This window comes from Eublepharis macularius, chromosome 12 (assembly GCF_028583425.1).
Source record: "Eublepharis macularius isolate TG4126 chromosome 12, MPM_Emac_v1.0, whole genome shotgun sequence".
Classification (NCBI taxonomy): domain Eukaryota; kingdom Metazoa; phylum Chordata; class Lepidosauria; order Squamata; family Eublepharidae; genus Eublepharis; species Eublepharis macularius.
In genome coordinates this window covers 58393993-58448680 of record NC_072801.1, presented here as the reverse complement: position 1 = coordinate 58448680, position 54688 = coordinate 58393993, and the positions used below count along the sequence as shown (strand labels likewise).

Sequence of the window (54688 nt, the reverse complement as noted above, 5' to 3'; positions counted from 1 at the left end):
AATTTTTTCAAAAGTCAGCTGCAAAATCTACCATATTTAGCCCAGTTAGACAGCCCTCAAGTTAGAACCCCACTTTTAAAAAGGTTATAAGCAGTTACAGGAAAGAACATTAGTCTTCCTTTCAGGAAGACATGGTAGGTGCTTACATCTCTTCTGCCATATGGGAAAAAGCAATTCTCTTGTGGGGGTGGACATTCTGCTATGAAGCAGCCTTGTTCTTCCCCTCTACTGGGGGAATAGATAAACTGCATTCTTTCTGGAGATTTGAAACACAACCACATCCACTTTAAAGTTACACTGGGAAAATAAGTAAAGTTCTGGTGGCGGTTCTACCAGCAAAACAGCAGACTTACTACAGAACAAAAAAAGGGATCCATGCATGCTACCACTAAACTCTCCTTAGCAACGATATTACTCCGGGGGGGGGGGGTCTAGTGTCATTAGCATATAAGCTGATATCAACATATGTACACATGAGTAAGATAATAAAGGCTATTTTGAGCAACCAGGATTTCTTAAAAGGACTCACTCCAGTTTTGTTTGCTACTATACTGTGATATAGAATACACTCCAGTAGCTTCATCTCCACCTAGTCATATAGTATAGTCATATCCAAGCTCTGAAATTCATGATGCAAAAACAAAGTTGTACTTCCACAAAATCATCTATTTAGTGGCAGTCAAGATCAATTCTACTACCTCCTTGTACTTGAGTTTTAACCACTGCTACACCAACTCTTCAGGAAGACTGTGCTAACCTGTATAATTTAGGTACATAGGGGATTACTAGAAATAGGTGGGTTGGATATTGGTCAATGTAGTAACATATCAGACCAGTAGTCCCATCTAGTCCAGCATACTATTTCACACAATGGCCAACCAGTTATCTTGCCTTGGAAATCCCATAGTCCTGGTCAGTTGTGACTTGATAGCGCACAAGTGAAGCACTTAAATGCTACCTAAGCGCTATACTCCTTTCCCAGTAATCCATATATAATTACACACACAGCTTCAGACTTATAAATGCAGCTCAAACTTAGTCCTTGCAAATGGTCCCTGAAGCCTGAAGACAAAAGTGATCTTGGAGCATCCTAATCAGCCCCCTCCTCACGACTTAAATCCACACATCATAAAGAACTTACAGGTTAGAAATTATCCCTCCACTCCACACAGTCACCTCAAGTCCAAAATTAGTTAGTTTAAAATTTTATTGGTTTTTTTTTTAAATTTTTAAATATTTTTACTTAATAAAAAGTCAAGGTTTGTCCATCTGGTCATGTCCTTGTCAAGTTAATGTGGGAAAGTGGCATTTGCTCTAAGAGCCTGAATGGAGTCATAAATAACAGAAAAGAAACCCTGCCCTTCTCAGGGGAAGGGGCCCTGCTCCATCCCGCTGGCTGACAGCGCCCCATGTGGGCTTCACTAAACCAACGGAAAGGAAGGTGCTTGGCGAGGGGGGGTCCAGACCGGGCCAGACTGCACCCCTCCAGGGGTCTCTGCCATAGGCATTAGGGCTGGCTCAGGCGTGGGGCCAGCAACTGAGCCAAGGCTGGCTGGGGTCTCAGGTCACAGGGAGAGGTGTGGACATCAGTTCCCAGGGGGGTGGAATGGAAGCTGCTGGGAAGGATGAGACTGAACTGGAAAGAGAAGAAAGAGTCAATGAGGAGAATGAAGCTGCAAACAGCCCAGTCACCCATCCCACCCACAGCCAAGACCCACGGCCTCCCCTACCCTCCAAAAGCAGTGGAGCGCTTCACCCAATTAAGCCCCCTTCATGCTTCTGACTCACCTTGGTGGTGCCCTATATAAGTGTATGGGGAGGGTGTGGAGGCTGAGAGAGTGGGCACACCGCTCTGGGGCACACCTCCCTGGGGAGGTCCACCATGGGTCTGTGAGGGATGCAGCAGCATGACCTGGGGAGCTCCAGGATGAGGGGGTGGGGCAGCTGCAATTCCAGTCTGAACATGGGCCTGTGGGAGAGAAAGTATTTCAGTCCATCTGCAGATCAATGTTCTCCCTGAAGGGGCATTTCAACAACAGAGTAGAGGCCAAAAGAGAAGCAGCAGCAGTCCAAATCCTCAAATACAGGGAGATATTTATTTGGCAACTGGTTCACTTGATGGAGCTGCAGTGTCAAGCTAGAATTCATTAAGACCTAAAATATATTTTTTCAAGAATGCTTGACAGTCCAGTGCTGCTTTGTAGTCCTCAATGATTGGATGGTACATATTTATCAGACCTGCTAAAATATGAGATGGTGTTAAATTGGAGCGTTTTAATGAGGGCAAAATTAAACTTAATAATTAATTACATATAGGAAGAAAGTAACTGCTACACCTGTCTAAGCAGCAGCATCAACACCATGCAGCCTTCTGAGTTGTCACTGCAGCTCCAGCACACAACCCAATCACAAAGTATGATTTTCAAGGCTCCAGCAAGGACTATTCAAATTCAGTTAAGGAACACAAAAAAGAACAAACCACATTCAAAGGAGAGCAGGAGCTCCAGTGCAGAGCCTCAGTGATTTCCTAGAATTAGTCTTGTGGGCCTTCAGATTAACTAGCTTCAAATGACCCAGGTCTCTACAAATACACATACAAACATACACCCCTGTTGAGGTGTATCTGCAAGGCACCAGACAAATGCAGGGGAGTCCCAGAAGATGGAACTGGTAACACACTCCCCCAAAAGAACAAACTGTCAGTCCTCTCAAGAGCAGGATCCAAAGTACCTGTGCACCTGCTGTTTGTCTCACAAACTCAGGAGTCCTTCCTTGCCTCTCCCATGACATTAAAGGGAAGGGGGCATTCAAATGATAGACAAAAAGAGGAATACAAACTGGCATAGTCAAATGCTGGATTTTAATACATAACTCTTAATGTTTTATTTTGTAACCCCTTCAGGCAGGTTCTCTAAAGAGGTGGCATAACTATTTCCCAAATAGACAGATAATTCGTTCCAGCTGCAGAAGGCATTTGGACTGCCTAGCTCCAAGCCACCTAAGACACAGGGCAGGAATCCTGCTTTATGACTGAGTTCTAAAAAGCCTTTAGGTTTTTTTTTTTCCATTTTCAACAACAGAAAATTTCTTTAGCGTAACGTAAGAGGAAGCAGATGAAGACAACGCTATAAAAATCATACACTTACAATAAATTGTTCTCTCTCACATCAGAACTAAGTAAGAGCTTCACACATGGTACACCATCTACAGAATACATCTGCAGATGTCTACTCAGGAGTTGCTGGCATAGCTATAGCTAGAATCTTCCCTCATCCAAAGGAGCATACACTCACCTGGGTTACATGGGCCATGTTGGTATAGCCATGCTGAAGCTGCTGGTGAGCATGGATGGCGTACACAGCCTGCTGGGGAAAGCTGCTCTGCGGAGACTGAGCACTTGGCCCTGGCGTTATGGAGGGGGGCGTAGCAGTCAGTGTGGCCGTGTGATAAAGGTTCTGTTGCTGCTGGGCGCTGGCCAAGTGGGGTGGCTGTCCAGCCTGGTGCTGTGGTGGAAGGCACAAGGGTCACAGTTTATTCCCTGGATCTACCCTCAAGCCATTTTATCCTCTCTTCTACAACAACCATACTACAAAGAATATTGATATCATGGTGATATGGAGTGTATCTTCATAAAACCAGAGACTGTCAAGTACATTTAATCTTGCTATTTATTCTTCATGCTTTCTAAGCAGTGATTGTAGAGGGAGGAAAGGTTGTTTACTTGTAAATCTTTCCATCACTGATAACATTGCTGTAAAAGTAGGTCAGGAAGCCTAGATTCCCAACTATCAGCACAAGATTCCTTGAAGGATAATCAATTTTAGTTAAAAGCTCTCACTAGGACGAAAAAAAAGAAAAACAGCAATGGCTGGCTGGCAAAACTACAAGACAGTTATGGAGGCTCCCCTTCTGCCTGCACATAACTGTCCATAAGTAACTAGGAACTTCCCTTTAAATGTCATGCGGGCATCTAGCCCTGCTGCTTGCAGAAGCAGTGACAACGTACCTTTCTTGTTCTGCTGCTTGGAGAAGAAACCTGGACTGAGAACTGTGTGCTTGACTCAAACAGAAAATGCATCGTGTGTTCAGGTCAATAAATATAAATGGCCTGTGACCATCCATCCATGGGAGTTTTCCCATGTTCCCCTCTGTTCCTGCAGGCCCTTCTGACTGCCAGGAAGATCAGCTGTGGGACCCCATAGGGAGGAACAGCTGCACAGGTTGGGGAGCCAGAATGAAGAGGAACTGGGGGGGGGTGAGCCTGCTCCTTTTTCTGCAAGTACAGCTCTGCTGAAGCAAGATGACTATTTTATCCCTTTGTCCCTCTTCATTCAGCTGCACGGCTACTCCTGAATGGGTCCCACAACCCGAGGAATGATCTTTCAGGTGGTCAAAAGAGGCTACAGAAACAAAGTGGAACATGAGATATAAGCCTCCATCAATGTCAGCATCCCCAATGAGAACATGAAGATGCCTCTTACTGAAAGACTGGTTGTCCATCAAGGTCATTACTGTCTACTCAGACTGGCAGTGGCTCTCCAGAATCTCAGGCAGAGGTCTTTCACATCACTGCCACCTGATCCTTTTAGCTACACATTCCAGGTATTGAACCAGAGACCTTCTGCATGCCAAGTAAATGCTTTACCACTGAACCGCAGTCTCTCAAAGAGAGAACTCAAAAGACTGCACATTTATATGCCACTGGGTTGGTTCCAATACATGAATTATATGGATTTATTGTCGAAGGCTTTCACGGCCGGAGAACGATGGTTGTTGGGGGTTTTCCGGGCTGTATTGCCGTGGTCTTGGCATTGTAGTTCCTGACGTTTCGCCAGCAGCTGTGGCTGGCATCTTCAGAGGTGTAGCACCAAAAGACAGAGATCTCTCACTGAGAGATCTCTGTCTTTTGGTGCTACACCTCTGAAGATGCCAGCCACAGCTGCTGGCGAAACGTCAGGAACTACAATGCCAAGACCACGGCAATACAGCCCGGAAAACCCCCAACAACCAATTATATGGATTGTTTTCTTGGCTTTTTGGACTTCATTTCACAGACATAACTCCAAGAGCTAATATAGACTGAAAGCCTCAGTCTTAATATACTAGACTACCCACCATCCTAAAATAGTTTTAGACTTTCAGGCCAGAGCTCCAAGGGACATTCCCAAAAACAAAAACAAAATGTGCAGGTTGCAAGAGCCAGACAAGCATTAAGTGCCTCCCACAACTAGTAACCTATTCCCTGTGCCCCCCACCCAGTTTCTTCCAATACCTGCACAGGGCTGGGGGCAGCATGTTGCGCTTGCTGTTGGTTGCCCGTGGGCGTGGTAGCTGGTTGAGGCTGATGTGGATGCAGCTGTGTGGCATGGTGGGGATACGACTGATGCACTGTGGCTGGGGAGAGAAGCAGCAAGCAGCAGTCAACATTGTGAAGGGAGGAAGGGGAGAATAAGCTCAGAGTGGGTGCATCTCCAGGCTCAGTGCAAACTCACCATAGAGCGTCTGGGGTGTAGGTTGCTCTGCTGGGGGGTACTGGGGAGTGGATGACGAGACAATGGCCTGGGGGTGGCTGCCGGATGTCATCATACGTGGGTTGCTCTGCAGCATGGGAGCAAAGACGGGCTGCGGAAGGGGGAATTGTGTGTGTTAGAACTAGAAGCATAACAGGATATTACCTGCACCCCAAGGTCTGTTTCTTTTTCTCACTGCTCCATTGTAACACGCACCTGCGAAGGGTAGTGTGCCATGGGCTGCATCATGGTGGGCTGCCCTGTGAACTGCTGGGGATTGTAAGAGATATATGAGGAATACGGCGTGGCAGCCACCAAGGGCGGCCCTGCAGCTGCTGCAGCCTGCATAATGGGAGGTGCTGAAGTCGGCTGGTGCTGGTCCGAACGCTGTGGAGGTAGGGAGCCTGTGCAGAAACAGGGAAACCAGGTTACACCTGTAAGTCCTTCCCAAACCATAGTGGAATGAAAGACCCTAGCTCAAGGGTCTTGTCAGCCCTTTCAGAAATCCACTTACCTTTGGCTCGGTATTTCCCTTGCTGTCCAGGCACTGAATTGGAAACAGGATACGGGTACATCTGGGGTGCCTGTAGCAGATGGGGCAAACCTATTAACCCTACAGCTGCCCCATTCCCCCACCCCACGTTGTAATTTGAAAGGAACTAAAGGTTATGTAGCTGAACGCTTTGCTCAAAGACAGAATCAGCCCCACAGGGGAACACTGCCACAGAACTATCCCCTCCTCACCTGCACAGCTGGGCTCATGTGGATCTGTGGGATGTAAGAGATGTATTGCGGACTGTACATGCCACTTTGCCCCGGGGTGATCACTGGGATGGAGGGTGTAGAGTGGGTGCGTGGTCCTGGTGAAGTAGGTGTACTTGTCGACTTGTTCTAAGTGGTTAAGAAAAATAAACATACAAACCCAGAACATTAACTATTATTAACAGTTAAAGAAACAAAATCATCAGTTTTTTACTAATAATATATTGCTACAGTTCAACTTAGTAATTATATGCTTGCCTTTCTTTTGATCATTTCAAGACCCAAGTCGATGAAGATTGAAGAACAGATCTCATTCCTGTCTTCCCACCCATGCAAGCATAGTCACTCCAGGGTTTGTGTCCCACTTACTCACCACAGTCAGAAGCGTCTTTGAGGGATTGAATTCTTTTGCATTTGGGTTCAGTGTTGACTTTTTCACCTGCCTGAAGAAAAAGTATAGCAGAAATGAGATGAGAAAACCACAAGGATATGCAGCACCAACACGTGCTGTATTTCCCTTCAATTACTCACTCTGAGACAGGGCCATCTTCCTTGTCATCTGTGTCACTTTTGCCCGGAGGGCTCGCTGTCTGGGTCTGACGCTCCATGCCTTCACAGGGCCCCTTCTCCTCCTTGCCACTACCCTCAGACAGCTCTAGATTGGGTTTGGGGGATTCATCAGGAACTTCACCAGTGCCCCCTGCTCCCACCAATGCTTCTGGGGGTTTGTCCTTCACTTTCCCTTCAAGGGTCTCCTTGGGCCGGAAAGGGTCCAGTGAGGCTTCTGAGGAGGAGCTGGGCTGAAGCTGGAGAGGAAGATGGTGTAACAATTATGGCCAGGTACACACATTCTATCCTCCTCACAAAGGGCATGTGAACAGCCACCCTCACCTTGAACTGGGCTCCAAACTTGCGCAATTCCTCCAACTGATTCCTTTTCTGCTCATTTTGGAGCCCTAGAACATGGCAAGCGCATCAAGAGAATCGAATAAACAAACGAACAAGAGCTTAGAGGCCCCATACCCTATTATCATAAACATACAGCAGAATTATCCATGCTGCTCAGAAACTGCTGTGTTAATCCCCCCAATATTAATCCCCCCAATATTCCTCTCAGAAACTGAGTTTTCAAAAGAGGACTAAGAGAACAAGCAAAACACCCTGTCACTAACCTTTGCTGGCCTGTTTAACCAGGTCTGAGGACCCCATAACTTCCAAGGTCCTGCTGGGTTCTTTGGTGGCAGAGCTAGGCACCTCTTTAACTGGGGATGGGGGACGGAAAAAGCAATTAGCATCATACTCCCAAGAGGCATCACAAAGACAGAAGCTATTTCCAGAGGTCAGACCTGAGAATAGACTATGTGCCTGTGGCTCATCCACTTTCTTAAACTGAAAGAGAACAGCTTTGTTTACCCCTTTAAGTTCAAACAACTGATTAAAGCTAGTGCATCTGAGAAGGCAGCCTGTTTCATTAGGGAATGTCTGGGAACCAATCAGGCTTCATGCTCTGAGAAAGGACAAACCACCAAGAGGAAGGTGTGCCTGATTTAATTTCTTGCAACCGTCCATCTGTGCAAAGTCTGCCTGATTGCCATTGGACTAGACCTGCTTCACCTTCAGTAAGAATGCTTACCCTCAACAGCAGCTATAGGAGCAGATGTCAAGACCTTGGGCGAAGGCGGGGTTGGGGAAGCACTAGGCTCCAAGGCAGTTCTTGATTCAGAGGGAGATGTAGGAGCAGCAGGAACTGCTGATCCCACTGGAGGATCCTGGGAGGAGACTGGCACAGCCGAGACAGACTTGGGAGAACGAGGAGGATAGAGACGGCCCACTGTGTGGAAAGATATCAAGTGATGTGAGCACCATCCCATGAGCACATACTTCTCTTTCCCAGGTCTAGGAAAATAATCTGTTGGTTCCACTATCAATACCTGTTGGAGATGCAGCTGAGACTTCCATTGGGCGGCTTGAAGGGGAAGACAGAGTCTTGGCCCCCCGAAGGGGCCGCTGGGACTTTGGAGACATTCTAGATGGACCTAGAATGCAACAAACAAGCAATGAGAGAAGTACACCAAATAGACATGTGCTATCTGCAATTCTCCTTTGCTGGAGAAAGGTGGAAAGTTCATCATTTACCACAACCAAGAACAATGAAAAAGCCACGTTAAAAGGAAAATAATAATAAAAAATTTATATACTGCCCTTCAGGACAACTTAATGCCTACTCAGAGCGGTTCACAAAGTATGCCATTATTATCCCCACAACAGAACACACTGTGAGGTGGGTGGGGCTGAGAGAGCTCCAGAGAGCTGTGACTGCCCCAAGGTCACCCAGCTGGCTTCAAGGGGAGGAGTGGGGAAATCAAACCCAGCTCTCCAGATTAGAGTCCCGCACTCTTAACCATTACACCAAACTGGCTCTCAGTAAATTAAATGAAAGTAAATGAATCAAAACTGACCACAGTCACCATCATGAATGCAAAGGCGTATGTGTTGCAAAAGTAAATGAAAGCCTCCATGGGGAGAGATTCCAAAGCCACCTGAGATAGCTTTTCCCTCTGTTTAAGAGTTACACTCAGTAGTTACTGAGTCCCTTTTGTTCCACAGAGACAGCTGCAACAAACTATTCAGATTTCCCATTTCCAAGCCTAAGAGTTCAACCTCACCTCCATTGATTCCACGCTGCTCAGGAATGGAGCCCGGGCTGCTGTCTGAATGATGTCCACTTCCACGGGGTGGTAAAGAGCCCATGCCTGGCCTCCCACCACGAGAACTGCTGCAGCGCACACCTCCTCGTGTACCTTCTCTGACACGCTGAGGAAGTGGTATGTATTTGCCCTCTCTGGAAAAACATAACACACTGTGATGTGGCACAAGGGACCACAGCCACCATCATGAATGCAAAGGCTTATGTGTCACAAAACTTCCAGGCACTGGCTTTAAAGAGCGGACCTTGGTATGCTTTTCTTTTATCCCAAAGGATGCAATCTGAACCAGCAGCAAACGAAAACCATGAATGCCAGATACTAGTATTCTGCTGCTGGATTAAACCCAGCTCGTCATTTTCACCCTTCTCACTTAGCTGTCACTATCTCACCTGGATGCCAAACTAGGGCTGTCCCTCCCTGACACTTGTCTTTGCACGGAGCTGTGCTTCTCTTCTTCTGTGCGTCCATCATCATTCTCAATGGCGATGCGTTGCCGGTATTGTGGATTTGATTCAATCTCCCGAGCCAGCTGGGCAGCCCTAGCCTCCCGCTGCCGGAACTCTTCTGAATTATCTTTTTCAAGAGGCACCCTACCATGCAGAGACAAACGAAGTGGGGTTAGGCAAATATATGGTGCCTACTCCTCTTCTACAGACATGTGTCTGTTGTTCCATCTGGAACAGAAACACTCTGCCAAATTCAGCTTTAGAAGGCGGCACTGAAGCTCCCAGCAGTTTAAGATCTTTGTCTGGCCTATAACAAATCTGCCAGCCTCAGATGATGGTCTATATCCAATCAAGATTCGGCTGACACCTTCCACTTCCCATACAAGTGTGCACTCTAAAATTAAGTTTCAACTTGCAAAGAAACACACAATTTTCCTCAACAATGAACACAGTCAATCTGAACAAATACTAGAAATGAAAAAGTAGTTATAGCTTTGCTACACAGCCGTCGAATCATTAACAGTGTAATCATAATGGGAGGGTGGAAAGTGCACAGAAGAGGACTAAGGCTTACACGGGCGCAACCCTTCCTTCCACCGGCGGGGAGGTGTGCTACCACAGGCGGGCTGCCGCCCGTGGCCACTTTGAGCGGCCAAACCAATAAGTAAGCAGGGTGCAAGTCCCTGCATCAGCGCTGGAGGGGGTGGGCCGCAAGTTAGTCGGATTCTTAAGCTGCCCCAGGCCCGGGAATGTCCCTTGCAGTGGCAGTAAGTTACACCACAAAAAAAGGAGGCATAGCCCATAGGCGCCCATTGAACAGGAAAACTCGAGCCCCTCTCCCGGCACTCAGTCCTGCCCATGCTGCCTGAATGGGGCATAGGATGGCGACTACCATGTGGACCAATCCACATGTGCTTCCGGGGTGGGTGAGCCCCCCTCCCCACACCCAATCACCTGCCCAGGCATCCTACAAAACCTTCAGCTGTGCCACCCATGCTCGAGTAAGTGGGCAGGCAGCCGGAGGCTCTGCCCGTCAGCCCTGTGCAGTGGGGACTTTGTGTGCGAGGCAGGAGAGTGAATGTTCATGGTGGTGGGCCATGAGTGAACTGGGGGACTTAGAAGACAACTGGGAGCACTTTGCACTCACTCATGAGAAGAGAAGCAAAGTCCAAAATGTCTGACTGACTAACAGTAACCACTCAAGTCCCCTTGCAGGTTATCTGACTCTGGAGTCCCAGCTCAGCAAGGAGCAAGGGAGCACTGAAAGGTGAGGAGGAGCTGGGGTGGTGGCTAACCCGGCTCGCTGATTTGTGCCAGCTGCCCTCCTCATCTGAACTCTCCTGACCGTCAGCCTCTGCAGGTGAGGCTCGGGGGGCGGGGGGGCACAGCGGTAGTGCCTGCCTGCCACGGAGGCAGTTGCCCAGAAAACTAGTCTTGACACAGCCATTGGGGGGGAGGGCGCTACCAGATACCCATTCAGGGGCTCTGTTCAGACTCCCTCAGCCAGGGCTCCTCCCGGCAAAGGAAGAAGTGCAGCTGTGGGTCGAGCTGACTGGGGGTCCAAAACTCCCTGTTGCTGGAGGTTGCTCAGCCCCTTAACTTTCTCCCACACAGGAGAAGAACATCCCGATGCAGAGCGCTGTCTCGCCAAAGGGTCATGCATCATGTGGTTGCGAGCTGCACCTGTGGAGCTGCTGCTGCAGCTCTCAATCATGGACACCCACCCAGAATGCTGCAGATTGGGCTCAGCCTCGGCTATGGACCAGCCTGGGTCACTTGCAATACATGTCTCTGTTTCCCTTGCAGGCAGGTCACAACTCGTCCGAAAGACCACAGAGTATGGCTGTCCCAGCCCCCCATAAGTCTCTGTGAATGTCATTCAGGTCCAGCCCAGGGAGCATTTCCCAAGGCAGCCTGCATCTTACCCACACCCCCACGAGGGCAGGATGAGTGATGGATTTTGCGGCTCTGAATGCTGCGCAAACTGCCTTTGCTCCCTTTCCAGCCAAGGGACATTGGCAGAAAACACGTCCAGAGGACGTCTGCGCCTTTCCCAGTTTAATAAAATTTGTTGAAAAACAAACTGCTGTCTCTTTGCTCACTTCCCTGACATTAACAGTAGCTGCCCCATCAGGATGTCTTTTTACACATCCCCGAAAATGTTTCCTGATTCACGGCTGGGATGGATGGGGTGGGCTCTGCTGCCGGGAGGAACAGGTGTCAAGTGGCACCCCATCCAGCTTCCCTGCCCCCTTCCTCCCCTCAATTTAACTTCAGGCAGTGGGGTGAGAATTGAAATGTGGCCCATGAATGTCTGACAGGGTGAGGGGGGGGGGGATCCACTGAGGACTTTCACTCTCTGACGGACTGAGATGCTGGCATCTGATAAGCCAGGCAGATAATCGCTGCATGAGGAGGAAGGGGGAAAATTGCCACTGGGAGGTGGAGGATGTGGAGCAACATCTTGGGATCACCGAGGCTCCTCTTCTGGGAGAATGGACCACTCCTCCTCTCTGTTTGTGGAAGTAGGGATGGACTTGGGAAATCTGACGTGGGGAGGGGATCGACAGTGGCCCCCGGAGCAGTTTCTCTGCTCCTGAGGGCTGTCAGTCCACTCTGTGGGGCATGGCTCTCGAGGTCCAACCTGCGTTCTCGCATTGTGGTGATGCAGTGATGTGTTTAAATGGTGCCGCCGCAAATCTGTGGGTGCTTTTCACTCCCTTCTGGCCTCTTGTGTGGTTTCCAATGGGCATTCCTGTCACTCATTGAAGAACCAACCCCCTTGCCACCTGCCTCTCCAGAACCTGGGGGGTGATCCCAAGTGCTGCAGGCTGGGAGTGTAAACCCTTCTAAGAACTCCCTGGGCAACGGGATAGGAAGTGGTCATGAAGGTTAAAGGCTAACACTTCCTTACAGGGCCCAGAGTCTCTCTGATACTATCTGACATGCTTTTGTGACTATATTCCTGACTGCAGCACAGATAAATAGGTCAACATTTAGCTATCCATGTAAATCCCTTACAGCTGATGGTCCCTCAAACCTCATCCTCAATGACAAATACAACCAGACCAGTAACAGGGAGCAGAAGTTTTAGCTCACTTCACACAAACACTACTAGCAACAGAAGCTGGGTAACAGTTTCAATGTGAAAGAGTTAAGAACCTCTCCTACCAACAAAACTCTGGCCATCAAAAACACCAAGATCCTTGATCACTTCTGACTGATGATAAACATCTTGATGAACAGACATGGATGCACGGATTTTCATAAGAGCACTGAAGCTGTTGACTGCATCCAAAGGTCAAGACCAGCATCCTGAATAAACTTTGTCAATCAGTCCATTATCCTTCCCTTGCCTTATCGCTTTTTACTCATGGGTCAGTGCCTTGCAGGGACTGACTATAGTAACCATTGGGGACTAAATGACAAGGGGGGGGGAGTATTGACTAGTTTGGAGTTCCGCTTTTGTCCCTAGCATGTTTGCTAGACAGGATTCAACCAGCATCATGTCCTATCTCACCCCTGTCTCCTGGACTCCCAAACCCATACATGACTGAAACTGACTCACGTGTAAGAGGAGAGGCTACTATCATAGGTGGTCTTCACACCATAATTTTCCTCGTTGAACTTGAACATCTCATTTGGGTCCCAGCCATTAGACTGAAATGAAAGACAGCAACCCTTTTAAGCATTTTGGTCAAAATAACAGCCAGCAAGGAACCAGCCTCAAGAAAGACAGAGTAGGACATTTACCATGTCAGATTCCAAGTCATAATCATCGCTGTTGCTGTCTCCCCCTTCCCAGCGTTGCAGAACCTTCTCCTTGTGCTCCCCATTCACTTTTGAATTCATGGCGATGGCAGAATCTGTGAACTTATCTAGGGCACAGAACAGAGGAGATGGTCTAGAAGCGAAGGTTCCAACCTTTCAGGCCCAGGCTATGTACCATACCTCAGGAGAGTGGCAGGATGCATTACCTTTGGTGGCATAGTTAAAATCAATGTTGTGGAAGTGCACAAGCATAACGTCGGCAGGCTTGAAGACCATCGTGTCCACAATATCCTCCCGTTTGGGCCCTACTGGCTGATCAGGCACCTTCTTGTGCACGGCATCCACAGCCAGCTCAAACTGCAGAAATAATCCATACATCACATGCATCACATCCTGTCCAAACGGGAGTTAATGGAGGAAGGAAAGACCTAGCCCGATATTCAGAATAGATAACGCAGTTGCCCTTGCTTCCTCGTACATGTTGTCATCCGCCCTGAGCCTGCTCACAGGGAGGGCAGAATACAAATATGATATAAAATAAATAAATAAATAAAACATTGCCCACCATGGAACCACTGGAACTGTGAGCATTGCTGTATCACACCAGTTCACGGGCCCACAGAGTTCTAGGTATTACCAACTTAATTCTTAGCTTCTCAAAGCTACAAGCAAGCCAAGCACTCACCTTGGAGCTCACAGTTTTAAAAATTCCCTCAAACGTGCTTCCATTTTTCACCTTTACATCACATGTAGAGCCCTAGGAAGGGAACAGCAGAAAGACAGTAACATTAAGGCAAGGTAGAAAGGTTTTTCTAGTTGTAGTTCACCACACTCTTCTTATTCACCTGGCTCTTCACCTACTGCATGCAGAAAGAGGAAAACCAGCACAGAAGATTAATACTACTAGAGTAAGTGATTCAGATTTTACCACACCCTTGAATATACCATTTGGGCAACTAATCAACAACACTCCTGTTAGGGTTGCAGGTAACATCCACACAGACATTGACAAAACCCTCTATCTGGAAGCACCCTTAAAGCTAATCCAAACGAAAGGAAAAGAAATACTCAGGTTAGCTTTATGTGACTTGCAAGGCTTTCCACACCAAGAGAAAACTCCTTAGACTAGAAAAAACTCCTTTGAATACTATCTTTTTATTGCATGTTTACCCACCCATTTTACCTATCCTTCAAATTCTGTACCCTTCTCTCTTATTTCACTCACCACAACAGCTGTCAGGAAATGCAGCATTCGGGAATTGTTATAGACACCCTCAAAGACCTAAACATAAATGTAGGAAAAACAAGGCTCAGTAGAAAACTTACAAAGTTTTATTGCCCTTTATAACTGTTCTAGCACTTCCAATTGTTGACCATTCAGCAGCAGGACCTAGAACAGTCAACATCACAATGGAAAACACTTTTTAACCAACTATATCTCACTATGAAAGCTGCAAATGAAGAGTTTCTCCTCCCCCCCTTTGGTTGATGCAAGCAGTTTTCTCTGGTAGTCAGAAGTTCAGGCCACTGGGGAATGGTACTGCAGCAAGTCCTTTGACAAAGAACCAGAACTAGAGACAAAATCCCAATATTTTCTAACTAGGCAGGCCGTAACCAAATGCTGCTTCGGAAATCCAATCAATCTTGTTCACATGGTTAATGGTTTCAATTCTAGTTTCTATGCTTAAACACAACCAAACAAGAGGCAGCAGGGTCATTATTAAGAAGTGGCCTCTTTTGCATCTAAAAGATGACCAAATAATATTATTCCAAAATTCTGAAGGAAACCTAAGTTAAAAAACTCTCATCTTAAATTGTATCTAAAATTACATTGGTTTCATGCCAGACAGCATGTAGACTACTACTAGCAAGAGAAGGTGGACATGCACAAATCTCAAGAACTGACTATAGTTTGGTTCAAGGGCGCAGGTGTCATTTTGTAGTTGTAGAAGCCTTTACATGCAAAAATGGCGTGGCTTGGGAAGGCTCAGGCTCTGGTCAATGATTTGATACTTACAGGAGACTGTGGAGGTCCTTTGCCTGTGCTCTGGCCTCTGAAAAAGAAAGAATAAGAGATAAGTGGGACTCCCCAGAAGGGGATATACCCGCCACACAGGCATATTAATAGACTATCTTCCATACACTGTATCATCATTCACGATAAAACTTAATTTGTCCCCCAGGGTTCTAAACAGGCATGATACGTTTTACAGTGGAGAAAGTGAGAGATGGAGCTCCTAAATCAGCTACTATCTAGGAATAGAAATCCCCTCTCTTCATAGCATAAGATGAAACAGAGCATACATAGGGTACACTGTAAGCAGCATCACCCTCAGTAAAGAGGTAGGAGACCACTGCAACCAGAGTGTGGAATTTATCTTCCAGGGTACCTGCCCCAAGATGCAAAGAAAAGTATTTAGTCAAGAGTCTTGACACCTTAATTACTCTTTTTATGGAAAGGATGCTAGACAGGGTTCCTTATGGGTCTTATCCATACAGCTAACTTTTCAGTAGTTCATATGTCAATTAGGTTTACAACAATTATCAGGTAACTTGTGGGAATTCAGCTAAACTGGGCAGAAAGTTATGCCACAGGAAGAGGGAAGTCATTCAACTGGAAATAATATGGCAACCAAAGTCAACTGAAAAAGAAAAGAGGAGTTTACACTAAATCATATCCTGACACATACACTTTGCTTTCTTCTATAAAAGCGTATGTAAGTACAAAGCTTTTCCTTGTTTTTAACATTCGGCAGGAAAAATACACCCACACCATGTTTTTCAACTTCTAAAAACTGATACTACCATGTGACTTTGAAGGGGTTTTCCAGTCACAGATTGCCCTGTTCCTCCTTATATTGACCAGGCTGAATGAACTACTCGCTTCATTGCAACTGGAAATGTAGCTACTTCCTTTAATGCTATACAACTTGAAGAAGGGAGCTCTAACTTTCAAAAGCTTATATTCTAAAAAACATATTGGTCTTGAAGATGCCACTGACTCATATCCTGCTGTTCTAATGCACGGATCTGTGCATTTGTGACTGTTCATCAAATTGTACCTAAAAGTACAACTTGAAGGTGGGTAACAGGTGTAAACAGTAGATTACCTTTACAAGACCCTTTTATCTAAATCCTCTAGTATGCCAGTAATGTCTTTGGGATGGTGAGTAGATTCCAGTGCTCTCCTCTATGTGCAGCTAACGTAAAAATGCACAGTAACTAGGCAAAGATGTTAACCATTCTATCTGTAACACCCATCATTAAGTCTCAGACTTAAAGGCTCTCATATCCCTTTCCTTCATTTTATCTTCACAACAACCCTGTGAGGCAGCTTAGGCTGCAAATGTTTAACTGGTCACTCTGCAATCTTCCACAAGGTGGAGATATGAACCTGGGTCTTCCACATCTTAGTCCAGATCTGACACAGTAAACACGTCTATCTTTTACAAAGAAGAGCCTTAGAATCTTGGAAGGTAACCTAGTTACCCTACTGGAATAAAACTTTTGTTTGAAAAGATAATTTTTCATTCATTTAATGGCTATAAATAGAATACATAGCTTTCTGGAATGCTGTTTCAGATGGGTAGCTGTGCCCTAAAAGACCAAAATTTGGGTCCAAGAGCACTTTAAAGACCAACTAGATTCCCAGAGTAGGAGCGTTCAAATAGTCAAAGCACCCTTCTTCAAATACTAAAGAATTCTGAAGAACTTTAACTCTAGAAAGCTCCTACCCTGGAAGTCCAGTTGGTCCTTAAGGTGCTCCTGGACCCAAATCTTGCTTTTCTGGAATGTGTCCATATGATAATAATATTGTGTTTATATATAGCTATTCTAGACATAGTATTCCACTCAGAGGTGAACAAAGTCAGTGTTATTTTCCCCACAATACAGCTGGGGCTGAGAGGAAGGGTTTACCCAAGGCCACCTGCAGAGCTCAGGGCATGAGTGGGATTCGAACCCTAGGAAACTTAAACAGGGAGCATCGTTCTCACAAGTCGGCTCTTCCGTGTCTTAACCCTCATATACCGGAAGCGAATGGGATCAGCAGCATCCAACCATTGGACCGGTATCGCGAACTCCACTTACCAGGCAGCAGCTCGATCCCCTCTTTCCGCCCGAGTTCTTTTCAACCCTTCTGAGACGGGAGCGCGCGAACACGTGCGCGCGCAACCTCTCTTCCCTTCCTCCCCCCCCCCCCGAAGATTCCCGGATGTCTGAAGCCCGTTTACCTGGTGCCGCTTCCTCCAGGGGGGCCTCCTGCTCCGCTGCCGGGGGGCGCCACCGTGGCGGCTCTCACTCCTCCCGCGGCGCCGGGGCTGAGGCTGCCGTTCGGGCTGGCGGGGGGAGGGTTGGGCTTGCGCGAGGCGACTGCGGCGGCAACGGCTGGCGGAGGCGGCGGCGGTGTCGGCGTGGTGGGCGGTGGGCCCGAGGCGGGAGAGCCGGGCTGAGGGGAGGGCGGCGGCAGCGGCTGCTTCAACATGGCGGCGGCGGCAGCAGAGGAAAGGCCGGGCGCCGCTCTCAACCCCCCCTCCCCGCGAGAGCACCGAAGGGAGGCTCGCTGTCCTCACTCGGCCCCGCTTCGGCACAGCCTGAGGGAGCGGGAAGGGATTCCTTGAGGGAAAAGGAAACCACGAACTGCCGCCGAGAACGACGACTCAAAGCCGACGCCGCGCGCGCGCGCCTCCTGGCCCGGAAGGGGAAACGAGAAGGCGAAAGGGAAGGACCAAGACGGGGCCGGCAGCCGAGAAGGCACCGAAGGTCCTTCCCTACCCCCACCTCCAATTTAAACCTCAAAAACGCAGGCGTGCCTTCCCCCTCGTCTTCCTTGTGAGGGAAAAAAGAGAAATGCGAAACGCCGCCGCACGTAGGCTGGGCCGCAAACGCAGGCCAGGAACGCGTCTTGCGTGGCGCGCACTCTGCTCTGTTTCTTGAGGGAGAGGGCGGGCGCGCGCTCCCCCTGCGGTGGTTGATGGGGGAAGAGGTGAAGGAAAGAAGTCGAAAAAGTCTCGAGGGCGCCAGCCAATCAGAAGGCGGCAGCGCTGGAGCGGAGGGCGGTTGGGGGAAGGGAGGCCCGTGAGGCCAGTCAAGAGCGAGCGCGCAGGGAGAAAGGGGGAAGGGGCTCTGCTAAAGCGCGCGCGCGCGCGAGGGAAAGGGGAAAAAACGAGGAGCGGGGAAAGTGGTGTAGTGATGCTAGCGTGGAGGGGGCCTCGACGGCAACGGTCTCAACCCCCCCTTTCCCCCCGTTCTTCCTTACACTTCGGGTTTCCGTATCTTAGCGGGAGCGCGCTGGCTCGTTGAGGAGAGAGAAGGGGCGGGAGGAAGGTAATGGGGGGATCCTGCAGGCCCGCGCGAACGAGGAGAGGCAACCCGGTTGCTGCACAATGAGTCCCTGGTGGAGGGCAGGGCTTTGCCCAGCGCGCGCCCGCCTTGCCGCGCACGTCGTCCACTGCCGCCGACGCGCACTCTCCACGTGATCGCAGGCGTGCTCGACCAATCGGGGAAAGGGCGGCCGTGTGATTGGAACAGCCGGCCAGGTTTTCGCGTCCCGCAGTAATGGGCTCGCGGCTTCAGTGCACATGCGCAAAGAGAAACAAAGGCTCTGCCTTCCTTGTTTCCGATCATCTCGACGGACGCATGTGCAGAAAGAGGCGGGAGAAGAAAAGCCGCGCATGTCCCCTTATTCCTGGTTGTCGGAGAAAGTGCACGGGTGTTTCGGACTGCGCATGAGCGAGAGGGTGGGGGAACGGGCGGCTGAGACCAAAGCTCCCGGATGTTACCCCGAAGATGGTTGACCCCGAATGACCCCGATTCCTCAATGTCACATGGGTGACGGTTATAGCCTGGCCTCAGTGACCTCAAGGGCGATGTGATCCCTTTTGCCAGAGACCGGGGGGGGGGGGTTGAACAGTTGGAGGTCATTGAGGCTTTACGAAAAAATGCTATTTTCCCCATGTTTTTGTAATGTTTTAAGTTCATACGGTGAGCCACTTCTGCCACTTCTTGTGTGAGAAAAGTTTGCAAGATCTGAGCAAGTCTCTTAATGATAGGGCATTTTGTAGGCCTTTCCTTCATTGGGTGGCGATAGGTCAGAGGCGACTTGATGGCACATAATACACACGCCGGGCACACACGTTACCTCAAAGATCGTTTATATGGCAGGTTTATTTGTAGAGATGTATCAGACATCCCTCTCCACGTCTTGAGTCTGAGGAAATAACAACAGCGTTTAAAAGGTTTTAAGTAAATAATGTTTTCTCATTCTGTTTACACAGCTATTTGCGCCCCCAAAGACTTTAATTGAAAAAAAGATGGGCAGGGAAAGGATAACATAAAAATATCTAATGCTTGCTGAATCTAAAGTACAAAAGAATGTTGTGGGAAAGTAATTTATTCCCATCTGAATTTTTTAATTTTGTTTTAAAGTTCTTGTTTTGTATTGTGGTATAATCAGTTGTTTTATTCTGCTTTAAGAATCTTTTGATTGAAAAAGCAAGTTATAAATCAGGTTTTTTTAAAAAAAATGTTTTAAGACATTGCCTGTAAGTACAAGGTGTCTTGTACTTTCATCCAGAGCATTCGTACCTGATGTCTCCCTAGGAATTCAGATTGGGGATTTGTAGCCTGTTTGAGGACTGCGGCTGGAGACTTGCAGTTCTTAAGGGAACTGAAAGTGGCATAAGTGGCATTTTCCTATAATGCCATATGCACTAGTTTCCTTTTCCTCATTCTTGCATCAGAGGATTAGGCAGGTTTTTAAAATAGTACAAAATCCTACCAGATCCGTTTCCAGAGATGAAAGTAGAATATGGACATACCAAAAACAGTGATTTTTCAAGCCATCTCCAGTTTTTGGAGGGAAAGTCCCAAAACATTGGTGAATTCATCCTGTTGTACACATGGAGACCCTGATCCTCTGCATACTTGAACATGTCTCATTGAGTTCAGCAAGACCAGTTCATCCAACCCCTACTGATTCTGTCATCATAAAGCTGATGGTTGCTACTCCCCTGATGCAGAAGGTTAGAATAGTGAGCCTGCTTTTGAAGACTGTAGGGACCCTATCGCTGGGCCAATTTGCTTCTGGGACCAACTCAAGGTGCTGGTATTGACCTTTAAAGCCTTATACAGCTCAGGATCTGTATACCTTGAAGGACCGCCTACTCCCATACAAACCTACTCGTCCACTTCAGTCTTATTTGGAGGCTCTGATTTGGTGCCCCTGTCATCTGATGCTACATAGGTGGCAACCCTCTTGCAAGTTCTCTCTTCAATGGAAACTCTTGAGCTGGGAGAGGAGGTTCTGCCTTCACTCTGGCGAGAAAGAAGAGAGGGGAGAGAGGTGCAACATTGTCTCTATTCGCACTGCACCATTTGTCATTTACTGGGGGTTCTGCTCACTGTTAGCCTCCAGCATGCAGAAAACAATGCTTCCCAGACTTGCACTGCCAATGACTTGAGACACTACTATGGTAGAGCCCAAACGATACACAGTAAGTTTAACAGTGGATCCAGTTTCAAAAGAGTTTGAAAATCTCAGTGCCTTAGGCTCACTGGAGGTCAGCAATATTTTACTTATATAGGAGAGTCCATCTGTACCATCTCAATGCAGACATTTTCCACCTTGAGTCTTAGCGAGGAAAGTGGACTCTAAGTAAGTGAATAAACTGCACCATAACTGTCTCTGTGTATATCATGGAGCTTCTGCCGCCTTATTAACCATTAAATGGATCGGTGTAGTGGCTACACTGATGGACTAGGATCTGAGTGACCTAGTTTCAATTCCCCGCTGTGCCATGGAAGGTTGCTGGGTACCCTTGGGCCAGTTACACACTTTCAGCCTAGGCTACCTTTACAGGGTTGTTGTGAGGAAAAAATGGAGGGAAGAAGAATGATATAAGCCACATTGAATCCTAGTTGGAGAGAAAGGCAGAGTATAAATAAAGGGGGGAAATGTCAGGCAGCATTGTTAAAGATACACATGAACTGAAATGTATCAAAGGATTCTTCACATGGAAAGGGAAATCTAAGACAAGGCTCCCATTGTTTCTTATTTTATAATAATCCATGATGTGTCTTTGCAAGCAAATCTATCTACTGCTTGGCCTCCTCTGATCTTTCAGTTATCACCCCAGTTTCACTCCTTTCTTACTTTTCTTGAACTAATATATTAATTTGCACAGATCAAAATACATTCAGCAGTTTAATCTATATAATTTTATCTCTGAAAGTCTAATATTCAGCATTTCACTTTTTATTGAAGAGTACATACTTTTTGTCTTGAGCTATTCATCTGGAAACATGTTGAGCAGTGATTCACTATGCTTCAGTTCTTCACTAGGTACTTATTTTGTGGTCAAAATGGATGGAACAGCCTCATCAATTTGCAGAAGGCACTACAAATATTTCAAATTGTGACTCCTTTTTCTTGTGACCCATTCAGCAAGCAGAAGCCATAAGCTTCCTTTATGTATTAGTTGTGTGGTTCAGCTGCAACACTAAACTGTAAGGAAGACGTGGGATCGCATTGTTTCACCTGTGCTTTTGTCACAGTGGCATCCTTTAGACTCTGGACCCATTTGGGGCTGAAAGTGGCTTACATTTCCTCCCCTACTCTTCACACACCAACCCTGCTAGCTAGGTTAGACACAGAGAGTTACTGGTTCAAGATCACCCACTTCTATGGCAGAGTGGGAATTCTAATGTGATGCTCCCAGAGCCTACTCCTACACTCTTAGCCACTGAACCTACGCTGCTTGTACTGATGCGAGTGTACTCCTTTGGCTTGGAAACCAGTTTGAAGTTTTATATTCTGGAGGTGTGTGAGGATCTATTGTGTGCCGTGTGTCATGCCGTCAGTACTTGGCTATTACAATGAAATGTATTTGTTGCTGTTCTGTAATACAAATGGTTTGGGGTTTACGTTCCTGTTTTCTTGCGGCATAAATGCACTAGGGCAAAGGACAGGTGAGCATCAGTAGAATGCTGGGTGCAATTCTCCACCCCCATACTCTCTCTCTTCTGGGCACTTTCTTATGTGTTCCATTCTGAACTGAAAGCCTTGCACTGTGCAGCTGCACATCAGAACTTAGATGATCACCTTTATATTACATCATTCACTTATGATTGGCTGCCAAAATAATTTGCTGCAAGCTATTAGAAATGGATAGTAGTGTCTAGACCCTTCCAGTCCTGGTGCCTGACTACATGACCCAGACTCTTACTCCCACAGAGAAAGCTCAGGAATTACAGGTGAACTTAGGTTGGCTGAGAATAAAAATACTAGCAGCCTTTACGTGTGATCCTGTCCAGATTGCGGCTTCCTTGGTAAAATGATAGAATTATGCTTTCAGTCAAATGTTTTGGACAAATTTATGAACATCATTCCTAGCAGTTTGCAGCTCTCTTTGCTCATGATAAGTCTTGTTTGGTTTATGTTTTTTAAAATATGACTGCCCTTGTGTGTTCTAACCATTTTTAACCCTTGAGCTGAGGTTCTGGACAAAAGCCCCATTTGGTATGATTCAATGATACCCAATTGGTATGATTCAGTCTGAGGAGCCTGACAGATCCTGGGGCCAACATTATGGTTTTAGGCTATACTAAATTTTGCTTCCTCTCCCTGCTTTCTAAAAACTCAGTACAAAATGTTCCTTGGTTAAGGAGATTGCCATTTAAGGTGGAAGCAGGCACAATGGAGGGTTGCCTTGCTAGTTTGCCTGCTGCCCTCTCTTCATGGCTGCAGTCACTGTTGGGAGCTAGGAGGAGGGGCTCACAGCTGAAGCAATGGGATCTCCAAGTTCAGAAGCAGTGTACCATTAAATACTGAGCTGATTCAGAGCAACAGCTGGAGGAGGCTTTGGCCTCTGTGCTCTGCCTGCGGGCCTTTCCAGGGGCATCTTGGTCTGACACTATGGGAAGCAGGATGCTGTAGGGATATTTAATCTTTTCCAGCAAGGATCCTATGCTTTCTTCACATGCTATGGTTGGGATTCCACGTGATACTCCTTTCCCTTCCCAAAAATGGATTCAAGAGAGATGGCCTTGTCGCCTTACATTACATAAACGGGAAGATTGTGATTTTTAAAAAAGTGATAGTATTCAGCGGCGGGGGGCGGGCAGTTCAGTGTCGGGAAAGGCACTCTACATATGCACAGAGATGGCCTCCTAAACATGAAAGGTTCCAGGCCGCCGCCGCAGAGTCGCAAACTCTGGGTTGGGAAAGACCAGGAGATTTTGAGGGTGGAGCCTGGGGACGGGAGGAAGCTCAGCAGGCTATAATTCCATAGAGCCCCCCTCCAAGGCAGCCATTTGCTCCCAGGGAACTGATCTCCGTCAGTTGCAATTCCGGGAGACCTCCAAGCCGCACCTGGACCAGGGCCACCCTACGCTGCTTCGTCACCCGGGCAACGAGCGGCAGAAACATGCCAAAGAACTGCGGCGCATCAAGGCCCATATGTAGGATCAACGCCTTGGGTTGTCATAACAACGCATGGAGGACTCAACCAATGAGGAAGGGAAGCTGCGTCAACAACGGTGACGTCACGGTTCTCGTGACCCCTCCCCTCTAGGCTTCAACGTGGGCCTTCTCTCTATGATTTAAGAAAACAACCCTCCTTGCCCCTTTCCCTTCGGGCTGATGACGAAGACGGAACTGAGAGGAAGGAAATAGGAAGGGGTTACCTGAGCAAGGAGACCCGGAAGCGGAAGTGGCGCTCGAGAAGAAACAGGGAGACAGACGGACTGACAAACCCTGGCTGCAAAGGACCTAAGGCCGGGATGGTGAGTGAGTGACAGACGTACGAAGCCCAGCTGGCTTCCCTCCTCTGCGTCGATGCGGCGAGCCTCTTTCCCTGCCACTCCCAAAGGGGAACGGGCTTCTACCTGCTCCTCCCCCAAAGGGTTGCCACTTGCCAGGTCTGGAGCCTGCGAGGACTCCTGTCCGTCTAAACGCTGCGTTGAACTGCGTCTGATAAAACTCTTCATTGTAAACAGCCTTTAAAGGGGCAGGAACCCTTTGCCTGCATTGGGCCTAGTCACCTCAGAGAAGCGTGAAAAGCAGTTTCTTTTCTCCTTTATTTGATCTCCTAATACGCACCTGCAGGACGGGTGTTTGGTTTATGACTCTTTCCGAAGGTTTCTAATTTATCTTTCTGCCCCCTCAATTTATTCCTCCCTTCCTAGTCCGCTTATAGCCAAATTCTCATGGGATGGTGTGTGCTGCATACTATCACCTTCATGCATGTGTATCTGTGTCTTGACTTCAAAATAAAACGTTTCAGTATTTTAAAAGCTTTTTAAAAAGAATCTAGCAAGCATTACATGCTGGGATTTGGTTCTTCTGCTGGTTGCTATGGTATGCTTACTTAACAAGTAGAGAAGGAACATGTTTAATTTAAGGAATGATGCTGTGGTGCCTTGAGATGTGTTCAGAATCAGGAACCCCCTTTATGTTTCAGGTAGATGTTGGTCACCAGTATCTGAAGAAGAGAGTTTTGACTCTTGAAAGCTTATACCTTCTTAAAAAGCTGGTAGACTGTTGTTCTTTTCACTCAGACCCCATATGACATCCCACTTGTGAAAAATTCTCCTTCCCAGTCCAGTGTATATGTTCAGTCTTCTTGTGACCAGTTAACCCCATGATGCTTATTTTCTAGAATATTATGGCCCATCTGTGTATGTTAAATTTGAGAAGGAAGGGTGCATGCTCAGGAGTAACTAATAAAGCATTTCATATTAGGGGATCCTGAATAGGCTTTGCAAGAATCTCAGAACCAGCTGCCCAACTGGTCCACTGATGGCTGCTCTTTTTTACTTTCTGTTAGGCATCTGTTTTATTTCTCTGGACCCTAGTGCTTGGGCTGGGCTGTCAAGCTGTAGCCATTTTGTTGATTTTTGCCAAGGAGGAGGCTTGTGTGCTGTTAAGCCACATGCAAAGGTGCTTTGACCAAATTTTTTCTTTCTGTGTTGAACAGCTATTGGAAAAGGTTCCTCTGAGGTCTAATTCTCTTGTACATTGGAAAAAGCTTACAGTATCTCACTGTTGCCCTTTATAAGGGAAAGATCCTTATTTTTGAGGCTGCCATTGTACTTCCCTGAAAATATGGGTGGTGATTTTACAAGGCAAGATCAGAATATGCACAGAACTCTAGACTGAAACTTGTGCAGTCTTTTTGTTGTTGCTCTCAGTGCAGCCTGGGAGGTCACAATGAGTCCCTCTCCTTCAGTTTAATGATTGTGTATTTAGAGATAGTATTACTTTTTCTGTGCAATTTTTCAAAGAGGCCTCTACACAGTTATAAGGATGTGATATTGTAGGCAGTCACGTTGGGTAAAATGCTTAGTTGGAGCCATGTCATTGTACTGTTGCTTCTCTTGAGTACGTGCGGGGTGTTTTTCTCCCCGTTTACTGCTCCATGACCTTGCAGCAGCAGTTCAATCACATGGTTTCCTCCAGCTATGTTCATAATAATCTCTCCCTCCCTCCTTCTGTAGGTCACAAGGCCACTGGTGCCAGCAGCAGCCCAGTCCTGGCTCTGGGCTTGTTGTCAACTGGCCCCACCTGGGCAACCATGAACGGGAGTGCAGTGCCCCTGTCACCAGCAGGTGGAGGGGTTGTGACGGAGCCTGTGTCTCTACCGTCTCCTGGCTGGCGGGAATTCTGTGAGGCACATGCACGTGCAGCTGCAGTGGACTTTGCCCGTCGTTTCCGGGCCTTCCTTGGTGAGAACCCACAGTTTGCCACACCTGGAGCCGAAGCTGCCTTCTCGCGCCGCTTTGCAGAGCACTTCCTGGAGCATTTTGAGGCAGAGGTGAGCCGGGCCTATGCCAGTGATTCACCCCCTCGGTGTGACATTGCTCCTTTCACCGGCTGTTCCTCAGCACGTGACCTCTCGGAGACCTGCAGTGACTCATCAGTTGCCTCCCCCGTGGAGCCTCCACTTGGGCCACCCTCTGGCCTCTCCAGCAGCCAATCCCGCAGCTCTGAAGATGTTTCTACTGTGGCTGCCGTTGCAGCCACTAAACCAAAGCTGAAGAAGCGCTTCTCTTTGCGCAACGTTAGCCGTAGTGTCCGAGGCAGTGTCCGTGGCATTCTGCAGTGGAAGACCTCAGCTGAATCATCCTCCATTGGTGGTGAGGAAGCAACCACTGGAGCTAACAGCAATTCCAACTCCTCAGGGGGTGGTGACGCCGACCGATGGACTCACCGATTTGAGCGCCTGCGACTGAATAAAGCCTCCCCAGCTGCCCCACGAGTTGAACTTGCTAGTGTGAGGCGTGAGGGCCTGCTGAACTACATTGTTGCTGATGACGGGGCAGGCGGGGGCACCAGGACACGCTGGCAGAAATGCCGTCTTCTCCTGCGCAAAGCAGGAAAAGGGGAGGGGGAGGGTTACCTGTTGGAGTTCTACATCCCACCGAAGGTGAGCAGTGGGTCTTTGGACTAAGGTGGGGGGCGGGGTATGGAGTTGGTGAGGAGAGACCAAAGGCACTTTGTGAAGAGTGTTCCTGGTTTGGGATTTCTTTAACTCTCTCTCTTCCCTGCCTTCAACCACTAGGCATCAAAGCCACGGGTCAGCATTGCCTGCTCCTGCGTAGTGGATGTGCGAACCACAACACCTCTGGAAATGCCTGACAAGGAGAACACCTTTGTGCTCAAGGTCAGCAAATGGTCAGAGTGGGTAAAGAGAAAATAGCAACTGCTTGCCTTGGGCCTGCTTTGTGATTTGGTTTGCTTGCCTGATCAAAATCTGTTGAAGCTCATGTGTTTTTGAGTAGACACCACAAAACATGCTTTTTAAACCTGTCGAAGTATTCTCAGCAAGAGAAATACAAGAAAGTGGATATCTTTTCTGCTGGCTCTGGCTTTCAAAAGAAGCAATAAAGCTTCTTTCCACCAGCAGCCAATGCAAGCTTGGGTTTTAGCGCGTATTTCCTTTTCCTATTGTCCTCCATTTCTGACGAAGAGGAATCCACAGCTGAATGTTCACCCCACACCTGCTCTTTTTCAGCACTCCCTTACTTATTCCAGGACTGGCTGATTTCCTCAAGCAGACTTCTCTCACCCTAGCAACTTTTTCTCATGTCTTTGCTGGGGTGGGGAGTACTAATCATTTCTCAGGAGAGAGAACAGCTCATCAGAACATACAGGGAATTCAGCCAATAACTATGAATGAACACCTGTGGTAGATAGGAATCTTTTCTAGACGGGCATAGAGCAAGACAAGGTTGCCAAAAGAGCTCTCTAGTCACTGCTACCAGTAGTGGCTGCTTGCGACTGACAGCCGGAACAGAGAAGACATGAGCTTGATTCTTGGTCTTTCCTTGCTAAGATAATAGTCTGTGAATCAGCCCTTTTTATCAACTTATGTTTTCATGGTGACTCTTGAAGTATTTCCATTAAAACTGCATTTGATCTCAATAGTTCTTTACAGTGCTTTCCATAAACTGTTTCCTAACCTTCACTGTGGTTCCCTTTCTCACAGACTGATGCTTCCTTTGTTTTTCTTGGATGGGGGTTTAGGAGTAGGCCTCCTGGCCACTTGATATTTACAGATTTTGTTTCCTCCTCCCTGCTCCAGCTGTCAAGTTCCTTGGAGTATATCCTTGAGACGGTTGACTCACTACAGATGCGTTCATGGCTGGCAGACATTCAGGAATGCATGGGCCTGGGGTATGTTGCACTGAACCTGACTGGCCTTCTTTACGAATGAGAGGGTTGTTTTCTGATCCTTGTATAATAATCATTTAAGAAATCAGACAACAGGTCTATCTAGTTCAGCATTCTGTTTCCAATGGCAGATGATGAGATGTCTGTGGGAAGCTCATAAGCGGGGCATGAAAGTGACCATTTTCCCCTGTTGTTTGTTCCTGAAGTTTATTACTCAGGTATATACTGTCTCTGTACATGGAGATTCTGTTTTAGCTCTCATGGCTGATAGAACTTACCTCCCCAGAGAGAGCACCGATAGCTTGGAACAGCCCTGCATGAACCACTCAGAGAGCATGCCCAGCAGAGAGCTTCCCATGGTGCCGAGCGAAAGCAACGAACAGCTTAGCCAAGGTGAGTGGCATTTCCCATTGTACCCGATCCTTTCCGCTGCCCTGGCAAAACTTCCAGCTGTCTTTAGGAGAGAGAGTCAGACCTGTGTGCTTCAGGCTGCCTCATGAAACTTTTTGTCATGCAGAACTGAAACATGCTGTTCCTCCCTCCCTTGTTGTTGTATCCTTTCTTCTAAGTTTTATGAACCTCCAGTGGGATATAACACTTTATGAATGTTTAAGCACTCTTACACGGGAGAGAACATTATTTTAAAGATATACTACACCATCTAATATGCATTTTCTTTTCAAAATCCCATTTTGTTCACGTTTTGTGGTGGAGAGTGCCCTCAAGTCATAGCTGACTTATGGCAACCCCTGGCAGGGTTTTCATGGCAAGATACTAACAGTGCTGGTTTGCCATTACCTGCCTCTGCAACCCTGGTCTTCATTGGAGGTCTCCCATCCATACCAACCAAGGCCAAACCTGCTTAGCTTCTGAGATCCATCGAGATCAGGCTTACCTGGGCTATCCAGGTCAGGGCTTGTTCAAGGTTAATATAGTAAAAATTCATGCAGTTAATAAAATATTTCTTTAAAAAAATGGCCATCTTCAAGTACACTTGTTAAGAGGCTCAGAAACTAGAGACTATTTCTTGCGCTTCTGGTCTTTCACTGGCTCTCTCCGCAGTGGATTTAAGAGCAGCTACATTGGATTAGACCTGTGGTCCGTTGAATCCGGCATCCTGTGCTCACACAATTACCAGCCAAAGGCTGACAAGCAGCAACACAGAAGCCCAAGATGCCTGTCATTCTTCTCCAGCACTGCTGTTCAGAAGTTCACTGCTTCTGAATATTTACAGTGCAATCCTAAGGCCTCGTCTGGCGCCTGCGACTACACATCAGTGTAAATGCAGCACCACTCATCTGCTTCCTAAGGACTTTTGTGGGAGAGCTGGGCCAGCCAGCTGAGCCCTGCAAGGCACATTCAAGAGTGCCCAGGCAACGCATCCAGGATTGACCAATTTCAGGGCGGCAACAGTTGACAGCACTGTGAGTGGCAGGGGAAAGCGTAGCCAGTCCGAGGCCGTGTTTCCTGTCCCCGGTTGCCTTCCATGATTGAGCTTGCTGCAGTCCAGCAGAGGTGCCTGCCCTGAGAGGAGCCCCACCCCAGGGGGTGGGGCACTGATGGTGCAGACAGGGTGCTTGCCCACCTGCTCATCCGACCCCGTTCCCAACAAGGGGCAAACTGGTGGCAGAAATACCACTCGCTTGCAACCCTCACCACCTCTGCCAATGCTGCGCCCTGGGAGATGCACCCCCTCTGTGAAAAGTGAGCCCAGAAAGGCGGCAGGACCTGGCAAGGGTTGCACTCACAGCCTGCAGCACTTGGGATCAGCCCCCAGGTCCTGAAGAGGCAGGTGGTGGGCAGGTTCTTTAGTGAATGTCAGGAGTGCTCATTGGCAACCACATGAGAGGCCAGAAGGCCCATTGGAGATGATGGAAGCAACAAATGCCTATGGACTTGCAGCGCCATTTGAACATATCACTGCTTCACAAAGATGCAAGGAGAACGCGAGTTAGACCTCGAGAGCCATGCTACGGTCCTGAGGTGATGCCCCCCAGAATGGACAGATTGCCTGTGGGACCAGAGAAACTGCTCCAGGGGCCATCATCCACCTCACCCCCTGCACCAGATTTCCCAACACCATCCCTACCTCCACAAACTGCGAAAAGGAGGGTGGTCCAGCCTCCCAGAGGAGCCCCAGAGATTCCAAGATGGCATTCCACATCCCCCACCTCTGGGCACCTCCCCTTTCCCCACATGCAGGGGTCATCTGCCTGGCTTATCAGTTGCCAGCAACTCTGTCTATCAGAGAATGTGAGTCCTCAGTGATGCCCCGCCCCGCCCCACCCCACCAGGCATACACGGGCCACACTACAATTCCCACCTTGAAGTTACATTGAGAGGGGGAAAGGGGCAGGGAAGCTGGATGGGCCCCCAAGGCGCCACTGGACACCTGCTCCTCCCGGCAGCAGAGCCCACCTCATCCATCCCAGCCTTGAGCCAGGAATCATTCACCAGGATGTGTGAAAAGACATCCCTACGGGGAGTTGGGGGGCCTACTGTCATTTATAGGTGAGCAGACAGACAAGCAGTTTGTTTTTCAACACATTTTATTAAACTGGAAAAGGTGAAGAGGTTGTCTGGACATGTGTCTTGCCAATGTCCCTCAACTGGAAAGGGAGCAAAGGCAGTTTGTGCAGCAGTCAGGGCCACAAAACTCATTTCTCATCCTGCACTCACAGGGGCAAGGTAGAGATGCGGGCTGCCTTGGGGAACTGCTCCCGGGGCTGGACCTGTATGGCACTCGTGGAGGATCACCAGAGGCTGGAACAGCCATGCAACATGGTCTCCCTGACCAATTGCGACCTGCCTCCAAGGGAAACAGACACATGTGTGGCAAGGGACCCAGCCCGGTCCAAGGCCAATCCAGTCTACAACGTTTTGAGAGGGTGTCCATGGTTGGGAGCAGCGGTGGCGGTGGCGGCTCCAGTGTCGCAGGTGCAGCCTGCAGCATGACTCTCTGGTGAGAAAGTGCTCTGCATCGGGATGGTCTTATCCTGTGAGGGAGAAAGTCAAGGGGCTGAGCACCCTCCATCAATAGGGAGTTATGAACACCCAGTCAACCTGACCTGTGGCCGTACTTCCATCTCTGCCATGAGGGGCCCCGGCTGAGGGAATCTGAACAGAGCTCCCAAATGGATAGCTGGTGCCTCCTCCCCAAAGGCTGCGTCAAGAGCAGTTTTCTTGGCAGGCAGGCACTGCCACTGTCCCCTCATTGGCGAGCCTCATCTGCAGAGGTTGGCATTTTGGAAAGTTCAGGTGAGGGGGGCTGCTGGCACAAATCAGCGAGCTGGAGTAGCTGCTGCCCCAGCTCCTTCTTACCTGTCAGTGCTCCCTTTCCCCTTCTTGAGCTGGGACTCCGGAGTCAAGATAACCTGCAAGAGAACTTGGGTGGTTCTTGTTAGTCAGACATTCTGGACTTTGCTATTCTTCCCTTGAGTGAGTGCAAACTACTCCCTGTTTTCCACTAAGTCCCCCCAGTGTACTCATGGCCTGCCACCATGAGCACCCACTCTCCCACCTTGCCCTCTAAGTTCTTGTGGCAGGGGACTGCCAGCAGAGCCTTCAGCCACCTCCCTACTTACCTGGGTTCATGGGTGGCGCCGCCGGGAGTTATGTAGAGTGCCCAGGGAGCTGATTCAGTGCATGGAGGGGGACTTGTCCACTATGGGGGTGCACGCTGATTGGTCTTCATGGTAGTTGCCATCTTATGCCCCGTTGAGCCGTGTGGGCGGGGCTGGGTGCCAGGAAGGGGGCCTGAGAGTTCCCATTCAATGGGTGCCTATGGGCTACTCCTTTATTGTGGCCTAATTTTTTGCCGCTGCAAGGGGCATTCCCAGGCCTGGGGCAGCTTTGGAAGCCAACTAATTCATGGCCTGCCCCCCGCCCCCTCCAGCACCGGTGTAGAAACTTGCGCCACACTTATGCCTCCGTCTGGCCACCAAACGTGCCTCTAGCGAAGTGGAGGTTATGTCCACGTAAGTGTGAGTTATGCCTGCGCAAGCCTTAGTCCTCTCCCTGAGCGCTTTCCAGCCCCCCACTTAGGATTGGGCTGCCCATTGCCATGGCTACTGATCGGTCTGTTTTCCTAACTAAACTAGTGGCCATCACAACAAGCTGGCAGTGAGTTGCACAATTTAATTACTTTGAGGGAAGAAGTATTTCCTTTTGTCTGTCCTAAATCTATGGCTTGTCAAGTTCATTGGGTGCCCTCGAATGCCATTGTTACGGGAAACAGAGAAAAAGTTATCTCTAGCCCCTTTCTCCACCCTCATGCGTAGATCTGTAAGCCTCTGTCATGTCCCATCTTTACTTAAAAAGCCAAAACTCCTTAACCTTTCCAAATGGGAAAGATGCTCCACCATCTCAGACACTTTAGTTCATCTTTTCTGTACCTTTTCCAGCACTGCAGTATCTTTCTTGAGATATGATGACTGAAACTCTACTCAGTATTGCAAATGCTGTCATCCCATAAGCAGATGCAAGGCTATTATAATACCAACGGTCTTGTTTTTAATCCTTTTCCTAATCTTCCCTAGAATAGAATTTGCCTTATTCACGACTAACTTCATATTAGGCTGGCATTTTCACTGAGCTATCTCCTATGACTCCTAGATATTTTTTCTGGTCAGCAGCTCTCAGTTTAGATCTTATCATTGTATAATTAAAGCAGAGATTCTTCACCCTAATGTGTATCACTTTGCACTTGAAATAAATCTCATTTGCCCTGGCGTTGCCTGTTCACCCAGTTTAGAGCAATCTTTTTGGAGCTCTTCACAACCCCTATTTGATTTTAACCATACTAAATAATATGGTGTCACATGCCAAACTTGGCTGATCATCTCCTAATCAAGGTCATTTAAGAGCAAATTAAATATCACTGATCCTTGGGGAGCCTCTTCCATCTGTCCGTCCATCCTTTCTTCCATCCGTCCTTACTTCCTTACTTAGATCTGCCATTTACTGTCTACTCTCTGATGTCTAGGCTAGCTGTTACCCATATTTTCAAGTCTTTTTATTTTTAAAGAAATCTTGTAAATAAAAAAACTAACTAACACATTTCTGTCTTACATGGGCATTGAACCAATTGACCATTGCACTCATAGGAAAGTAAACATATAACCCAAAAGTGAATACTTGCAGGAAGTTAATCTAAAATATGTAAAGGAATTGGATTAGATTGATACAATAACTATCTTTTTAAAAATTAACATTTATGAATGCCTTTGATGTTAAGTTATTACATGCTGGTAGAACCATATCTGTATACTTCCACTTGACCCTGTACAAGAATATTTTTTCACAATTTAAAAACTACTGAAGCATTGGAATTAGGCTGGTGAAGGCCACTAGGTCTAAGGGGAAAGCTCTGAAACCTGTTTCAGTGGCTGTACAGGGCCTCAAGTTTCTTAGCTGTAGGCATTCCCATAAGATCATGGGTTGGATCCAGTGCAAAATTTCTGCTTGTGCAAGGTCTTGCACTAAATCAAAATTACTGTATCCCCACTTTAGTTTCCTCTTGCATGAGATCCTACGCAATCAGTTTCTGGGAAATATATAGGGAGGGAAGTGCAAGATATCGTGCCAGCAGAATTGTGCTAAGGCTCCTTATGTTTCTATTTGTGCATTGATGAATCCAAGTCCATAGACCACTACTTTAAATAAATTCTGTATCTAATTGAATAGTCAATGGATCTATTCAGTGCTTAAAAGGCTGCTTTTTCCCGTATGAGTCTGGCCAGCAACTAACATGTGGGCTGCAGCAAGACAGACCAAATTATCTGGGTTACATGAAGGAGGGGAGAAAGAGGCTTTTATTGGCAATGGAATTTGTACTAATTCCACCTTGTTGTTATTCTCCTCTGAACCTATGGTCGAGAGGTGAGCTATAAATTCTTTAAGTGAAAAATAAGTAAACGCATATGAGATGTTCTCAGTAGAGAGCCAGTGTGGTGTAGTGGTTAGAGTGTTGGACTAGGATCTGGTAGGACCCAGATTTGATTCCCCTCTGTGCTACGGAAGCTTGCTGGGTGAACTTGGGCCAGTCACACACTTGCATCCAAATCTACCTCACAAGGTTGTTGTGAGGTGAAAATGTAGGAGAGGAGAACAATGTGAGCCACGCTTGGCCCCTATTGGGGAGAAAGGCGGAGTATAAATAAAGTAATTAATAATAAAGAAATAATAAACAAAATGTATCCTAAAGTTACTTGAAACAGGAGCTTTCTAGGAAACCAAATGCCTGCCCAGACAGTGACTTGGTACTTGTGTATGCTTGTAGGTGCCTATGGTGGACTGATGGACCGCCCATCTGCGTCCATGTCCCCCAGCTCAGTCTCCATTGCTGCCTCGCACTTTGACTCAATGGAGCTGCTGCCTCCTGAACTGCCTCCTCGGGTGCCTATTGACGAAGGTCCGTTTCCTACTGGCCTCCTCCATACAGCCTTCCCTGAAACCCCAGACGCCACAGGTAATGGTTTGAAGTAGACCACCTCTATCGGTAGAAACCTGTGCACCAGCTTAGGTCAGCCCCCCATTTGATGGGGTCGTACTGCACATTCTTGGTTATGGTGCCAGTACTTCGGAACAGTCTACCAGAGAAAGTGCAGGGTGCACCTAATGGGGCAGCTTTTCACAAGACCCCCCTTTTTTTTCTTGTTCATTGGTTCTTTTGAGATTAATTGAGATCTGGCTGCTGGACTGCACAGACTTTTTAAATCAATAAAATGGGAGCCAGTGCTCTTGCATTCTCTTTGGTGGGCTGGAGTCAGGCAGCAGCTAGGAGTGAGATTGTTCTCTGGCTGGGCTTTGGGAATCTACCACTCCATATATCCTTGTCTCAGGTTCCTTCCTCTTCCAAGGGGAGCCAGACCCAGGTGGAGGAAGTTTTGGTGACTCAGAGCACCCCCTCTCTGAGTACCCATGGTTCCATGGCACCCTGTCCCGCCTCAAAGCAGCCCAGCTGGTGCTGGCAGGGGGAGCCAGCAGTCACGGTGTCTTCTTAGTGCGGCAGAGTGAGACGCGGCGTGGCGAATACGTTCTGACCTTTAACTTCCAGGGGAAAGCCAAGGTAAGCACGAAAGGCATGGATACCCGGGGGAAAGTTCTGGGGCAGGCAAGCAGGCAGAGTGTCTCGTGAGTGATCTCTCACCAGGCCTTCTCCTGTCACCAGCACCTGCGCCTCTCCTTGAATGAGGATGGGCAGTGCCGGGTTCAACATCTCTGGTTCCAAACCATCTTTGACATGCTGGAGCACTTCCGGGTCCATCCCATCCCCCTCGAGTCAGGCGGTTCCAGTGACGTGACGCTCGTCAGCTACGTGGTTGCTTCGCAACGACTGCACGGTGAGAACAGGAAGAACAGAGCTGGGGGAGGCATGGGGAGTGGAGAGAGCATAAACACTGTTCCTGTCCATGTCATGCTCCATTTCCCTCCCATACTCTTCCATCATAATTCCAGGCGTATACCCTCCTTTCTCCCTCTCCAAGTGTTCTGCTCCAGCCCTGTACAATATGCATATGCAACATAGGGGGGGGGGCAACCCTTTCACTCCCATCTCTCTGAGCTGCTCTTCCCTCTTCCACCACCCCTCTCCCTATTTCTGACGTGGGCATCTCTGTCACAGGCCGGGACCGGGCTGGGAGCCGAGCGCCGGTGTCTGGGTTCAGTGGGGACCCTGACTCGCCCCCCAACCTCATCTCCATCCTTGCTGCCGCCTCCGCGGGTGACTGCGTGTAAGTGTGCATTAGCTGTAGGGGGGCTGGGGAGAAGGCATGGATATGAGAGTTTGTGTGTGTGTGTGTCACAGCCCCACACCATAGCCCATCACTCTCCATGGGTCGTGCAAGTGTGCGGTGTCCACACCATCTGCTGTGTTATGCAGTGCCAGGCAGGGAAGAGGTTTTAAGAGTGAAGGTGCTCCTCAACCACTGGCCCTTAATTTCTATGACTAAACAGCATCTGGAGTCTTATAGGAATTGCTGCTGGCCACATCCAGCAGATAGCATGTCCTGTATGGTATGCAGCCCTATTGGCGTCTTCTATGCTTCCCTAGTAACCTTATAATTATTTTAATGTAATACATACAGTAGGGGTGGGACCATTGCTTAGAAGTGGAGCACATGTGTGTGCAGAAGATTCCTGATTCAATCCAGATAAAGATATTGGGCAGCAACATGAGTTGGGAAAAACCTTTCTCTACACAAGACCCCTGGAGAGCTGCTGCCAATCAGAAGAGACAATGAGCAAGGTGGGCCAGCAGTCTGATTCTGTGTAAAGCAGCTTCATATTTTCAGGGCCCGACTGCATTGGGCTACAGCAGTGTTGTGCCATGCAGCCTGATTGATCGTGGATATTATAATGGCGCGCAGTTACAGTCAATGGGTGGATCCACCCATTTTGTGCACCCAGCAGTAGCACCTTCCTCCAACACATGAGGCTTTTCTGCCAATGCCGTTAGTTGAGTAGAATGGTCAGATGGAACTCTGTGTACCTAGACTCTGTACCATTCCACCCCCCCCCCCCTCCAAGCAATCTGCAAGCCACATATGGCTGTTGCAATTCTGAATTCCACTGACCCCAAACTCCTCATTCAGAGCAGGTCAGAGGCAGAAATTGAGGGTGATGTCAAGCCAAGGAAATGCAGAACTGAGCAGTAGACATGGGCACGAATCGAAACACGAAGCAAACTGTCACGAAACGGGCCGTTTTGTGTACCATGAAACAGCGTTTTGTGGGGCCACAGTTATCACGAAATTCATGACTTTTTTGCCTGTTTCGTTAGCTTCGTGAATGATTCGTAATTGCAGACAGGCTGGCGCCGATCCATTGATTCCCTAGACAACAGACCTTTTGTTGCCATTGGAAACCCCAATCATAGCCCACTTACCCTTGATTGGCAGCTCTTCTAGCCATCTGGAGAGCTTCCATTCTGTCCTATACAGCCAGGAGCGGGGGGGTCAGTCCCCTAGGCAACCAAGGAGGTGGGCCTTCTGTAACCATGGGCACACCAATCTCAGCCCTCCAAACTCTGTTAGGCAGGTCTGTCAGCCAATCACAGACCTCCTGTTCTGATCTATGTCAGCTTTTTGCTGGGATTGGAGTGGGAGAGTGTGTGGAAGGATTTGGGATTGTGCTTTTGGCTGCTGCTGCTTTAAGGAGACTGAAAGAAGCCTCTTATTTCCAGCTCTTGGCCTTGCTGTGGGAAGGTCTTTGGGTGAGGGTGCCTTTTTCCCTCCACCCCACCCCTCACTCTGTCTTCCCGGCCCAGCTTCACCACGGCCAGTCCTTTGTCCTCCTCTGATCCAGCAACTCCCGGTCCCCGTTTCAGTCATGTACTCTGGTAGCACTTCCCTTCTCTCCCTTCCTGATCAACGTATTGCAAACTGGGAGGGTGGGTGGAGGAGAGCCTGCTGAAGTCTCCCTGCGAGTTTGGCATCTCCTGGTATAAAGGGGGCCGTTGAAATGCCCCGGGTTCTGACAAATCATGAAACTAACAAATCGTTTCGGCAAACGTGTTAATTTCATGAAACTTCATGATTCGCAATTCGTGGATCGTGATGAAACACGAAACTCGTTTCGGGCTTTTTCCGTTTTGTGACCATGTCTACTGAGCAGTCCTTACCTTCCCTTGATCTGCCTGGTAGTCTTTATAATGTCTAATGAGATGCTCAGAGCATTTTCCAGAATTTAAGAGGACAGCTGTCCTACTGATTAAGAAAGAAATGAACGTAAGGTAGGTATCCCCTAAAAGGAGCTGAATTAATGTGTGGAGGAGAAAATATGGGGGAAGGAATGGCACACTTTTACCTCTAGTGGTGGGAGCTGAACTGCAAAGATTTTTAAAAAAATGTGTCCTAAAGAACTTCAACTTGATGTTGGTGCTTTTGTGCTGCACAAACATTGGTAGGGAACGATGGTTGTTGTGGGTTTTCCGGGCTGTATTGCCGTGGTCTTGGCATTGTAGTTCCTGACATTTCGCCAGCAGCTGTGGCTGGCATCTTCAGAGGTCTTTTGGTGCTACGCCTCTGAAGATGCCAGCCACAGCTGCTGGCGAAACATCAGGAACTACAATGCCAAGACCACGGCAATACAGCCCGGAAAACCCACAACAACCATCATTCTCCGGCCGTGAAAGCCTTCGACAATACATTGGTAGGGAAGCCAGTCACCAGCTTTCTAGCTTTCTGCTGTGCCATTTGTGCTGTTAAATAAGGTGTATGGCAATTTACATGCATGGAATTCTCAGAATTCAATACGCAAACTTAATCTGCTTTAAATAACTTGCTAAAGACCTCTCTGTTGAGTATTGTTACAGTTGTGAGTATCTTACAATTCCCATCCCAGTGCAAAATATGCCATGGGAACAGCATGCAGAAACTCGTTTTTTTTTAAAATGTCAAGTTTCTGGTTGTGTGGGTTTGAGAAGGTATGGATGAGTTGGTAGGAGCCCAGTAGTGATGCTAAAGTGTCCTGTATATGCAGCACTTTGCATCTCTCTGAGGCTAGTAGGACTAGTCTGTTTCAAAATAAGAGTTGGTACTCCAAATAATATGCAGTGCCACTAAATAAAAATAAAACTTGTAAATCATTGCAAAACATAACTAGCTTATTAATTGTATGAGTTTTAGTTGATTATTCAAAATCTACAGATGTTTGTGCTTGAATAAAACATTAGCTTTAGGAAAATATGCATCATCTAAAAACAAAAGCACGGTTTTCAGCATGGATCATCTTAGAAGAAACATGTCCTCTTGTGACAGAGCAAGGGAGGAATGCCTCTTCTAAGGAGGTCAAGCCACTCGTGGATTTACAAATTCTTAATTATGTTCAATAGAATTTTTTTTAAAAAATCTGTTGCCTGTTTGAGCTGAGCTAATTAAAGTGTGTTAAGACATCACAAACAAACCTCTCATGCTCTCTACTCCTTCCTCTGTCCCTTGTTGTGAGGCACAGAATAAAGACTTCCTGTTTTGAATCAACTCCACTTGAGTGGTACCTCAGCTCAGCAGCACAGGTTTGTTTCTTGCCTACAAACCTGGACTATAGACCAGGATTCAACTATGGCTTCAGAATAAAAGACAAGAAACAAAGCATGGTTTGTCACTTCACCCAGTTTGGATGTTATAATAAACCTCAATTTGTTGAAACCCAGAAAGTCTTTGATTCCCCGCACAGCACAAGAGGAGAGAGTTAATTGTGTGTCCCACCAAAGACTTCAGAGCTATGGATGCAGCCCAAATGTTAGAACCCTAACAGTTTTGTATTATCTAAAAGGCTAAATAGCACATCCACATCAAAATGCACTGGCACAACAAAATCTTCTGATCAGAGTATTTGGCAGATTAATTTATGCCAAATGAGCAAATGGGAGGGCAATGCAATTTGCATATTTTATATAAGTTGTTTTAAAAAATCATCAAAATGTACTCATAGCCTGAAAGCAATACCAACTTGCTCCTCTTGCTGCACTAACTTTTTGTAATAATCCTGGTGACGTTTTTTCCTGTCTCACCACAGCTAGTCTAATGGGTGTCCATTGCTATATAATGGTGCAAAGCTGTAGTCTGAGCTGTTTGTTGCTCCCCCTTCCCATCCTGTTGTCCTCCAAGGTGTTTGAAGTGTTCTGACTGACCAGCCACTATTGTTGCCACTATTTAGCTTAAAGGCACTGGGGTAGGAAAGCAGCCTGTTTTGGACTCGGTGACTTTGGGGACAGAATCTTGGATGATGCATGCCTGTTCTTCACTTAACCTCCAGCCATCCTCTCTTTGTCCATGTCTTTCCGCTCTCTCTACAGAACCGAACACCTCTCGTAACTTTCCGCCGGCGCCACCTCCACTCCCTCCAGCTCGACCTCCTCAAGTTAATCCTGACCATGGACTGTTGGAGGCCGAGGGGCAAGTCCAGGAGGAGGGCCTGACGGAGTTGGAGGCAGACGAGGGAGCAGCTGCAAGGGGAGGGGGTACCCTCTCCCTGCCGGAGGAGCCGGAAGGACGAGCCAGGGCTGTGAACAACCAGTACTCATTTGTTTGAGCCCCGTGGGTGTGGGATAGAGGAGGGAACCAGCCCTCAGTTCAATGCCCCTATATCTCCAGTGAAGATCTAACCCTGACCATGGGTACAAGATGGGCTTGAATACCCAATAGACTTCTACACTTTCCTCAATGACCTTTTGATGGGGGAGCAATCTTTATCCCTCAGCCCTCCCTCTTTCCCTTGGGTAGGGAGCCAACATCACTTCTGCTTGCCCCCAAAATTGTAGGTACAAGACTCTCCTCCTGGTTTTGTGCTCCCTACCTGTAATGGCTTGGTATGCACTACTTTAGTCCCTGTTTGGTTACTAAGACATCAATCTGCTCTCCACCTCCCTCACCCCCACAAAAAAATTATTTGCAATTGGGCAGGAGCAATGACTGTAAAACACTACATGGAGGGGGGGGGGTATTCCCACGCTCAGCTTCTTGACTCCAGGCACCATGTCTTGCACCCCTCACCTTTTTTCTTGCTGAATGTATGGAGCCTTTGAATGTAACACCCTCTCCCTCCTCATCTCCTCTTCTGAGGCGATGAGAAGGGGAAGGCTGGCTCCCTCCTTTTCCCAGCTTGGAAATATATTTATAGCCTTCCTCCTCTCCTTGTTTTCCTACCACCACCAAACTGGGGCCTGGCCACACTCTTAAAAAGCTGCCACCACCCCCAGATAAATTTAAAGATGATATGAATATATATACCACCTTTCCTCAACTATTGCCCTCCCTTTCTTCAGCAACCCCTTCCCCTTAAGGTTTATTTTTCTACTGTGGACTAGTTGGACTGCTCAGGCCCCCCACCTTCAATTCTCTTTTTTAATTTGCTCTGAGGTACTGTTTGTTTATCTGTGTCTTTTTTGTTGTTTAGCTTTTTTTGGGAGTTTGTATGAAAATAAAGGAAACATCATTTTACTTTTTTTGAAAGAGAAAATTATGAGGAGGGGGAGAAGAAATTTACTCAGCTCAGATCTTTTCTCTTGCTTTTGAATACCCTCTGAAGAAATATCTTAAAATTGGGTACCAAATGTGTGTATGAGGGAGGGGGTAGAAGGATAATACAACTTATGATTTGTATAATGCTTGAAAGCATTCAAAACCCATTGTGAATATTCTCTCAGTCACCATAATAACTTGGTTGGGTAGTTTGGCATAATATATACCTATAGTCCAGATGCGGAGACTGAGGTTGAATCAGAATAGTTTGTGAGAGCAGAGCAGGAATTTATAGATAAGATATTACCTGTAGCACCTTGTATGTTACCTGGTATCATCGGGAAAAAGCTGTTCAGTTTGTGACCAGGGCAGGGAATTAGTATCATGTCTGGAGGGGGGAAAGGAAGTCTCCCAGTTGTGTTCACAACATTGATTAACGGGCCTTTCTCAGAATTTTTCACCCCCATGTGAGTTGCAGTTTACAAGCTTGGTGTGGAATGGAATATTCATAATGAGAGATGATGGGGAGTCAGTGATGTAATAGATCAAAGTTTAAATATTTTAAATATTTACTTTATTGAAAACTTTTATTTTTATTTATTTTATTTATGCCATTTATAGTCCGCCTTTCTCACTGAAACTCAAGGTGGATAACACAGTGTGAGATTAGTACAGTTAGTATCAAGGACAATTTCATAAATAATGCCATAGGGTAAATAAACACAAGTTTACAAAGACATAACATTAGCAGGAATCCAATACAGAGTTGAAGAAATGCTGAAACAGAACATAAGCAATTCTAGGGCTGACATAGGAGCACCTATTTAAAGCAACAGATAGTACGTAAGGCAACATAGTGGTGAAATCTATGGGTGAAGTTTATGGTCCCTAACTCATTAGTGGAGCAACTGAGACCCCTCCCTACAATACAAAAGCCTTTTGGAATAATTCAGTTTTGCATCATTTCCAGAAAGCTAGGAGAGTGGGGATTCTCTTGACCTCAGGCAGGCTGTTCCAGAGGGAAGGGGCCACCACAGAGAAAGCCCGTGTACGGGCTGCTGTTGATTTCGCCCATGTGTAGGGTGGCACCTGCAGGGGACCCTGTTCAGATGAGCAAAGTTGCCATGGACGAACATAGGAAGGGAGGCGATCCTGTAGGTATGCTGGACCAAGGCCGTGAAAAGCTTTGTATGTGATAACTAATACCTTGAACTGAGCACGGTAACTGATAGGTAGAGTGACTGCAGAATGGAGCTGATGTTCATACTCCTGATAACAGCCAGGCCGCAGTGTTTTGCACCAATTGGAGTATTTTAGTTAACTTAGATGGGAGAAGTATGTATAGTGCATTACAGTAGTCAAATTTTGATGTTACCATAGCATGCATCCTGGCGAATAGGTCTCCATGCAGCTTCCCAGAGGACAAAACTTACAGTGTGTGGGGGTGGCAGAGCAGTATTTTTTTAAAATTTGTTTTCTGTTTTGTGCAGTGTATAGTGTCAAGGTGAGCAATGGAACTGCAAGTTGTTTTAAAACTTGCAGGTTCATGGAAAGTTGGGATGAGGGAGCTCTTTAAAGGCCATAAGGCTCAGGTGGGAGGGCCAGTGGGACTGGATGGGTAATCCTGAATCTCTTGACAGGTGATGGAGCTGGAGTGTGAGGGCACCTCATAATTCACCATGTGGCTGTAGGTGGCGTTGACCAGATGACAGACCTAATGAAACTGTTAACGCAAGAGGGGCTGGTGAAGGTGCCTGGGAGCAGTTAGAGCTCTCGGTACCAAACTGGCAAATTAGTCTAAAGGCAAGGTTACTTGGAAAGTAAATACCACCTGAGACTGGCCAGAAAGGTGGCGGGATACAAATGTGGCTATCTCTGAAGGAGGACTAGGTAGGACCACCAGCCTCTCCCCTTAGATTCAGCTGAGCTGAATCAGTGAAATTTGCACAGATGTAAAAAAAATCCTACAGTTACTACTTCTTGGAGCCAATGGCACAGAAGCTTTCGGCATATAAATTCAAGAGCAATCCTGCTAGGGTTTACCATCTGCTTTCCCTACATTGGCCCACCAGATGCCCCCAGAGGCTTGCAGGCAAGGCGTGGAGACCACGGCTCTCCCTGGTGTTGATTTCTAACGCAGCTCCATCTGATATCATGTACATTGCAGACCTAAACTCTTGACCTGTCTCAACTATGTGGTTGCTTATCCTGTAGTCACTGGAAAGGGACAAAAAGCCTTGCATGCCATAGAGCTCCCCTTTCTACCACTGAAAGCCCTGCTAGGTGCCTTCTGCACTATCTGTGACTTCTTCCCACAAACATCCAATCCTATCTTGGCAGTTTTAAGGGCTTAAATTATTTTCCCTCTGAAAAAAATTGACATAACTACTACCCTGTTCCTGCACTCATGCTACGCATGTGTTGGAAGGTGCCATTCTAGCCGACTTACTGCAACTCTGTAGGGTTTTCAAGGCAAGAAACAGTTGGTTTACCTTTGCCTGCCTTTGCGCAGTACACAACAAAGGAGAATGATGGCCAAAATGCTCTGATGAAAAGAAAATCACCACCATAACTATCTAACTTATACTTTTTATTTTCAGTTCAAATATTTCAACTCAAGTCATTAGAATTTATAGCCACTTAACAGTCTCTTCACCATATGCAAGTTATACAATGTCACTTTTCCAAATCCACAATCATAAAAGGATCACCCATTTTGTTATACTTTAGTAATATTAGTCAGTCCAATAATATATTTATTTCTTGGTGACAGGTGCAAACTTGTTAATCTCCATACAGCTTAAAGTGACAGGTGAAAATTTCATAAGTATAAGATTTAACACTGTGCTGGCTACTCCCTACAAATAGCTTATAAAACCTGTATGTGCATTCAACCCTGCTGGGGAAAGGGTATTTAAAAGAAACATCCAGTATGCCTCCTTTTGAAGAAGTTCCTTCTGTTTATCGTTTGAAGTTGCCACATACACAGCGGCAAAAGAACATTCTTCCTCGCTCCTATGCTGTGAGGAAAAATGGGAAGCCAGAGGTGCATGCACCACCCTGTTTTGAATTCTTCACATGTGCTGCATAATCCTACTCTTGAGGGATCTTATAGTACTTCCAATATACAGCAAACCACAGGTGCATTCAATTAAGCACACAACTTTGATGGTACTGCAAGTACAGAAATTTCTCAATTCTATCTCACTTTGCTGCGTTAGTGCCTTGATTTTACATCCATTCTTACTCAGAGGGCACACTCTGCAGTGGCCACACTGAAAATGCCCCTTAGGGGTGCTGATCTCCCTTCTAAACTCCCTGTGTTTTTGGAACAATTTGTATCGCAGCTGTTAACTATGACCCTTTTATTCCCTTTATAAAATAAAAGACAGGTCCCTATTGATTGCATTGGCAAGTACGGCCCGGCAGATGGCAGGAGTAGAGGATTTTTAAAATGTATTTTATTTATATTTATTTTAACATGTTTATCCTGCTTATTCTCAATTGGACTTAAAGCAGCTTCCAACAATACTGACATACAGTTCAAATAGAGAAATTCTGTTCAAATAAATTAACAATTTAAAGAGGCAAAAGTATTAACATAAACAACCAAAAAATATACTGGGGTAGTCTTTGATGCACCGAGCTGGCTTACTCAGGACCATAGCTGGTCTCTCTTAGCCCAAGTTGGCATTTTGGCTCTCTCTCTCTGAGCACAGGATGTTGTAAGGAAGAAAAAACGTGTTTGGAAAGGTGCTGGGTCTTCATCCTGTCCAAAGATGGCACTGCTGCTCTTTGTAGAGCAGTGCTCACCTAAAACCACTAGTCTGGGGTGGGAGTTCAGAGCAAAGGATTCACCACTGCTGTCTCTTGTGCCACAGTCTTTCAATTTAAAACTAGTACTGGTGAAAGACAAATGGGAGGAGGAGAGCCCAAATTCAAATGCTTTAAGAAACCACATCTGTATCTCTGCCTTGCCTGTGGTTTAAGCTTGATTTGAGACACACATTTTGTAGGAGGAATGTGAATTTCAGAGAAGCTCTTAACTCTGGAATCCCATCTTTTCTCAACTTCCCCTTGAGCAGAGGCTGTTTTTCCGTTTGACAATTTTGGATGCACACTTTTACATTTGTAATGTGTGTGTACTCTCCCACCCCCATTTCCCCAACAATGTTGGTCTGCTGAGAGATTTCTGCTGTTCAGCTGCTCCTTCATCCTTTCCACAACCCATAGGCAACAGGAATGGGGGGAGTATCTCGGGTCCTGCATTCTCCCACTGCCTTATGGGAAATGATGGCTGCCTTTAAGTGAAACTTAGTTTGGCTCTGGCAGCATTTTCACTCAGACCTGCCTGGTTCTCCTTATGGCAGTCCTCATTCCACTTGGCGTTTGTCCATGCAGGTCCTGTGATTCCCCACCCACCCACCCCAGCACAGTGTTTTGGGTTGTCTTCCTTCACCAGCAGAAAAGCTGGCTGGCATCATTCAACCCATGTCTTTTGCTTATATTTTAATCCCTCCTTTCTCCAAGGAACTCTGGATGGCTTAGATAGTCTTCCCCTCTTCCATTTTATCCACACAACAACCCTGTGATGTGAATTAACCTGAGGAACTTCCTCTCAGATTAACTTGCCTCACATAGCTGCTTGGAGGAAGGGTGAGATAAAAATTTAAGACAGTGGGGTAAAGTCTGTATTTCCATGCAGTGCAAAACTTCACCTGCAGATTATTGGGAGCAAAGCTGTTCTTAGTTACAAGGTGAGGCCAGGAAATTTGTTTTTTAAGCAGCTGGCAACTCTTTATTTAGTTATAAAATAAAAAAGAGTCCAGTAGCACCTTTAAGACTAACCAATTTTATTGTAGCCTAATTGGTTAGTCTTAAAGGTGCTACTGGACTCTTTTTTATTTTGCTACTACAGACTAACACGGCTAACTCCTCTGGATTTATTTAGTTATAGGTGGCTCCACAGTGTACCAGTATTCCAAACACCTTTCTGAGCACAGAGCAGGGTGGCCAACTCTTGAAATATAATTTCTGGTGCCTCTGTGGGACCTAAGTTTGGATCAAAACCTGTACTGACATCTAAATTTGACAGGTTAAAAATAGGCTGAGGAAGGGAGAAAATAAACAGCCTTGTCTCAGGCTTTTCTGGCAACTGGTTCAAAAGTGAACAAACAAGTCAAGGCAAGGGTTTTCTTTCTGGCATCCCACAACCCTCGTGGCAGCATAGGCCAAGAGTGGCCAGTGTTTGTTCACTCATGCAGTGGGAATGGGTTTGTCTGCCAGGGTGGAAGAGAGAAGCCAACGCTGTGTTCAACAACGGTGTAAAAAAACCCCACACAGGTTGGTACAACATTTTTTCTGCTAGCAGAAAATAGAGGACCACTCAAATAGGTTAGCCTAGAGATTATGGGACCTGCAAGGACAAAAGCTGCATGGGGACTGTAGTAAGGGGGAGAACTGGGCTAGATTGAGCTAAAAATCTGACTGGATCTCCCAGCATTATGTCTTGTTTGGTCTGAAAGCTAATCCCCAGCTCAGCTAAGAAGAAATTATCAGGATGATCAGTGATTCCTAACGTGGTGCCCATTTATGTGTTTCCTGGAGCTCACTTGCATTTGAATCTTGAGGATAAAAATCTTAAGGGTCTGTCAGCTGTCTGACAAGCAAAAAACTTGAGCTCACCCCAGGTAGTCCGTTCACAGCCATTCGCCCTTGGCTTAGCCATACCCACAGACTTCGTTGTGTCTCTGTGCTTGGCAACCACTCTTGGCAACTGTGCAGGCAGCAAACCCTTCCCTCTTTCTTTGGGAACTGAAAGCTGTCAGCATCTCTTCCCCAGAGCAAAGTGCTGATCCTGTGTTTCCGCTACCTCATGGGAGCACAAAGTAAGGCAGAGGATCCCATGAGGCATTGCCTTTGTATCTGCCTGCAGGGAGCAACCATTCAGAAGTATTTGAATTGGAGGAGGAACTTGGCTTGGAGGAATTGCTTAATGTTCTGTGGAACCTCCCAGTATGTCAGCCATTTTGTGATTGTTCTGTGGCAATAAGTAGTTTTTTTATGATTGACCCTGCTGTCTCCATGGCAGCTGTTTTGTGGTGGTGCCCACTAGCCTTTCTCACAAATTTTGGGAATGCCTGGATTACATGTTCTGTGCAGTTCAGTGGATGTTTCAATTGTATCAGGATGAGTGAGGAAAATAGCCATAGAATAGCCAATGCTTTGCTCTTTTTGTTTCACAGTATGAACCTCTGGGGCTGGCATTTAGAAGAGGGGACTGGTGTTGGGGAAGAGGGGTTATTTCATCTTTCCCCCCACTCCATCTTGTAATCCTGCTGAAAATCAATCCCTTAATTTTTTTTCCCCTGGAGGGGGGAAATATTGCTAATTTTTTTCCTCACTGGGGCCAAAGCAGCTGACAGGCAGGAGGGAGGGATGATTTTTAGTAAGGAAAGAATTAAATAGCTCTTTCCATCATGTCATCCCCCCCACCTTTAATTCAGAGCCACAGTGGCCACATTCTGTTAAATGGATCATGGGGGTGGCACATTCAAATACTTCTGCCCTCAGTCTTGATAATTTCATTCCAGGGATACCAATGGAAAAAATCCACCTTCTCCATTTCTTTTTGCAACAAAGCAGTCATCATCATATCTTGCTGTTTCTTCATTTTCACCACCTCTAACATCTGCCTGAAATCCTACAAGTGTTTAGCAGCACACTTATAACAGAGAACAGAAATCCTGCCTCTCTTTATGCACATGTCTCTCCCCCTCTCTTCTAGGCCCAAGAGGGCTAGATATTTATTCCGTGTTTAAATGAGGCCCAAGGCTGTCAGGATTCTGTGGCGGAGTGTGCATAAAATAGTGCATCCCATATTTTGTCTGACCTGAAACCACACACATTATCTGGTGCTTCTAAAACAAAATCTGGGCCAAATCAATCCAGATTCTGAGCTTTTTATACTGAACCAAATTTGCAGATATTTGCTGATTTTGCATAACTTATTTTGCTCCTTCAAGTCACAGGGAGGGCAAAGACTTATGCAAATTTTTGAAGAAATGCTGCTTGATCACTGGAAAACCAGCTCAGTCCCTTTTGGCAGATTCCCCACCGCTAACTTCTGCAATTTGATCAGCAATTGCGCATACATTTTTCAAAACCATAAGGACTTTTCCAACTGGGAGCTGTGATTCTCAAGACAACTTCTATGTTCAGTACCAAATTCTGCATCCGTGTGCTGTGATTGTGGGATGCACACAGCCCTACCTAAAAAATGCTGGCTTGATTCCCTCCCGCCATGAATTTAAACCAACATTCAGACTTTTGAGTGATCAGACAAGTAGCCCACAATAATATAGAGGGCTGTACCTTCAATTAGTAATAATTTGTGTATGGGAGAGACCTGCCTGACTTCTTTCTCCTTCCCCATTAGGTGTCTCTAATCAAATCCAGTCCCATCGTTCCCACCTATCTATCCAACTATTCTCCATAATCTCTGCCCCTCCCCTGCTCCCTTCCCATCTTAGTCTCTCTTTCCCTCTGAAAGTCTTCTCTTGAGCTCTATAATCCAGAGGCGGCAGCTGCATCTATTTTGGGCCCAAGGAGCTCCCAGCTGCTCCCCTTATAGGGTAAAAGCCGGTGCCCCAGCAGGGGACAGACACGGACACCAGCTCCTTCAAGACAGATCTTGTGGCTGGAGAAGGTGTGGGGGGGAGGAAATGGGAGGGGGGAGTGATGCTGGGGACCTCAGCAAACCCTGTTCCTGCACATGCTTGTGTGATTGTGGCACTCTGTGAAAGAAGCCCAAATGAATGGCACTGCAACTTGAGAGTGCTTTTTCATGTCTTGCCGTGCAGCACTGTTTTCAGTGATCAAGTTTGCTGACAAAGTGCAAACCCCTGGAATAACCTTGATTTAGGGCTTCCTAATGGAGTCCCAAGATGAAGGAAGGAAGAATACACTTTTTTCTCCAACTTCCTATTTTACAATTATGCTCATACTGGTGGTAATATCACAAATGGAGAGGGCTTATCACTCATCTTCCTAGGGAGCTCTGTATAGCACACATATTCCCCCTCCCCTTATTTTTGATTTTTAAGAGGATTTGAATCAGTTTCTTTCTAGCCCTAATCAGGCACTCACTCTAGCCACGAGTACGACACCACATCAGCTGAGAGCCAGTGTGGCCAACATACGTAAACACATTTTACTTTTTACATGTATTTACGTTACTTATAATCGGCCTTTCTCAGACCACTGGTCCAGCTAGTGCAGAAGATCTTCTGTGATTGGCAATGGCAGAAGACCTTCCTCACAGGTATAGTGGTTAGCGTGTCAGACGGGGTTCAAAGTCCTATTTGGACATTAAAAAGTCCTAAATGGAAACCGGTCAATCTCTCCATCTATCCTACTTTGTTGTTTTACCTGAAACCACTATATGTTTCTTCCCAAACAACGGATATCTGCAGTGATTATTATTATTTTAACAGGAATTCTGTTAATTCAAGCTGCCTCCAAATAGTGTACCACTCAACAGTTATTAGAAAATGAAATTAAGAGAAAATAACTGTCGATGGTGCTAGACTGTGCATCCCAGAATTGTCCAGCTAATTACTCCTTTTCAAACACTTTACTACAGTTAGGCAGAAAATAAGGGGAAAGAGAACTGTGTGAGTTGAGTTGGGCTCCACCCTGGACCTATTTAAAAAATCCAAGCTCTTGCCCCAGGCTCCATTCTAGGATGAGATTTGCTCTAGGATCCGCCCACTAAATGGGTGGCTGGGGAGGGGGATCCACCTCAGGCCATACTCCAGGTATTAACGTTTTTGGTTTCAAGAACAGACCTCTCTGGGTAAACTAAGGAAGATAAAGGGCTTTGTACATTGGCTCCCCCTATGCCAAAACAAGTAGAATAATGTTTGTTGGAACAGAAAGTGAGCTGGAAGAGAAATATGCTGGCTCTGGGATGGAACATCTGGAAAACCACCTTGAACTGGGCAAGTTTACCCTTCTAAATCTATATATGTGATAGGCCAAATTCAGATAGGTGACAAAGCACATGTACAGAACAGAAAAGTAGTGCTAAATGCTCTTTCTCGATCAATTAGTGACAAAGCTGGAAGGTTTGATTTACAGATACCTTTCAGACTTCCTGTTCTTTATAATATATGTATAATTTTGGTCTTATTTCATTAAATTGTTGGTCAGAGGCTGCCCTGGAATCTCCTTTCCCATACCCCAATGCTAGGCTTGCCGTATTTCTTTCTGGCAGGCCTTGTGCACTGTTAACAATTGCACAACACGCAGAAATTCAACAGGCCTAGCTTTGCATCTTTCAAGCTACGTATCTATGCTAGGCAAACCTGTAGCTGTTCAGTTTCTGCCAGGAAAATGTAGCAACCTTATCTATTGTGCCCCCTGGCCACTAGATTATGTATTTCTGTTTGTGCATACATTTGAGGCAGAAGCTTGGGAGGCCCAGTGTAGAATGTCAGAGGGTCTTGTGAGAGTGAGACCTGCAGGTCACCTAGTTAACAAAAAGGCTTATAATTTTTCCTTAGGCATGGGGTTAGTATGAGGTGCTGGAAAATGGAACAAATTAGGTTACCTGTACCCTGGACAAGAGGCTACTGTTAGGACAGAATATGGGGATACAGAATGGTTTCCAATTGGCAAGGGTGTCAGACAAGGATGCATATTATCTCCCTACCTGTCCAATCTCTATGCAGAGTATATCAGAAGGAAAGCTGGATTAGATCTACAAGAAGGTGGAGTGAAAATTGGTGGGAGGAACATTAACAATTTGAGATACGCAGATGATACCACATTACTAGCAGAAAACAGTGACGACTTAAAATGACTACTGATGAAGGTTAAAGGGGAAAGAGCCAAAGCAGGATTACGAACTGAACATCAAGAAGACAAAAGTAATTACTACCGAGGAACTACACAATTTTAAAGTTGACAATGGGGAAACTGAAGTTGTTCAAGATTTTCTATTCCTTGGCTCAATCATCAACCAACAGGGAGACTGCAATGAAGAAATCAGAAGATTGAGACTTGAAAGAGCAGCTTTGAGGGAGCTAGATAAGATCCTTAAAGATAAAGATGTCTCTCTGGGAACCAAGATAAAGATAATCCAAACTGTGGTATTCCCCATTGCCATGTATGGATGTGTAAGTTGGACAGTAAAGAAAGCTGACAGGAAAAAAAATGATTCATTTGAAATGAGGTGCTGGAGGAGAGTTTTGCAGATACCATGGACAGCCAAAAAGACAAGTAAGTGGATACTAGATCAAATCAAGCTGGAATTCTCAGAAGCTAAAATGACAAGACTAAAGCTATCATACTTTGGTCACATCATGAGAAAACAAGATTCTCTGGAAAAGTCAATAATGCTAGGAAAAGTGGAAGGCAGCAGGAAAAGAGGAAGACCTAAAATGAGGGGGCTTGACTCAATAAAAGAAGCCACATCCTCCAGTTTGCAGGATCTGAGTAGGTCTGTTAGAGAGAGACCGTTTTGGAGGTCTTTCATTCATAGGGTTGCCATAGGTCGGAAACAACTTGATGGCACATAACACACACACATGGTTCAGACTTAGAATTTATTAAATCAATATTCAGAGTAAGAGTGTGTGTGTCCTCTTGTTAAAAAAAAAGAACCCCAAATCAGCCTTAATGTATTTGGGAAGAGCATCTGCAAGGCAGAGATAACAAGTACTGGATGAAATGTTGGATGAATTGTTTCAAGCACTTTGGGAATCCACAGCAAAAAACACACACACCTGGGACTTTCTTCTAATATGAAGATGGAGAATATGAGCCAGCTGGTTCCTTGGGTCTTGCAAAAGGTGTACAGCAGTAATTTCTGTATTTGTGTGATCAGTAAAGGCTTCCCTTTCTTGGTCTCTGAACCACAATTTCATACTGTAGTTGTTCAAACATACATTTTTTCTATGTCGGAAAACATGTTTGCTATAACTGCATTTTTATTTGCCTAGGGGAGTTATCTTGTGTAAAAAGAGATTCCTCTCTATATTAGAAAAAAAAACTAGAGGCTTGGCGCAAGGAGGAATGGGGTGAGTGGAACTGGGAACTTTTGGGAATGTCACCCAGTTAGAGGTGGCCTGGAGAAAAAAAAATGTCCTGTCCCTTTAATGGAGGCTTAATGTGTGAAAATGCACAGTTGCTGCTTTTCATGGCATCGAGGTAAATAGCATCCTGTTGCACATCTGTTAAAGGGACAGGACATTTTTCTCCAGGCCAGGACAGTTGTCAACCCTATACACAATCCTTCAAAGTCTCCCTTTCCAGGATTCTCTAGGCTGTGAGCTTGAGCAGACTGATCCCTGCCCTTGGTTTTCTGAATCTCTGAAACATTTTCAGTGCTCAAGTGGTTTTTGGTTTTGGATGTTGCTAATTTACAATGCCGTATTTTTCTGCATTGCTAAGGAGTCCCCTTAACTTGTTGGCTGGTGGCCCTGTTGTGCAGCATTGGGCCTTTATCCACTATTATTAGATGGAGAAGCAGTATTTGTAGCTCATGGAGTGCATGAAGTGTGCATGGAGGCATCCTGTTTTATCCCCCATAACCAGGTACTTTAGGTTAGGAAGAGAGGCTGCAACTGAACTTGAATAGACTGTATGCCATTAAAGGTACTTGAATGGATTGAATGAAAATGAACTTGAATAGAGATTTGAATCCAGGTCTTGCTAGGTGCAGACCAACATGCTATCCATTACACACACCAGAGCGGCTGGCCTGAAGTGGTCCTCCTGATTCAAGGGCTTCAAGCATGTTTAGGTGAATGAGCTGGCTTTCTGAAGTACGGGACAGCTGCAAGATATTTGGTGCAAAGGAGCTTCTTAATCCAGCCAAAGGAGAGTTTGTAACTGATGTCGTTCATAGCCCTAGCCAGGCTAGGAGGATTGCCTATCGGGGATGCTTGTGGCACACAACAGTTGTGTGTATGAGAGAGAGAGAGGGCGAAAAACCCAGTGATGACTTCCTGGGCGATCCCACATTGCTCAGGGATTCCAAATTTCCTTTCTATTATCTTCAATGGATTCCCAAGAGTCTATTATATTGAGGGGAACTACAGAATTCTGGGTGAGGATGGAAGGACATTACCTCAGATATCACTGGAACACATGACCCATGAGGGCGCTTGTCAGCGCTTCAGTAACAATGAGGGCTGAATCACACCATTTACACATTTAGCTTGGTTTTTGTTGCTTCCACAATCGCCTGTGGATTGGCCTGAGGTAACCCCATCCCTCTGCAGAGAGGCCCTGGAGAAGAACGATAATTCAGAACTTGGGTGGGGTAACTGACCTCACCAGCTGCAGCTCCTGGCAAAGCAAGGTGAAACAAGGACAGAGCAGCACCCCCTCCAGGTCGTCCTTCCAGTCACAGCCCCATACGTCTGTAGGTGCGCATGCGCAAGGTGAACAATCAATTCCAATAATGTGTAAAAACCCATACACTCCCAACAGTGACACGACAAGACCAGGGTCCATCCCCTCTCACAAAATGTTTATTAGATTTTTTAATTTACTGGATGTCAAATTCAGAGATGCTATCTACTACTGGGTACAATGTATTTCTAGTTCTTATCCTGCAGTAGGGGAAAATTTTTTTTGAGAGAGATGCTCAAATACACACTTGGTGTCATGTGTGAAAACCCTATGACACAAAATGTGGAGGGATGAAAGAATGGACATCTGTGATCTCGGGGAGAAATAGCATGGCAGCTAAAAGCCAGAAGATATGGATGGATTCCATCCCCACAGCTCTTCTCATAATGTTCCCTTTCTTCCCCTTATTTCTCACATTCTCAGGGATTCAGGAAACTACAAATGTTGGCTGGAATAATTGTACTTTGCTTTCACTGTGGGGGTGGTCATTGTATCAATCCTTCCCATTCCTTCACCACAACCTCGGGATGTGATTGCTCTAGGTTGCTAACCTTCAGGTAAGGCCTGGAGATCTCTAAGAATTATGACTTCTCAGTTCTAGAGAAAATGGATGCTTTGGAGGGTAAACTCTATCATGTTTTACCTCACGAAGGTCCCTATCCCAACCCCAATCACAAGGTTCCATCTCAATTCTCCAGGAATTTCCCAACCCAGAGATGGCAGCCTTAGCCCAAAGTCCCTGTCTCCCTCATAGAGCCCCCCGCCCCATTCTCCAGCCCTCCCTGCTCTCTCTCCCTCCTACTTTCCATTCTCTCCTGTGGCCGCTGACTTTGCCAATCTTGAAAGGTTGCAAGGGTAACCGGACCCCCAGTGGATTGCAGCTGCTGAGCTCGTTATTGAGCCCAGGGAACTCAACACCCTCTCTTTGCGGCACATAAAATTCACGGGTTTCCCAAGCCGGTCCGTTGCATAACCTGACCCTGATCCCTCTGCAAACGGACTCCCTGCTCACTCCTGTTCTGAATGACTCGGCCTCAGAGGCCCTGCCCTGAGTATTAGCAGCTGTAGCCTGTGGTTTTTGTCCTCACCTCTGGGAAAGGGAGCTTGGACCACTGAGACTGACAGCAGGAGTGCTGGAGCACTGGACTGCGTCTCTTCCACCTGAGGCCCTGGAATCACATCAGGCACCAAAGTCCTTCTCTTGCCTCTGGAGCAGGAACTATCCATTTCTTTTCCTGCCGACACAATGTGTGCGAGTTTCCTTATTCACACTGCACTCTAGCATTGGACCTAGCTTCCATTTCCTGGACCTTCTGGATATCATTCTTGGTTTTAATCTATTAAGACCTAAATACGATGGGCCTTGACTAGTTTAAATACTTCTTCAAGTCCCTCAAATTTATCATAACATATAGATTAAAAAGTACAAGGTGTA

At 46.7% G+C, this 54688-nt stretch overlaps 2 protein-coding genes across 2 annotated transcripts; one reads left to right on the top strand and one right to left on the bottom strand.

Annotated features, from left to right (window-relative positions):
* Positions 1–1209: 1209 nt before the first annotated feature.
* Positions 1210–18599, bottom strand: ATXN2L (ataxin 2 like). The gene is made up of 24 exons (XM_054992792.1): positions 18455–18599; positions 17430–17789; positions 15215–15251; positions 14423–14479; positions 13883–13954; positions 13404–13554; positions 13180–13304; positions 12995–13086; positions 9370–9570; positions 8939–9114; positions 8204–8308; positions 7906–8103; positions 7445–7534; positions 7164–7228; positions 6804–7078; positions 6646–6715; positions 6255–6401; positions 6025–6094; positions 5727–5914; positions 5493–5622; positions 5273–5394; positions 3294–3503; positions 1789–1969; positions 1210–1636 (listed from the first exon to the last, which is right to left on the bottom strand). Exons 2-24 carry the CDS (start codon positions 17678–17680, stop codon positions 1587–1589), a joined length of 3063 nt encoding a protein of 1020 aa, XP_054848767.1. The 5' UTR covers positions 17681–17789; positions 18455–18599; the 3' UTR covers positions 1210–1586.
* A 5206-nt stretch (positions 18600–23805) lies between these two features.
* SH2B1 (SH2B adaptor protein 1) lies at positions 23806–39784 on the top strand. The gene is made up of 10 exons (XM_054995013.1): positions 23806–23979; positions 25693–26621; positions 26757–26858; positions 27780–27871; positions 28155–28261; positions 34149–34337; positions 34711–34937; positions 35040–35211; positions 35493–35601; positions 39666–39784. Exons 2-10 carry the CDS (start codon positions 25770–25772, stop codon positions 39682–39684), a joined length of 1869 nt encoding a protein of 622 aa, XP_054850988.1. The 5' UTR covers positions 23806–23979; positions 25693–25769; the 3' UTR covers positions 39685–39784.
* The last annotated feature ends 14904 nt before the right edge of the window (positions 39785–54688 follow it).

Coding starts and splice junctions, on each gene's coding strand:
- SH2B1 (XM_054995013.1), top strand. CDS start 25,770: ATGAACGGGAGTGCAGTGCCCCTGTCACCAGCAGGTGGAGGGGTTGTG. Junction 28,262..34,148: donor CAACGAACAGCTTAGCCAAG/GTGAGTGGCATT, acceptor GTATGCTTGTAG/GTGCCTATGGTGGACTGATG. Junction 35,212..35,492: donor TGCTTCGCAACGACTGCACG/GTGAGAACAGGA, acceptor TCTCTGTCACAG/GCCGGGACCGGGCTGGGAGC.
- ATXN2L (XM_054992792.1), bottom strand. CDS start 17,680: ATGTTGAAGCAGCCGCTGCCGCCGCCCTCCCCTCAGCCCGGCTCTCCC. Junction 13,087..13,179: donor ATGACTTGGAATCTGACATG/GTAAATGTCCTA, acceptor CTTTCATTTCAG/TCTAATGGCTGGGACCCAAA. Junction 1,970..3,293: donor ACATGGCCCATGTAACCCAG/GTGAGTGTATGC, acceptor TCTCTCCCACAG/GCCCATGTTCAGACTGGAAT.